Here is a 72,089-nt window from a genome sequence, read left to right on the forward strand (position 1 = left end):
CGCCAATTGTACGGGGAGCAAATATTCCAGCGAGCCCGTACTCCTTTCTTCTAAGCTCCTTGTATGTCCGATCGACCTGCGAACACAACGGCGGTGAGCTATCCGGCAGTGTGTGGCCAGAAAACCCCTCTGACGGCCAAGTTAGCACACACTCAGGGATAGAGAGAGAGGAGAGAGTTGAATGTCTAAGTGTATCTCACCAAATGATCATCTATCTCTGCATGGGGGACGTAGACACGCTTATATACTTCTGCGCCCCAAATCTACTCTCATTAGTCTCTCGACACGTGGTGCTGCTATCCTATCTATCAGCACAAATCCAGCAATCACCACTTAACCAAACTGTCAGGATATCTTGGCGGAGCCCGGCAGACCGGCGGAATCACCTCAGCCTAACACGGCCATGCTGCGCCGTATGCCCAAATGGTAACTAGCCGAGCTCCATACCGACCGAGCTTAGTTGCGTTCCGGCAGAGCCGAGCTCGAAATAGGTCACGCGGGTAAAACAAAGGCCTTCCTGCCGAGCTAAAGGCGCGAGCCTTCCTGCCAAGCAACGCAAGTAGCACGGTTCCCACCTGTGCAAGTTTAAGTAGCTCGGTCTTGGGCTTTAGCCGAGCAGCCCCATCTCCGTGTAAGCCCAAAGCTATCCTGGCCCAAACGCGCTTGGCCTTCAACTTGTCCGGCCCTTACCATGGCCCATTTCCAGCTCATAAAATCTCCCTCTCAATGACCATGTCATCAATGTACACTTCTACTGTTTTGCCAATCAGATGTTTGAACATCTTAGTCGTCAACCTCTAGTAGGTTGCTCCAGCATTTTTCAACCTGAAAGGCATCACTCTGTAACAATACAACCCTTTTGGGGTGATAAATGTAGTTTTTTCCTCATCAGGGGGATACATTGCTATCTAGTGGTATCCCATTTCACCATCTAGGAAGCTTATCCTCCCATGCCCTGAAGTAGCATCCACCAGTTAATCAATTTTAGGTAGAGGGAAGTTGTCTTTAAAACAAGCTTTATTCAAGCTGGTGAAGTCCACACAGACCCTCCACTTCTCATTCTTTTTTTTCACAACTATTGTGTTAGACAGCCAGGTTGGGTAGTTTACCTCTCGAATAGCCTTGGCATCCAACAACCTGTCCACTTCCTCCTCTACTGCCTCCACATGAATCAACGTCGGCCTCCTTACCCGCTGAGTGACAGGTTTAGCCGACCTGTCTACATTAAGCCTATAGCAAGTGATCTCAGGATCAATGTCAGGTATCTCGTATGGCGTCCAGGTAAACACTTCTATGTTTGCTCGCAAGAAAGCCTCCAACTCTCTTTCTTCCTCCTCGGCTAAGGCTGAGCTAAAGAGGAAGAAACGCTCTATATCATCTTTTTTTACCATAATTTTCTTCAAGGCTTCCTCATTCTTGTCGGCCAGCTATTTGCCAACGTCATCCAGGACCTTAATGTCCTCATCTTCAATTTCTATTGTTTCTGCCTCTCACACGTTGCAGGTGGATTTTATTGCTGCCATGGAGCAATTTTTTACCTGCACCTGGTCTCTCCTAACCTCCTCAATTCCATGCTTTGTTGGGAATCGCAACGGCTGGTGCAGCATTGAGGGAACAACACTCATTACATGCAACCATGGTCTTTCCAAGATAACATTGTACGGGGAGGAGGTATCAATTACTGTAAACTCTGTGCTTACCTTCTTCATGTCTGCTTGCACTTCTAAATTCGTGGCTCCTATAGGCCATGTCGACGTTCCGTTGAATCCAACCATCGGCCTATTGGATTGTTCCAGGTCATCTGGGTGAAAGCCAAGTTCCTTGTAACATTTAACATACATGATGTCTCAATAACTACCTTGATCAACCAGCACACGCCTTACTTGGCAATCTTCAATCTTCAGCGTTATTACCAAGGCATCATTGTGTGGATGTTACACCATATCCAAGTCTGCCTTCGTAAAAAAGACCATTTGTCCGTAGTACTTATTGGTCCTGGGCTTCTTCTGCTGGACTTGATACATATGCTGTGGGTGCCTCGCTCTCTAAGTCTCTCTACGCATCTCATTCTCATTAACCTTTGAATGAATATCATTGATCACCTGAGGTCCATCTGCTTGTTGTGGTGGTGGTGGTGGCGGTGGCGGATGTGGAGTTGCCGCTGCCTGGGGCAGTTTTGCCTACTCTTCCTTTACTCTAGCCTCATCTACTAGGTCTCGCAGATGACCCTGTCTGACCAGATCCTCCAAGTACGTCTTCAAAACCCTGCACCCCCGAGTCAAGTATCCATCATCATTATGGTAGGCACAGTGTTTCCCAAGGCTCCTTCACATAAACTCGCCAGAGACCCTCTCAGGTGCTCTATAATACGGTTAGTTCCTGATTCTTTCTAAAACTTTGTAAACCGGGATTCGGAGCACAGTGGTAACTACCTGTACAGCCTTCAACCCCATCTTATATCTGTTAAAACCAGTGTTACCTCAGCCTCGCTTCGGCGAGCCGTTTCTCTTCTCTTGTTTTGGCACATTTGTTCCCAGCGTATCCTCTTCTGCTCTGGCGTTTTTTTCAATTTGAGCCATAAACTCCTCCATACTTTTTGGTGGAGTTTTCGCCAGTGACTTCCGGAGAGGGCATTCATCCTCCAAGCTGGTCTTAAAAGACACGACTGCTAGCTTCTGGTTGCATCCCGGTATTCGGTTGAACACCTCATAATACCTTTTGGCATATGCCCTAAGGCTTTTATCCTCACCAATTTTCAGAGCCATCAGGGAGTCTGCCCTTAATGGCTGCAACTTATTCGTAACAAACCTGGCCACAAACATCTCAACCAGGTATTCCTAACTCTTCACAGTTCCTTTCGACAACTTGTGGAACCAATTCGATGCGATTTCCCCAAAAGATGAGGGGAACACCTTGCACAGCAACTGCTCATTTCCAGTATACAAAGCCATTGAGTTCAGATATAAGTCGACATGAAAATTCGAATCAGACTTACCGTTATAAATCTAAAAGCTCGGCATATGGAACCTCTTTGGGGCCTCAAACCTATCCAACTCCACTGAGTACGGTGTTCTCGGCCTGAGGGGGGATGTGACCTCGGCGTTTTGTCGCTTCTTCTGGAGGTAGTCCCTCAAATCCTCATTCGTTCGTCTAGTAGCTCGGCTATCACAGATTTCAACCTTTTTGGCACACTGCTTCTGGTGTCGTGGTGCGTCATCTTGGATTTTTCTTCATTCACTATATCAGAGCAAAGTCCCTTCCCTTGGACGTGCCGATGTTCTTTGACATAAGTTCCCTTGGTATGAGGCGTTCTCTGAGACTCACCTCTCACTGACTCTACTCGCCCGACATCCTGTGAAGGCCGATGTGAACGTTCCTTCTCCTTGTCATGTTGAGGGACTATTGGGATCACTTTTTGCCCTCATTTTTGGGCGTCAGTCTTGGCCGCTGGTATCGGCGTGTCCTGCAACGGGTAGGGTGGTTGTATTGCATTGTTTTACATCATGAAGTTGACAACTGATTGTAGGTCTGCCAACTTATTTGTCATCCCCTTCATCTCGTCGTCCCTCTTCAGGCATATGTCCTTTCATACTTGGAGGTCACTTTCGTCGTAATACTCATCTCGGCCTGCTTTCTTTGGGGCGTCTCCTTCTTTGTCGACGTCCTTCTCCTCGGGATTCTGATCCCGTGCCCCTTCATTATGGTTTTCTTCCTCAATGTTAAGATCGGCATGTTTACCACTCCTGTCTGGAACATCGTCCTCGATCTTTTCTCCTTACCCGTTGTTGGCCATCCATTCTCCTTAAGTTTTCATAGACGATGTCAAATTGTGGGTGTTGATTTCCGACCATACAACCAAACGGGGAACTCAACTGGAGAGTACCGGTAGAATAGATTAAGCCCGAACAACCTGTCATAGAAATATAAGAATCCGACGGTGGTTCGTCCACCCGGAGGCACTCTGATGATCAAGTCAGCAATTAATATCTCTAAAAAATAGCAAATTGTGTTTAATCTCACAATGAAGAACTCATTTCATACCCGCAATGGTGCCTTCCTTTTATAACCAGCTGTGACATGACCCCATTAGAAGTCTCACTTCAGTGAACTCAAGCTCAATGTTCATCATGAACCTTTATTTAGATAAAAATAAACTCTTCTTCAGCCTTGTCTTTATCTAGAATGAGATCCTCTCATGTTCTAGGATTCTTGTCCCTTATCTGCTTATCTCAGATTCCGGTATCTCCACAGATAATCTCGGTCTAGCCGAGATAACCTCGGTATTCATGACCAGGCCATGTGACATCTCGGCTAACACTTCAGCGTCACATTGGCCACATGCTGTCATTCATAAAATATGTCCCCACACATATTGTATGGGCCCTATCCCCTTGTGAGCCATCTGTGTGTATTATGTATTTACTCTTTTATGCATTTGGACTTAATGAAAAATAATAATTTTTTAAGATTCTGTAATTAAATGCATTCACACTTTGGACTTTAATTTCATTAATTCAAATTTGTTATTTTATTTTGATTTGTTATGTCTCTAATTATTTTATTTTTGATAGGGTAGGTTTTGATTGGCTTTAATAATTTTTCTTTCGTAAGAAATAATATAAGGTTTTAGGAAGTACATTTAAATGCATTCACATTAGACTCTAATTTCATTTAATGTTTCAAATTTGTATTCTATTGTGATTTGTTGTATCTTTAACTATTTATATATTAATTAATTTCAATAACAATAAAAATAATGCAAAAATAATAGTTTTTTACATAAATATTATACTTAATCAATTTTTAAAAAATGAACAATCCAAATTACCGAAATCGGTCCTAAAATGAATCTATTGAATCCAAATTGCTCTCTTAAGTTGAATAACCAACTTAAGAAAATCTCAAACTCATTAAAAGAATATGAAACGTACATTGGATAGGAAGGGTTATAAAAAAATAAATAAATTTAGGATTCGTTTGGCATTACCTTTTTTAGCTAATTTTTTTGTTTTTGGTCTTTTTTAGCCTTGTTTAGTTTTTATTTTGGGACTTTTTTGACTTTTGTAAGAAAAAAAAGTGTAATGATTATGGGTAAAAAATATTATTTTGGCTTATTGGCTTATGTAGCCTATTTTGTCTTTTGGGGATTATTTAGCTCCAAAATATTAGCCAACCCATGGATTAAATAAATAAAAGGAGGGGGGATTTTGGATTGTTTTGGAAAGATGATTAAAAATTGATTTTTTTTTTTTTTTGAAAAAATAACGTGTAAAAAATGTGAGAGATAATGTAACAACAAATAAGTTAAAAACAACCATCTTCTCAAAATAGTCCTTTCTTGTGTATCCTCAGAGTTTGAGATTTTTTTAACCAAAGTCAAGTTATTTTAAATTATATTATTCTAAATATAAATTGTTTTTAACTTTATTTTTATATACATGTTTATTTTCTGAAATAGTGTTTTCAAACACCACTTCAGCCCTAATATTTACCAAATATTGAAGATAAACCCTCGAACTTTTTTTTACAGTAATAATAAATAATAAATAATAAATTTTACACGAAATAAATAAAATAAAAAGGTTTTAAACTTCGTTGGGCTGGGCCCACTTTAGAGGACCCATTCCCAAATCCAATTTAAAAATACATGGCCCAACAAGCTGTTTATATCTGTCGTTTCTCATCCAGAATTGATTGACACCTGGAAAAGGTCATTTTGTATTGGGCCCAATATTATTGGGCTTTCACGACGAAGTAAAATTATTTAAGATTTTGTTAACTGATTGCCTTAAGGACACATTTATCAGCAGGTTTAAAATTTGTAATGTTAATCAACAAGTCCAAATCATATTGTAATTTTATATGTTTTGGTGTTTGTACACACTGACACAAACTAATTTCTCATTATGTTTCATGATTATAATTTTAAAAATTTTTATTTTATTTCATAAAGTGCAACACTATAATTTAGGACAACATGTTGAATTTTTTTTGGATAATTACAAATACACCATTTGAGATTTTCTTAAAATACAGATTGCTCCCTATAATTTGAAAAATTATGAATACCCCCTGTCATAATTTTTTATTTAACAAAATTAACTGAAAAATTGAAATTCAGTATTACTCTCCTATACAATAATAAAATTACCAAAATTATTAATTGAAACATATTTTTAATATCATTAAAAACAGTTAATTGACTTGACAATTTATTAATAAAATGGGAGATTTGTTATAAAATTAGAAACTTCAAAGGGTGAAATGTAATTTTCAGAACTACAGGAAGCGATTTATATTATAATCAAACGTCAAAGAGTGTATTTGTAATTTATTCATTTTTTTTTGGGCAAATTACATATACACCCCTCGAGGTTTGGCTAAATTACAGATATCCCCCTGAGGTTTCAGAAATTACATCCCGCCCCCTGAGGTTTGTATTTTCATAACAATTTGCCCCCTGAGGTTTATATTTCATAACAAATTACCCCCTAATTTCTTATGCAAATATAGCATTCAGGGGGGAATTCGTAATTTCTCAAACCTCAGGGGGCATCTGTAATTTAGCCAAACCTCGAGGGGTGTATATGTAATTTGCCCTTAACTCCATGTTGAAATTGCAAAAAAATTAAAAAGTCAAGGCACTTCCCAAACAAATGCTTTCAGAACTTTGGGTTTTTTTTTTTCACTTTTTTGATTTTTTTGACACATCATCTCCATACTTTTTTTATATATATATAAAAAAGAAAAAAAAACTTTTAACATACTTCATAAAACAACCCTTATCCTAACATATTACACTCGTTTGCCATACAAAAATTCGGAGGGTTTTTTTTTTTTTTACCAAAATATTCTTAAAAAACAAAACATTTAAAAAATTGACTTATTTTTCAAACTATTTAGGAAATTATCCTACTTTTTGAAATAACATTTTAAAAATACAATTTTAAATTTAAATCGCATTTTCAACATGTAATTTCAACTTAAAATCGCATGTTAAAAATGTGATTTTATGATGACATAGATTTCACTATGATATTGGATTTTCAATATGCGATTTCAAATTGAAATTGTATGTTGAAAATGTGATTTTTAATTTAAACTTATATTTTTAAAATGTAATTTTAAAAAATAGGTTAGTTTCCTAAATAGTTTTAAAAGTTGATAAATTCTCTATTTTTAATTTTTTTAGAATATTAAAAAAAAACTCAAAAAATTGGGGGCTAAAAAATTATTTTAGCCACAAAAAGAAAAAATAAGTCAAAAAAATTCAGATCATAATCATTTCATTTTTTTACTTACAAAAGTAAAAAAAAATAAAAAAAATTATCTCAAACGAGACTTTTTAGTCCCAAATAAAAAAAAAACAAACTAAAAAGTCAAAAATTAATTCACATTCCAAACGACCTCATAATCGTGGATGTAATTGTAATTTTTTTTTTGGACATAAGTTAAAATGGGTCTTTTTGACTAAAATAGCTATAAAATAACAAAATAGACTTTTTAACTCAATAAGACAAAATGTCACATTCAAACTCTAATAATTTTATTTTTTCTCTCACAAAAATTAAAAAAAACCCAAAAAACTATCCAAATAGAGACTTTTTAGTCCCAAACTAAAAAACCAAAAAATAAAAAAGTAAAAAAATCAACTCACACTTCAAACGAACTCTTAGGTGCCGTTTGATAATACTTAGGTGCCGTTTGGTAACACTTACGTTTTCAGTTTTCTGTTTATATTTACAAAAATTTTAAAAATTCAAATAAAAACTTGTTTAGTAAAATTTTTGATTTATAAATAAGTAGTCTCAATTTATAAATTTGGCCAAAAAATGAAAACACAAAAAATGTGTTTTCATTTTGAGTTTTCAGTTTTTTTTTTTTTTGCCACCCAACACTAGCCACCACCCACCACCATTTTCCACCACCGTCTTCTGCTACCACCACCCACCCCCACCACTACCTGCCACCACCACTCACCACCCACCTGCCACCACCACCCACTACTCGCTACCACCAGCCACCTACCAGCCACCACCAGTCACCACCCACCTGCCATCCACTCACCACCACCACCCACCACCTACATGTCATCCACCCGCCACTACCCACCACCCGCCACCACCATCCACCGCCCGCCACCACCACCCGCCACCTACTTGCCACCACTACTCACCACCCACCTGCCACCACCATCTACCGCCCGCCACCACCAGCCACCTGCCACCCACGCGGCGGCGCTCGCCACCACCACCGCCGCCGCCGCCCACCACCATCACCCACCATCCACCCGCCACCCACCTGCCACCGCCGCCCACTACTCACCACCGCCACCACCACCCACTCGCTACCACTTACCACCCGCCACCGTCACCCACCTATCCACCACCACCACCACCACTACCACCGCCACCACTCACTCGCTACCACCTACCACCCGCCACCGTCACCCACTCACCCATCACCACCACCATCACCCGCCACCCATCCGCCACCCACCCACCTATCACCACCACCCAACACCCACCACCACCACCACCACCACTCACTCGCTACCACCTACCACCCGCCACTGTCACCCACCCACCTACCACCACCACTCATCACCACCCCCCATCACCCGCCATCCGCCATCCGCCACCCGCCTATCACCACCACCCGCTACCGTCACCCACCCACCTACCTACTAATACCACCCACCACCCACCCGCCACCACCCACCACCACCCACCATCCGCCACCCACTTGCCACTACCACCCACTCGCTGCCACCCACTACCTACCACCGTCACCCACCCACCCACCACCACTACCACCCGCCACCTACTAGCCACCACCGCCCACCCGCCACCACTCACTACCACCCGCCATCCGCCACCCACCTGCCATCACCACCCACTCACTACTACCCACCACCCGCCACCGTCACCCATCCACCCGCCACCACCCCCCACCACCAGCTACACACCACCCACCGTCACCACTTTCCACCACCGTCTTCCGCCGCCACTTGCCACCACTTGTCATTTCTCACTCTTTTTTATATTTTTAGATTTTTTTAAACATTTTGTCAATTACCAAACGCGTTTGTAGTTTATGTTTTTCTAAAAATAAACAAAAAAAAAACAAAAACCAGTTTATAAAATTTTTATAAATGTAAACTGAAAACATAAACGTTACCAAACACACCCTTACGTTTTCAGTTTTCTGTTTATATTTACAAAAATTTAAAAAACTCAAATAAAAACTTGTTTGGTACAATTTTTGATTTATAAATCAGTGGTCTTAGTTTATAAATTTGACCAAAAAATGAAAACACAAAAAATGTGTTTCCGTTTTTGGTTTTTTTTTTACCACCCAACACTAGCCACCACCCGCTATCATTTTCCACCACCATCTTCCGCCATCACCACCCACCATCCATCACCCATCTCCCACCACCACCTGCCACCACCACTTACCACCTACCAGCCACCACCCGCCGCCACTACCCACCAGCCACCCACTCGCCACCACCCACCCCTCGCCACCACCATCACCACCACCACCGCCACCCACCACCCACCTGCCATCCACCCGCCACCATCCACCACTCGCCACTACCATCCACCGCACGCCACCACCACCCGCCACCTACTTGCCACCACCACCACCACCACTTGCCACCACCAGCCACCCGCCGCCACCACCACCAGCCACCCGCCGCCACCACCACCATCACCCGCCACCCCGACCTACCACCCACAACCACCATCACCATCACCACCACCACCACCCACTCGCTACCACCTACCACCCGCCACCGTTACCTACCTGCCACTACTACCTGCCACCACCGCCACCACCCACTCGCTACCACCCACCACCCACCACCACCACCGTCACCCACCAATCCACCATCACCACCCACCCGCCACCCACCTGTCACCACCACCCACTCGCTACCACCCGCCACCGTCACCCACCCACCCACAACCACCACCCACTACCACCACCACCACCAACCACCCGTCACCACCCACCACCACCCACTCGCTACCATCCACCACCGTCACCCACCCACCTACCACCACTTGCTACCCGCTACCCACCACCCACCGTCACCACTTTTCACCACCGTCTTCCACTGCCACTTGCCACCACTTGCCATTTCTCACTCTTTTTTATATTTTTAAATTTTTGTAAACATTTTGTCAATTACCAAACGTGTTTGTAGTTTATGTTTTTCTAAAAATAAACAAAAACCAGTTTATAAAATTTTTGTAAATATAAACTGAAAACGTAAACGTTACCAAACACACAAACATTTGGATTATGCTAGAGATCCTAAATGATTTATCAAAATTTATACTAAATTTTTTACATGAATATAAGATCTACACACTTATGAGTTTGTATAAGTCGAACATTCATGTGAAAAATTTGATGAATAATTTGAGATTTGTAACATAATTTTACTGCGTAAAAATTTACTTTCCTCCTCTGTCTCTATCTTTCTCTCTCTTACGTCAACACGTGAACTTTAATAGCTTGATCCCGCCGATTAAGGCAGTGACACAGACAGAGTGTTTCCACACGTAATACGTGTGACATCCAACGGTTATTATTGCACCGATCCCCATCTCCTCGTATCATTCCATTTGCACGTCATTCGTTGGTCCAAGTTGTCCTCCAACAACGTGCCCCTAACTACATATTTTATTTTTCTCATCATTTTTTTTTTAACAGTCTCACAAAAAATGTTTAAGATTAATTTTTTTTTAAAAATTTACCTATAATAACGTGGCATCATATATGTCATTTTTTTTATTTATTATACACTTAGACTCAATTTATTTCGATGTAAAATATTTTTGTAAATTGATTTTACACATATTTATTTTATTTCAGCATTTGAATGATATTTGACAAAAATATTTTATTACTTAAAGAGAAACTTTGATTCAATAATGTGTTATTTATAACTTTTAGTGAATTAAGATATTTATTTGAAAATGCTAAATGTGTAAAAAAATTAGTGAGTAAAAGCCAACTTTATAAAAATTGACTTATGAATGTTTTAAAAATAAGGCATTTTTTGAATAATAATGCAAGAAAAAAATAATCATAAAAATTGTTAATTTGTTTTTTATTTAACCAAACAACAAAAAAAATAGTAAAATATTTTTGACCAAAACATTTTACATCAAAATAAACGGAGCCTTAATGGTGGTGGGCCAAACTCCCAGGCCACATTATTAATATGGGGATAAACTCTCCTCCATACATTTGAATCTACACTGATTATTTGAACTATCTATCTCATAAGCTTTGCAATGAAGGTCATAAAAGTAAAAAAAATAACTTCATTGGACAATTATAAACATGGGAACAAATTGCAAATTTTTTATTTTATAAAATAGACGGTTTAAATTTAATTATATTTATCATTCATTTTATAAAATAAAATATAATTTATTTTTATATTTATAATTTTCTTATGGCGTTATATTTACATTAGTGACCTTTATTGTAAGACCTATGAGATAAACAATTATCAATGCAACTTCAGATTGAAACATACAACAATAATATTGAGAAGTATGGAAAAATGAGATATGAAAGGAAATTTATCCCATAAATAGGTGGGTCTCTAGTAGTTCTCTTTTCTCATTCTTATTGTGTTATGTGGCTTGTTGTTATTGGGCAGTGTTCTGAATATACGATGTTAGTGACTGTATCTTTCGTTTTCCCTCAAATTTATCCACCTTAATGCCACGTTTATTTAGCTTAAAATGACAGATGAAATTAAATAGTACAACGGGTTGAGTGAAAATATTATTACTGTAGTGTTATTAAGTTGAAAATATATAATAAAGAGTGTTTGTTTGTACACTATCAGACTAATAATATATAGATAATATTAATATATACAATTAATATTTTTTAAGTTTTAGTATTTTTTAATATTATATTTATGTTTTTATTCTAAAAAATATAAATTTTTCTTATAAATTATTTAAAATTTTACTAATTTCATTACTCAATTTCTAATCTCAACCCTTTCATAACTAATATGGGGGATTACTAGTCAAAGGGGATAGTTAATTCCCTCACTCATATTCTAAACTAAATACCTTTTAGATAGATTTCACGGACTATTAATTAAATTTTATTTCCTAAAGAGCCAAACAAATATGATCTAAATATTCTCCATTCGCCGCTAGATGTCTCTTGCACGGGAAATTATTAAATATTTTCGGAGTACCATGCGTCTATACTTCTTAATTAATTATCATTTAATATGTCTTTTCATGTTTTTTAATCACTCAATACAATACCTTATTTACCCACATTATTTACCAATCATAATACTATAGAATACTACGTGCTTATATCCTGAAATTACTGAAGAATTATGATAGAGATTTCAAATAAATTATCAAATATTCTACTAAACCTCTTACATGGGTGTGAGACTCATACAAATCACATGTGCGTGGGTCATACACCCATGTGAAAGGTTTGGTAGAACATTTGATAATTTATTTGGGGTCTTTAGCATTTTCCATTACTGAATAATTACCTCTTGCACGGTTGATTTTCAATTAGAAAATGGGTTAATATTTAAATAATAATTTACTTTATTTTATTTCAGACGTGAATTTCCATATATAGCCTCGGTATGAAGACAGAATAACAATCAAACATCAAATAGTTGTTTTTCTAACAAAAGCCAATGAGATAGCATGGGAAAGTTCGCCGGGAAGACTCCAGCAGTATAGTGATGGACACGATATAATATGAGTAACACATAAATAAATAATATAATGACAAGTGAATATATTGATGATAAATAAACAAATAAATAGACATAATGTTAGACAAATAAAAATAATTTTGGAACGTTGGTTAAAAATTAATTTTTTTTTTATGAAAATATGTAAAAAAATAAAAAAGTGATGTGACTAAAAATCAAAAAAATTTACTTTTAACCTCATTCTGAAATTAGGTATAAGTGATGGAATCAGATAGATAGACAGACAGTGTATATATAGATAGATAAATAGAGATATAAGCCTATTTTGGGAAGATAATTAAAAGTTAATTATTTAATTTTTTTTGAAAGATGTGTAAAAAATGTGAGAGATGATATGATTAAAATTTGGTTAAAACTAGAAGATGACTTTAATCATCTTTCTAAAATAGCCCATAATGATCTTTTAACTTATAGTTAGAAAAATGCTTGGGACCCCAAGGTTGGGAACCCCCATGACCCTCAAAATGATATGGATCAATTATGTGTTTTTATTTATTTATTTCCTTTTTGGACCAATTATAAATGAGTGGAGATTGTGAGAATTGTGTTTTTTAGAAGTTTGTAACATTGTTGTTATAATTATTCATTTGATATAGTTTGGATCTATTTACTTTCAAATTTTATAAATGGATCGCTAGTATTAGGTCTTGTTTGAGAACTTCGGTTTGTAATTAAAATATCACTATAAATTATTGGGGAAGTTAGTGAAACATTTATCTCAAATTTCGTGTAATAGGAAAAGTCTAAAATATATTTTTTTAATAACTAAGATCCCTTAATATTTTTATAGAAAAAAATTGACGCAAAGAAATTTCAGTTCCGACTAGAAAAAATTTCAATTTTCACATTGAAATTTTGAAATTTTTTTGGTATGATCATATAGAATTTTGAAATTTCTCTAAATTTGAAATTATTTTGAGTCGGGTAAAAATTATCTGAGTCAAAATTTATCTGTGAAAATATTGAAGGGTCTTAATTGTTATAAAAATATTATATATTATTTATCTTATAAAATCTTAATATTATGGACTAAAAAAAAAGTCTCTTAAATTATTTTATCACTATTTTTATTTTTGTTTTTATTTTTGTTTTTTGAAAACATAAAAAATAAATAAAGTAAAATAAATCTGATTGGTAATCCGAGGTTGCGCGCACATCACGGTTTGAAATTGGGAATAAGTATACTGCTCAATAATAAAAGTGATGGGTGGGCCCAAATAATATAAAATAAATGATAAGGGACACTTTTGGGTTGGTAAAAGTAAACATGTCACCTCAAAGAGGTCCGGTGCCACTTTCTACATTCCTCTCTACATTTATTTTTTGGGTTGAAAAATGTATAAAAACAAAAGGGTAAATTGATATTTACTGAAAATATAAATTATTTTTGTGATTTAAAAAATTATAAATATTTTTTTATTATAAATTTTTATTTAACAAAATTAATTAAAAAAATAAAATTTATAATTATTCTCATAAATAATAATAAATTATCTAAATTATTAATTAAAAACTGTTAATTGATTTGATAATTTATTAATAAAATGAGCGATTTGTTACGAAATTAAAAATCTCATGAGGTGAAATGCAATTTTTAAAATCATAAAAGTCGATTCGTATTTTAATTAAATCTCAATGGTGCATTTGTAATTTACCCGAAACAAAATAGTAAATCATAATATATATTTTAAGTTAATTTTCATATAGTTTCTCAGCTTCGTTTGACATTGGCTAATATAATCAAATTTTTTTTATATTAAGACTTTTTTAGCCTAACTTTATTAGTCTCGTTTGATTTGGATTTTTTTGACTTTTGTGAGAGAAAAAGTATAATAATTATGAGTTTGATGTGATATTTTATCTTATTAACTTATTTATCATTTTGTACTTTTTTAACCCCAATATATCTAGGCACTTTGGGAAGAAGTTAAAAAAACCAGTTTTTTTAGCCAAAAAAAATAATTTTTTTAGCCAAAGAAGTCAAATTTTTTGTCAAAAAAGTCACCAAAAAGCCAAAAAATCAATTTTTTACCAATTTTCCAAAACAACATATCATCTATATATTAGACCGTCTCAAATATTCAATCAATTTTAATATTCTAATTTTTTACTACATATATATTTTTATTCATAATCACTGTAGAAAATGAATCTCTTACCAACTACCAAATTTTCTACAAAATATAATTTTATATATATTTTTTGATAAATGAGGCTTTATAAAATGTTTAAACTATGATTAAAACACAATTCAAATAAAAAACCTCAAACCAATCTAATTGAGATTGGATTGGTCTAATTTCATATAAAAAATGTTAGAGATTCTAAAAATTTTATCAAAATTTATATCAAATGTATCACATATAAAATATTTGATAGAATTTTTGAAATTTAAAATATTACCCATTTCATATTCTGTCTAAAACTTTGAAAATGATATTTGACATACTTTGCAAGAACCCTAATCAGTGTCCACTTCTAATAGTGCTTCACTAACGTTCACTTTTTCACTTTCTCAATTTTTATGCATATTTAATTGTACAAAAAATTCAAATTCAAACATTATGTATAAAAATAAAGTACTCATTCACTAGACTATCTCGTAATTTTATTTTAAAAACATGTTTTCATATATATTTTTTTTGAAAAATATAAATTAATTTGACAAATATAAAACTAAAAATATATATGTGAAAATTTGAAATTTATTTCCACTCTACAAAATCTAGTTGGTTTAATTTTTTCAAATTTGCTTTTAGATATATTTTTTGTAGTGAATTTATTATTATTTTGAAGTAATTTTTTTTTTTTTAAAAAAAAAACTTGTTAGAGGCGTGTCTAGACGCATATAAAAAGCAAAACAAATTCACTAAAATATGAAAACACATATCACTAAAAATAAATAAAAATCTGAATAAAAATTTGTGTGCATTTTTTGTTTGGCATCTAAAAAGAGAAAACATGTTGACTGAAAAAGAAAACAATAAAGACAAATGAAAACATGAAAACTGGTCTTAAAAAGGTTTATGAAAAATAAAACCAAACAACCATGTGATGAGGAGGTTTGATTATTTTTTGTTAGAATTTTAACTTAAAAAAAAAAAAGTTAATTATGAAAATCAAACTTCACAGAGCAGAGCTGACCCAGATTTTTGGGCCAAGTGTAAAAAAATCTTTAGCTTATCATCCTTTTTACGAAAGACCCGGGAGGACCCAATCCAAACCGATATGGTCCGAATAAAACCAACGCGTATTTAGGAGGGCTGTCCCGTAATTCTCCACTTCATTAAAAACAACAAAACGTTTTAGTTTTAGTTTTCTTAATTACCAAACAATCACTAAGAAAAAAATGATATGAATTTTAAATAATTTATTAAATTTTTTATTAAATTTGTTATATGAATGTAAAATTCATAAAATTTATATGTAAATTTTATATTTATATAAATAAAATTAATAAATTATTTGATATCCATTCATAACTCATCACCAAAATTACTATTAAAATAAACAAAATATTGACTGAACCACCAATTGTGAGTCCACAAGAGCAGGAGTAGTAGAAATAAAAAAAAATTGAAGAAAACAAAAACAATAACAAAAACACACTATTCGATCTACAGAGCAAAAGGGTTCGCATCTGTCTCTCTCTTCGCACCGACTTTTCCATTTTTCGGCTGAAATTCGGACCGGTGAAAGGGTCTCTATAAGCTTGCTTCGTCGCTTGTTCTTGCTTTCAATATTTTTGTTTCCTGAAGACAAAATCAATAACTTGTACCGAAAGACAACAAAGTGGGAGCAAAGCGAGCCAAGTTCATTATTGTTTGTTTGTATTGACCTTGAAGAAGAGAGGGAAAAGAAAATTGGTCTGAGAAAAGGAAGGAAAATTTTGTGGGTTTGGATTTGGATTTGTATTTGGATTTGGATTTCACCGTTTGGCATTATTGGAAGAATCAATCAGTTTGTTCTCTGATCTGGGTTTTGATTGAACTCTCATCGGTATTAAAGGAATCGGAAGCCAAGGCTTCCGATCCGGTTGAAGTCATTCGAAATGGTATTGTATATGTTGATCTTGACTTTGAAGTTGTGGTGGTTGTTTAATGCTGATATTTGATTGAATTATTGTTGTTTTATTTCATTGATAGTTCGATCTGTTCTTAGTTCTACTAGATAGACTATATGATTTATTATCTTGGGTTGTTCTTGGATTTGTTGGTTGTTGTGTGTTAGTCACACAGTTAAGATCTGTTTCTGTTTGCTTTCTTAGTCGTTGACTAGATGGTCAATTGAAACATCAGCTTGTTGCTTATCTAGGTTTGACATTGCAAACACAAATGAGTTATATTGATTTAGATGTGTGTATTGTTATTCTTCACAAGTGTAGCTTCTTATGGTCAGAAAAATTGATGATATGATCTTCAATTTTATTATTCTTCACAAGTGTAGCTTCTTATGGGAGCCCCCTCTTCTTTTTCCCTGGTATTGGCGTCCATAGTTCCTTCTATAAGTTTTATCAGTAATAGAAGAACCTAATTAGTTATCTGTATATGGGTTGTGTTCCTTAAACTATGAGAAATTAGTCCTACATTTTACTGTTTTTTATTTTCTGAAAATATGGAACATATTTATATTTATTATTGCTATAAAGAAAAAGAAAAATAATGTTTGATACAAGCATATGATTTCAAAAACTTGTTTTGAAAATTAGTGAGGGGGTGGGTGGTTGGAGGGAGTTGCCAAGGGGAGGAGACAGGGACTTGCCGGTGGTGGGGGTGGCTGGAGGAGTGAGGAGTGAATGAAAAAATGTTCACAAAATAGGGAAATCACCCTTTTTTTTTGGTTGTGTAGAGTTTACTAAATTTTGAAAAATTTGTTCATTTTTGTGGAAGTTTACAACCTTCAAAATTTTTATAAATTAAACAAACAACTGTAAACATAGACATTATCAAATGGGCCCACAGGTGATCTTTGCAGTGCTTTATGTTTTTTCCTTATAATTCTTTACAAGCTTCTTCTAATTTGCTCCATGTTATGGTTTTCTCTTTATTTTTGTTTCCTTTGTCAAAACCTTCCATGCGCTTAATGCATTTTAGTTTGATGTTTTTGTTTCCTCATCAATCCATGCAATTGGAATTTTTACAAAAAAATACAACTCCTAAAAATTCCAAGCTGCTCCCAAGCATTGTTGCTCTTATTTATATAATATTGAGAATTTTCATGGTCAATTATTTCGTTGTTTGGGCAAGGTTTTCAACAACATATTCACAGTTCTCTCTGTGTGGGTTTGTAGGAACTTGCAGTCCACGTTCATGCTAACTGCTGTAAAAACACTGCAATTGTTGAGTTTCCACTTATTTTTTTCAATTATTATTATTTTTATGTACAAAAAATTATATTTATGTATATGTATAGTTTAAGTTTCTTTTTCTGCCCCTTTGGTCACAGTGGATTATCTAAAGGTCCTTAACTACTTTTAATGAAATAATGTCATTTATTTACTTTAATTGGATGTAGTGCTTTTTCTTCTGTTGTGTGGGTTGATTATATTTCTAACTAATGATGTGATATCTTATAGCAATCATATCTAGATTCAATTTTCTTATTGGTATATATACTCTTGTGGTTGGGATTGTATTGACAAAGTCAGCTCTATGCTTACTAATTCAATTTTCTAAAGTCACTCTCTGAAATAAGCAAAGAAACAAAGTTCACTTTTCTGCTCTAGTTGGGTTATGGATGGTTTAAAAAGGGTGAGAAATTTGGTTTTGTAGGCTGGTTCAGTCAGTTTTGCCGTTGGATCTCTTGTTTGGGTGGAGGATCCTGATGATGCTTGGTTAGATGGGGAAGTTGTGGAGGTCAATGGTGAAGAGATTAAAGTTCTTTGTACTTCAGGGAAGACGGTGAGTGTTCTGCATCACATCTATATATGGGTATCTAATGTTTTGAACTGCACAACTTTTATATGTGTTATTCTTCTTATAGTTCATTTAGAAAAGTGGCAATGCAATGATGCGTTATTTTCTCTGCAATAGTACATTCATAGTACTAACATATATTCTCTGTTAGTTGGCAAACATACGTAGAAATAAAGATTCATCGAACTCAGGCCCATTCTTTTGCATTGTTAAATTTTTATTGCAGGTTATTGTTAAGGCTTCTAATGCCTATCCCAAAGATGCCGAAGCACCACCATGTGGAGTTGATGATATGACAAGGCTGGCTTATTTGCATGAACCAGGAGTTCTATATAATTTAAAATCTAGATATGACATTAATGAAATCTATGTAAGTTTGCATTATTTTTTAATATGATATTAACAATTACTCCTAGATTGAGGCTAATCAGCTTAATGGTGCCTCTAGACTTACACAGGGAATATATTGATTGCTGTGAACCCTTTTAGAAGACTACCACATCTATATGATAACCATATGATGGCACAATATAAAGGGGCAGCTTTTGGGGAACTGAGTCCGCATCCTTTTGCTGTTGCGGATGCAGCGTACAGGTACTTCGTCACAATCTCTGGGTCCCATTGTAAGTTGATTGCTTTAACCTCTTCAATTCACCTCCTGATAGAAAAATGCTTTTTGTGGATGCAGGCAAATGATCAATGAGGGAATAAGTCAGTCAATATTGGTTAGTGGTGAAAGTGGTGCAGGTAAAACAGAAAGCACAAAAATGCTTATGCGTTATCTCGCTTACATGGGAGGGAGAGTTGCAGCTGAGGGAAGGACTGTTGAGCAGAAAGTATTAGAGGTAACAATTCGCTATTTTTTTGTGTCTGACAAGCTGATTTAAGAAGTCGAAAATTCTGATGTTGAATTTTGAGTTATCACAACATGACTATTTTGCCATGAATATACAAATATTATTTTGATATGTTTTATCTCTTTTGTAGTCTAATCCTGTTCTAGAAGCATTTGGTAATGCAAAGACTGTCAGAAACAATAATTCAAGGTGGGATTTTTTTAAATTAGAAATTGTCTTTCTGATTCAGTTCAAACTTTGTCTGATACTGTCTGCTTCATGTTTCTGTCTTTTCCTGTGTGTTTTGAATACTGTAGTCGTTTTGGTAAGTTTGTGGAGCTTCAATTTGACCAGAGGGGAAGGATTTCGGGAGCTGCTATAAGAACTTATTTGCTTGAAAGATCTCGTGTTTGTCAAGTGTCTGATCCTGAGAGAAATTATCATTGTTTCTACATGCTTTGTGCTGCTCCACCGGAGGTAAGGGATCTCTGCTCTAATACAAGGATGTGTGTGTAAAGCATTTAATTTTCCAAACATATTTGCATATATATGCCTTGGGTTTTAGTTTTTATTCTAGAGCATGCATTTTTTTTTTTTTTTTTTTTTTGTGCATCCAATTGGCTAAAGCAAATCTTTTAGACATCCTTAATATTGAGGAATCTGTGTGCTTCCTCCTGTTGCATAACTTGATGGATACATTGTTGGGTTCATTGCCTAACAACTTAAGCTTTTGGAATAATTGGTGATTTAACATTGTGTCACAACTCAGGTTGCAGGGAGATGTTGGGTTCAAGTCTCATCTCTCTTTCTGAGTGATGTTTTTTACCCTTTTTACTGTACTCTTTGTTTTCTCTATAACTTGCTTTATGACAATGAACTTTTTCAATATGTTACTTGTATACACAAAAAAAAAAAAAAACCCCAGAAGAAAAAACTTGTTCCACCTCAATTTAACCCAAATTCAAAATCTGATGCCTTATCTGTGGTACTTACTATACAGCGTGTCACAACGTGTTTGCATATCCAGCATTTCCAGTACTTTTGTTGTTTGACGAGTTCATTTCAAAAATAAGTTCACTATGCTCATGTAAAGCTCCATATGTATATTCTCTTATTTTTCAGGAAGAATCATTTTCAATGTTTTTTTTATCCTGTCAGGATGTTGAAAGGTACAAATTGGGGAATCCAAGAACATTTCATTATCTAAATCAATCAAATTGCTATGACTTGGATGGAATTGATGATTCAAAAGAATACATAGCAACAAAGAGGGCCATGGATGTTGTTGGAATGAGTTCTGAGGAGCAGGTATAATCATTGGAGTTATTTTTAAATTGGAAATGTGAAATTATTAGGGCTGTGTTTGGTTCATGGATTTGGGAAGGGATTTGGAAAGGGAATCCATGAACCAAACATAGCATAAGTATAGCTAACTAAAATTTATTGCTATTTATTGTTTCGATTATAGGATGGAATTTTTCGAGTTGTGGCTGCAATTCTGCATTTAGGAAATATTGATTTTGCAAAGGGAAAGGAAATGGATTCGTCTATGCCCAAGGACGAAAAATCTTGGTTCCATTTAAGAACTGCTGCAGAGTTGTTCATGTAAGTGATTTACTTCACTGACATATGCACAAATAAAAAGAGATACCATCCTTAGAACCCTCTGCTTAATGTGCTTCCAAGATGGAAGAAAATTCAAGTTTCTAAATTGTATGTCTCGTCAGGTGTGATCCAAAGGCTTTAGAGGATTCTCTTTGCAAACGTGTAATTGTAACTCGTGACGAAACAATCACAAAATGGCTGGATCCAGAAGCTGCAGCTGTCAGTAGAGATGCGTTGGCAAAAGTTGTTTACTCACGGTTGTTTGACTGGTAAGCTTCGTTATCAAGTTTGGAGAACTCCACATTCGAGAGAATTTGATATTGACACTGCTTGCTTTATGTATGCTCCTTCTCAGTTTCTTCCTTAGTTTGTTTAAATTTGTAAATCTGTATAATTTTCTTCTTGTTTCTGCAGGCTGGTGGATAAGATCAATAATTCAATTGGTCAAGACCCAACGTCAAAGTTTTTAATTGGAGTGCTGGATATTTATGGATTTGAGAGTTTCAAGACAAACAGGTGCTTAACTGGTATGCCTTAGTATTAATTGATGACAGAAACTGGTGTCTTGTGGTGAACTGCATAAAAATAGTATTCTAAGTTGAAAGGGTATTTTACTCCTAAACAAGGTGGTCAGGAAAATTATGTGCTAGTTTAATTATTGCTCTAGTCTATTTCATTTTTCTCTGTCTAATCAATGGCAGGTGTGATGATTCTTTGTGGCAGTTGGAAGTCACTTTGGTTTTATTTTATTTTATTTTATTTTTTGTCTTTGGCCTTTCTTTGGATATAGTTAGATTTGGAGGTCTGAAATAGTTGATATATAAGAAGTTAATGGCCATCTGGTTGGTGTTAGTTTAATACTGTACTGATGCCAGCCATTGAGGGGTTTCCTTTTGATATTTTTCATACAGGAGTGGGATTCTTGGGATGAACAGAGGAGAGAAATATTGAGAATAGTTTGAACACATTGTCCTGTTTAATCATATGTTTCATAGACATCATAGGATTTGCTATCAAGTGGAAGTGGGATGCTTTCAATGAACAGAAGAATCTATTCAGACTGCTTTAAGTATATTGTTCTATTAAATTATATAAAAATTGCACTTCTGATCCAAAACATCTGGATCAACACTGCTTCTCCATTTTCAGTTATTGCTTTCACAATGACACCACTAGGCTACTAGGCTTCATGGTTTATGGTAGAATTTCAGTTTGTAGTATTTTCCCCAAATTAGTTGCTATTGTTTTGAAGGATTGGAGAAAGTATGGGTGGCATTTTAGGCACCACCAAGTCTACTAGTCTTGGTGATGGTTTAGCTATGAGTAGTTATGGACCTCCCTGTAAGATAGCCATCAGAGATGGCACAATTTTTTGAATCGTAAAGTTTGAATTTTTGTTGTCGAGTGGATTTTGTTTACAATAGAGCTTTTGCTGTAGCTATGTGTTGGACTATTTCTCTGAGGTTTAGTGCTCCTGGATTGGTGCAGCTTTGAGCAATTTTGCATCAATTTGACAAATGAAAAGCTTCAGCAACACTTTAACCAGGTTTGTGTTGGAAGACGTGTGCTTATCTTCTTTATTCTGGAAAATTTTCAAGCATATTAGTATGGATCATCTTCATGACAAATATTTTGTTGACAGCACGTTTTCAAAATGGAGCAAGAAGAATATACGAAAGAAGAAATTGATTGGAGCTACATTGAATTCGTTGATAATCAAGATATTTTAGATCTCATTGAAAAGGTTTGTGGTCTCTCATTTGCACTGGAAGTTTTTCCTGTCATTTCTTAGATTTTTTAGTCATGACTTGCTCCATCTAATTGGATATAGTTAGATAAAAGTGAACCATTGCCTGTTCTTATGAGGGCAAATATTCAGCAACTTCATTGTTCATAGCTCCATAATATATGTAGTACTACTATACCATTGATCATGAAAAATATGTTCTTTTGACCTCATTAAATGATTTGGTAGTGCTTTTCATTCCAAAGACAAGCGTCAAAGAATTCATGTGCAGAAGCTAGGTTTCTCTGCTCCACTATTTTTCCTTTTGCTCCATCTACTATTTATAACTTCCTTTTTACATCTCTGTATTGATCTTCAATTCTGTATCCTGTGCTATATTCATTGGATGGAAGGACTGAATATTATTGAATGACATTATATAACACTGCTTAATGTTCAAATTGTAAAAATTTCATGCCACTTCAATTTTCCTGTTCATATAAAAAGTTGCCTCAACATTGAACTCCCAGATGAATGCAACATGAGGTAGTGAAGAAATCCATGCTGAATTATAATTTATAAGAAAATGAAGCAACATATATATTCTTATTAGTGAGATTGAGAAAACAAAAGAAGCCCCAGGAGTTATGTGTATTAAGGGTGAGAATGCGTGTAGGAATTAGTAAAAGTTGAGACAAGGGTTTGTTGTGTGGTGTGGTGAAGACACCTTGGATGTTATGTCGAAGATCACAAGTGGAATGAAAAATTAGAGAGGTTGAGACATAGTGCTTTTTTAATTTTGTTTATTTATTATTTGTAGATGAGGTGGACTTGAGATGGAGAAAGAGACACATTTACGTGGACCTTGTTTTAATAGTTTTTCTTGCATATATATTGTTTTAGAACTGCTCTTCTTCTTTTTGGTTTGGTTGCTGGTAACTTCCTCCATATTCCTGTGTCCTTAATTCAGTATTTAATTGGACAAATGTAGGGCTCGGTAAATGTGGCCGTGTGTTCTTCTCTTATTCATGTTTTGGCTTTCCTAATTCAAAATATGCTTATTTAATTTTCAGAAACCTGGTGGCATAATAGCTCTTCTGGATGAAGCTTGGTAAGTGTCATACTGCTGTAAGCATTATCTATTTTATGTAGGGTAATGGCTTGAAAATAAATTCATCGCATTAACTATTAATTTATGATTTCATTTGATAGTTCTTGTGAGATAGATGAGGCTTATTTTTTTTGTAGTATGTTCCCAAGATCAACACATGAAACCTTTGCCCAAAAGCTGTACCAGACATTCAAAAACCATAAACGCTTCACTAAGCCAAAATTATCACGTTCTGATTTCACTATTTGCCATTATGCTGGTGATGTAAGTTTCTATTCTTTGTGTTATTGTATGTATTTATTTAATAGTTCATTCAGCTCCAGAATATACACTTTTGAAACAAAAAACATTGACCAGCACTTCAATTTATTTTTCAGGTCACCTATCAAACTGAATTTTTTCTGGACAAAAACAAAGATTATGTTATTGCTGAACATCAAGCACTCTTGAGTGCTTCCAAATGTTCCTTTGTGTCGGGTTTGTTTCCACTTTCATCTGAGGAGTCCTCTAAACAATCAAAGTTCTCTTCAATAGGTTCACGGTTCAAGGTCTGATGTTCTCTCTCTCTCTCTCAAATTATCTACTTCTTTTGTACAATAGCTTGACTTACGAAATTCTTGTTGTACTTTTTGCAGCAACAATTGCAACAATTGCTTGAAACTCTGAGTTCGACCGAGCCTCGTTATATTCGCTGTGTGAAGCCCAATAATCTTCTTAAGCCAGCTATTTTTGAGAATAGCAATGTTCTACAACAACTGCGTTGTGGGGTAAGGAAGGGTAACTTTTTCATGGTGTTGGAAACGAAGCTGGCTGCCTTTTTTTTTCTTCCAAATTTTATTTGTTTTATGTGTCTCCTTCCAGGGAGTCATGGAAGCAATTAGGATCAGTTGTGCTGGATATCCTACAAGAAAACCGTTTTTGGAATTTGTAGATCGATTTGGCATGCTGGCACCTGAAGTTTTGGATGGGAGGTAAGTTGATTTTTTTTTTTTTTTTTTTTTTTGGGTTAGTTTGATTTCTTGGTTACGTTTTATAATTACTCTTTTGATAAGTTTATTTCTCTTAATTAAATTACGCATGTTCAAACAAACTATTTAAACTTCCTACTTTTGTCATGTTTTTATTTTATATATACTAGTACGGACGAGTTTGATGCTTGCAAGAGGCTCCTAGAGAAGGTGGGATTGCAAGGCTATCAGGTAATAATATAACTCATTATTGTATGAAGAAAGCTGTTTCTAAAACGGGTGCCAACTAAAACTATATTATTGCTACATGGCAATTTCTCTCAAGTCATTATGGCCATAATAAACTTTTTATTTTTATTTTTATTTTTATGGTCATTATGTTGTCAACTTAGAGTGCATCAATATATTTTGGCATTTTTACTGTGTATAGTGGCATCATTTCTAGTTCCTTCCTTGTCAATACGTCTTTTTCATGTTTGGTTGTTCATCATACCCTTAAATCTGCCTCAAACTGTGATGGATGCTTATGATGCCAATGCTTCAGTATAAAAAGGAATACTAGCTAGATTGATGATTGCTGATTCCCCTGATATCATTGATATGTTTGAAACATATCTTTGATATATTTGTGATGTTCTTGTATTTAGGTGCCGATAAAAACAAGAAGTAATTAGGCACTATAATTCTCATTTGCATGATAACTAAAGATATGAGGCTTAAAACATTAGGATATATTTGTTCATCCATACTAGATGGTTTTTGGTCTGTTTGGGAAAAAGTAGAGCATCCGTTTTTGGATTCTTATGTTTCCTTTTGACATCTTGTAATTAATATAAATTCAGATATTGGATTATAATTACTCATTTTGTTTTTATTTTTATTTTTTTCTGGTACTCATAGAGGTGTAAAGGGATAGAAATACAGATTATTGTTAGTTTCTGATGAACTTTATTGTGTTTGCTTACATGACCTTGAGTGGTAATCACAGATATATGTAATTGCTTACATTAATTCTTACTTTTGCTGGCGTAAACTGTTAAATCCTTGCATGTGGCCTGTTTTTACTTCCTCGATGACTTTTGCTAAACAGATCATACTTATTACGCTTATTTTTGCAGATTGGTAAGACAAAGGTGTTTCTAAGGGCTGGTCAAATGGCAGAACTGGATGCCCGCAGAATTGAGGTCTTAGGAAGATCAGCAAGCATTATTCAGAGGAAAATCCGTTCTTACATGGCTCGCAAAACTTTTGTCCTAGTTCGTCGTTCTGCCATACAGATTCAATCTGTGTGTAGAGGTAGTTAATTGTGTTAGATATGTCTTTTCAGCTGAACTTTTTTAATTAGCTCATCAATCCTATCTGCTGAGGTCTTGAAAGTATATAACTCATTGATTTTTTCCTTATGCTGATTACAGGACAACTTGCTCGGGAAGTTTACGAGAACATTAGAAGAGAAGCTTCTTGTCTGAGAATTCAGAGAGATTTTCGTATGCATCTTGCTAGGAAAGCTTATAAAGAATTGTGCTCCTCTGCTGTTTCTATTCAGGCTGGCATGCGTGGAATGGTTGCACGTGATGAGCTTCGCTTTAGAAGGCAGACAAAAGCAGCAATTATTGTTCAGGTAAAATTAAATTCAGACATAGCACAATTATTTGGAAACTTCTGAAGAAGGTTATGTTGTCATTTTTCACGATAATGTGGAATCAATTTCCCATAATGTTATTATGGTATCTGTACTTTTCCAATTTATCACAAGTTGGTTGTTGGCCTGGCATGCCTTTTTCATTTTGGCTATTTATGTTAAACTTCTTGTTGGATTTTGTATTTGGAATGACATTTTTTTTACTGCAGAGCCATTGTCGCAAATACTTAGCATGCTTGCACTATACGAAGTTAAAGAAAGCTGCAATCACCACACAATGTGCATGGAGGGGAAAAGTTGCTCGTAGAGAATTGAAGAAGCTTAAGATGGTGACTTCTTTGTTCCCCTCTCCCACCTTTCTTGAATTTGGTTTTTGTCAATTATTGTTGTCTTTTTTTACTTCCTTTTTTTTTTTTTTGACTCTGTTTAGTGAAGAAATATAGAGTATTGTGTCTCTGCTGCTTAAATTTTCCACGTTTGGAAGAATCTTTACTTTTCAATATTTCATGATTAGGGGGGAAAATTGTTATTATAATTCATGCGATTTCAAGTTAGAATATAAACTAAACACTTGTTTCCATGCATCTTATAAAAATCTTTAGTTTACGCTTCATATATACAAAAAAGGACAAGAAATTGATTGACAACTTGACTTGTTACATGGTTGTATCAATTCCATATTTTCTTCGTAGTATTTTTTGCTAAATTAGCGGATCTTTTTCTTGTAATTAATGATCCTTTGTTTCTTGCTTTTTTTACCTCATAATTAGATATCTATTTCATTTATTGTCTTTAAATACAGGCTGCAAGGGAAACTGGCGCTCTTCAAGCTGCCAAAAATAAACTGGAGAAGCAAGTTGAAGAACTAACATGGCGATTACAGCTGGAGAAGCGCATGAGGGTCAGTAAATTAGTGTTCATTATAATTTAATTCTGCTCCCTGTCAAGTTCTTTATTAACCATTGTTTTCCCTGTTTTATTTGCATGTAAAATTTTGATATAAAAAGATTACCAAGTTTTCAATATGGTTTTGATTTTGACAACCTTTACTAGAGGTCATGACGGCAAGTGCTATCCGCCCCCAACCTAGTGGTGCAGGTTTGGATCACGAGAATCACTCTCTCGAACCTTTCCCATGAGTCTTGTGCACTGTGGGTATGACCTTTACTATGGGGACTTAATTCCTTCAATGAGCACATGCGCTTGCGCTCTAATAGATATGAATAAGAAAACATATTTTTCTTAATTTTAAATCATTGTTAAATGGTGATGAAAACTTTGAAAAGAATACAAAGGGGAGAGATAAAAAAAGGCCATTACTGAGTGGTGGTGCTTGGAGGAGTAGAATAGGAATAGACACTTTTAGCTTTATTTGCACTAGTTGACTGCCCCTCAATCAACCTACTTTCTTAGGCTTACCCATCACGAGTCATGACAATTGATGGACCTACAAAGGAACTTGATACTTACAACTAGGTCTATTGCCTGGAGGAAACACAGAATGAAAAACATTGGGTTCGTTTGGTTTGTATTTGTGAAAAATTTTTGAGAAATTTTCTCTACAAATAAGTTTTTAAAAGTAATCAAATCAAACAAATTTTCCCAAAAAAATTTCTCAAAACTTGTAAACCAAACAAGTTTTCCAAACAAATCTCTCTCTCACACACATCAAATCAATCACTTTTTCCAAAACTCTCTCTCAAAATAATTTTCCAAAACATCTTTTGAAAAAAACCAAACCAAACAACTTTTCGTACTTTTTATCTCTAAAACACATCTCTCAAACACAAACCAAACATACCCATTATATCTGATGTTGGTGACAGTACCCAACTTATTGCCAAGTTAAATTTGGTGGTAATTTCTGATTCACCTGGGGAGCAATTTTAACTTTAAAGTTAATTAGCTCCTGTCAGATTTGGTTCCCTTCTAATCTAATGGACCAATCTATTGTTGTAAGAGAAGGAACCACTTTGCAAAGACGCGACTCATTTTTATCTGGAGAAAGCAAATTGATGGAGAGAGAGAGAAGCTGAGGTGCTTATATGCTGTCTGCTTCTTAGATAGTCATTCCTGATTCACGTTCAATGTTTGCAGGCTGATGTGGAAGAAGCCAAAACCCAAGAAAATGCGAAATTACAGTCTGCGATGCAAGAGATGCAACTTCAATTCAAAGAAACTAAAGAAATGCTCATGAAGGAACGTGAGGCTGCCAAAAAGGCAGTGGAGCAAATCCCCATCATACAGGAGGTCGCAGTCATTGACCATGCAGTGGTGGATAAACTTGCTGCTGAAAATGAGAAACTCAAGGTAAAGAGGCTGAGATTTTAAGTATAAATTTTGCTTTTAGATGTGTTTTTGTGTATTGATTTGAGGCACTTCAATTCTATTTGCCAATGCATTGCTTTTTCATAATTACTTGCAGGCCTTGGTTAGTTCGTTAGAAAAGAAAATTGATGAAACAGAGAAAAAATTTGAAGAGACAAACAAAGTTAGTGAGGAGAGGTTGAAGCAGGCTTTGGAGGCAGAATCAAAGATAATTCAGCTGAAGACTTCTATGCAAAGGTTGTACGGAGATACTAGTGTGGTTAAGAATACTTATTTAAGCTGATGATGACATATGATTGTTTTGCTTGCTTGCTGGTTATTGGTTAACTTTGTTATATGAACTCTTCCAAATTTATGAATTACCCTTGTCAAACATGTGACCTTTGAGTCAGGGTATGAGATATGTGTTTGATGTCTTGTTGATCAAGCACCTAGTAAGCAGTCTGGTAATTGAGTTTACTCTATAATAGTTCATAAACCCCCCAAGTTATGCATAAAATGCTCTATGTTACGTTGTAAACACAGTTTAACCTAGAAAATAAAAGTAGAATACAATGATATATGAATATCTAGTTGTATGTTGGTGTCCTTGGGCACAAGGGATTTGAAGAATCCGATAGACACACAGTCAGACCCAACAGCCCCTGAGTCCATGTAACCTTGCTGGTCAATTAGTGTATGGTTTTCTTATTCTCACCTTCAGTAATATACTGCATTATAATAATTGTTCCATACATTCACAGGCTTGAAGAAAAAATTTCTGACATGGAATCTGAGAACCAAATTCTTCGACAGCAGTCCTTATTTAATGCTCCTGTTAAATTTGTGTCGGAACATCCATCAACTCCAGTAACTAAGGTAAGTATATTTGCAGAAATTATTGAGATCGCCCCTTGGTGGCATCGCTTCCCACTCTGTTACACTAAATGTTTTTTTGTTTACATTATGCAGAACTTGGAGAATGGTAACCATGTGAACGAAGAGAATAAGTCAAATGTATATTACTCTTCCCAATCATTTACCTATATTATTTTTTAGGTTCACATTATCTTATTTTTATTTTTTAGTGAGTAGTTCCCATTATTGCGGTACTTTTTTGCTTTGGTGTCATGGAAAAGATTCATTTGTGCAGGAACTGCAAACTGTCACACCTACTAAGAAGTTTGGGACAGAATCTGATAGCAAGTTTAGAAGATCTCTGATTGAACGTCAACATGTATTTTCCCAGATAGATTGATACTTACTGCAGCTTTCATTTAAATTTTTTTTTCTCCATGTAGATCCTTTGTTGATTAATTTTAACATCTTTGGGATTTAAACTTGCTGCAGGAGAATGTCGATGCTCTTATCAACTGTATTATGAAGGAGGTTGGTTTTAGCCAAGGCAGTCCTGTTGCAGCATTTACTATTTACAAATGCCTTCTCCAGTGGAAATCTTTTGAGGCTGAAAGGACAAGCGTGTTTGATCGTCTCATTCAGACGATTGGTTCAGCTATTGAGGTAATTGGATCACACAGTCATTATTTGTCTGGATGTGATAACTGCAGTAGAGGTTACTGTGTAGAACATGCAAGATGATATATATGCATTTCTTATGATTCTGTTATCGCTGTTATGGTGATTGACAATTGCTTCATCCTACCTTTGGTCATGATTTCAGTTTTGGTTTTCGTCAAATTCATCCACATTGGTTATGTTACACTAGTGACAAAATAAAAATAAAAATGGGACACCTTGTGTCCCCAACGTTTCCAGTGTTTCACTTCCTCTAGTATGTCAGATATGTGTCGAACACCCTTACGTGACCTCTAGAGAGGTGTCCTTGCTTCATAGCTATTTTACAAGTGCATACATATGTATGACTTCTCATATTAATTGGAATTACTTCATTTGGTTTCTTATTCAGATCAAGTTGTATAATTTTTCTTACTCTTCTTGTTGTAAGATGGCATAAGGAGTTTTTAAAGATAAGCAATACTAATTGTTTTTGCTCTTCAAAGGGGGTAGGAAGGGGTGACCATAGTAACCCATTGGGGAGTTGGACAGGAGGGACCTAGATGGGCTTGCAAACTTAAGTGATTCTTAGGCACTCCCTCAAGCTCTCAAGCTGAGCTTGAGCCATAGCTCAACACTAGCCCATCAAGGGCATAGTGGGTCACATGATTAATGGGTGTGAGTAATTGTGACTACAGGTAAGACTCAAACCTAAATCCTCCTACCCATCGAACCACACAGAGTAAGCCTTTGCTCCCTTGGGTGGTAAGCAGTAGTCTATCTTATTATGTCATCCTTGCAATCATGTTGTTTTGTCCGTTGTACACTACCATTGGAGCTTGGTTACTGGGTAAACATGTGGCAGTGTTTAATTCCTTGGGATAGCAAAGGCCTTATTGTTATTAAATACGTACTCTTCTTATGTACTTTCTTTATTTACAGTTGCAAGTTTATAACGTAACACATTTTTAGAAATTGAATAATAACAAAACTTAGATCTTTACAGAATCAAGATAACAACGATCATATGGCTTATTGGCTATCAAATACCTCTACATTGTTGTTCTTGCTCCAAAGAAGTTTAAAAACTGCTGGTGCATCTGGTGCAACCCCACACCGAAAGCCACCCGCTCCTACATCACTGTTTGGGAGAATGACTATGGTATTGGAATATTTCAACTTTTTTTTTGTTTCTTTGTATGAGGTCCAATCTTGATGCGAATTAGGATGTTACAGTTCTTATATTTCTACTCATGCTATGTAATTTGATTTGCTTTATATTCCTAGGGTTTCCGCTCGTCTCCTTCTTCTGCAAATCTTGCACCTGCACATGACACAGTACGCCAAGTTGAAGCAAAATACCCAGCTCTGCTTTTCAAGCAGCAGCTCACAGCGTATGTGGAGAAAATCTACGGAATCATTCGAGACAACTTGAAAAAGGAGTTGGCATCATTGCTTTCCTTGTGTATTCAGGTATGGGAAGTTCAATTTTCATCCACTGTGTAACAACAGCCCCCATCCCCTTACTCCTGCCTCCCTCCATACTTTAATTTGGCCTGTTATCATGAAATCTGGAAATTTTAAGAGGACAGCTTTGACAAAATATTTGACTTATTAGGACTCTAACTCTCTGTATTTATATATATATATATATTTATAAATGACTTTGTAGTGGAAAAATAATTCTTAAGCTTTGTCACGTGAACCAATACTCTTTTGGAGATATGCGTTAGTCTGCCATTTAAACATGTAGTAGCAGAATTCTGCAGAACTTTTGGAATGCTAGCATATGGTCATGATTTTACCAGTTAAGCTTGTATTTATGTTCTTATAATTTATAATTCTGAAATTTTAGGCACCAAGAACATCCAAGGGGGGTGTGCTAAGATCTGGGCGGTCCTTTGGCAAGGATTCTCCATCGAATCACTGGCTGAGCATTATTGAATGTCTCAACACTCTTCTCAGTACATTGAAAGAAAATTTTGTATGGACCTTGGTGTTACCTGTTTTTTTAAAAAATTATTTATTTATATATATAGACACATACAAGAAATGCTTATTGTTTTTGGGGTTTCAGGTTCCTCCAATTCTTGTTCAGAAAATCTTTTCTCAAACTTTCTCATACATCAATGTCCAACTCTTCAATAGGTATTATTATTTTTTTCCCTGGTACTGAATGTTGTTGATTTGCAATGCAATTAGTTTTACTGATTCTGTGCAAATTAATTTTGATGTTGTAGTCTTCTTCTACGTCGTGAGTGTTGTACATTTAGCAATGGGGAATATGTGAAATCTGGGTTAGCAGAATTAGAGCTTTGGTGTTGCCAAGCAAAGGAAGAGGTAATTTCTTCCATGAGTAGTCAATTCTATCTGGTGTGCAAAATTACTGCTATATCAATAAACCCATCATTGCTTGCTGCTTCTGTATGCAATACTTATTGTCTGTGGTACATCTACACCACTTCCCTGCTTTTGATACCTTTCTTTGGGTTGCAGTATGCAGGCTCATCATGGGATGAACTTAAGCACATAAGACAATCTGTTGGGTTTTTGGTATGCTCATCTCTTTTGAAGTTGAAGTGTTATTTTACAGTAAATTCAATGTGGCCATTGTTCCTGGTACCCATGTTGTTAACTTGTTAATATATGCATATTTCTTTTGATTTTTTGCGATACCAAATTGCTTGATAATTACTTAAATACAATTTGGATCAGTGCATTTAATGCATATGCAAGTTTTAAGGATTTTGTGTATAAATTGTTTTGTTCTGTGAAATTGGTCATGATGCAAGTCATGTAACTTATTACTTCATTATTGTTGTCTGCCAATAGATTTTCTCTTAACAAATTAAATACTTAGCATCATCTTTTTATGTTAATAACCATGTAAAATGTATTTGAGTCACAAACAATAACTTTAGAAATAATAACAAAATGAAAGCTTTGCTTATGGATCTTGACCATTTGCACCCCTAAGTTCTGCCTTAATAACCCATTTGTAGAGAAAAGAGTTTGTTCTACATTTTTTACATTTTCATCAATTCTCAAATAGCTTGAAATGTTACTTCTATGTTAACTTAGGGTATTTCAATTATTGGCAAATTTTGAGCTGCTTGCTCTGGAGTTGAGCTCCCTGTAGTACTTGGATTATTGTGGTTATAAAAAGTTTATTTAAATAACTTTACATTTTGGTTGTTTTGTTTGATAAGTAAAATTTTATTAACAAAATATGTCAAAAAGGCGCTGAACTGTTTAGTTGAGCTCCCTAATTATTTATTTATTTTTTTCTTTTATACTATTAAGCTATCAATTCCATAAATATTTTGTTTTTCTGTTGTAATGTCATGATCACTATAGTGGCAATTTTTTATTTTTATTTTTTATCGGTGTCTGGGTAGTCACAATTGTTCTTCTACTGCTGCTTTTCCGCTTTTGAATGAATCTGGTACTGTATTGGGTTTTCTTCTCCTCTCCTTAATGTAGCACTTCATTGTGAGCTCTCTCGTGCCACAGGTTATACATCAGAAATATAGAATTTCCTACGATGAAATTACCAACGATCTGTGCCCTGTAAGTCTCTCTCTGTCTCTCTCTCCACATGTAAAAACACAAGTATAAAAAGAAACAAAAATGAGCATAAGATGTAATAGAAAACCCCCTCTATAGACTTATATTATGGAATATGATTTTTTTTGAAGGATCCTAACTCAACTGGGATGAGACTTTGATTTTACATTTGTGCATTTTCTTTCAGTACCTGCTATTTAAACTTGAACTCCCTCTCCCTCTCTCTCTCTCTCTCTCTCTCTCTCCAGATTCTAAGTGTCCAGCAGCTGTATAGAATATGCACTTTGTACTGGGATGACAACTATAATACTCGAAGTGTATCTCCCAATGTAAGTTTTTCTTTGCGAAAAAATCTTTTCTTCTGAGGCCAATGTGGAAAGCTCAAATTCATTTTTTATTTTTGCACAGGTCATTTCCAGCATGAGGGTACTAATGACAGAAGACTCTAATGATGCTGGCAGCAGTTCCTTCTTGTTGGATGACAATTCCGGGTAAAACTTGTCCCTCTTCATAATTGATATGCTTCATAGTTCATGCTCAACCTCTAGGGTAAAACAGTTGGCATGGAGCCACCCTTCCAACGTGGGTTTGAAACTTCTCCCTTCAGACCAGAACTCTACCCGTAGAATTTAGGGCTCTGTTTGATAGAATTCTGTAAACTTAATTCTACCATTAGATTTGAGTGTAGTGTTTGTTTACGGTTTTCAAAAATTAATTCTACACTCACTTTTGAAAACTTTGTCCAAGGTGGGAAAATTTGGGCTAACCGGAACATCCGGCCGGTTGACCGAAATAGTGCGTTTTAAATTTTTTTTTTTTTTTTTACAAATGCCACCTTTTATTTTTTATATTTTAAATAAAAAAAATTCGGAAATTTTAAATTTTTTTTATGAGTTTTGAATAGAATTTTGAGTTGTGGGTTTGGTTATAAGTTGTAAGTTTTTGTATCAAATATCATATGTCACATAAAAAATTCTCCACTCAATTCAAAACATTTTTCAAAACTCATTTGCCAAACAAATTTTTCACACTCAAATCATAATTCCAAAACTCACAAACTCAAAATACAACTCTATTCTCAAACCATATTTAGAAAACTCTACCAAACGCAACCTAGGTGTTTCCAGTGGCGGAGCCAGGATTTTGGCTGGGGGGCAAATTCTAAAACAAATTATTGGTTGCTTAGTTTGGTAAAAAAATAAAATCAATTATCAATATTTCAAAACTATTCCAATATCATACACAAGCTAACACTACAATACAGCCATCTTAATATTCAAATGTATACAACTCTCAAGCAATATGAAACGAAAATGCCTATAAAATTCATATAATAGAAGGAAATGCTTTCTTAGGTTTATTTGTGAAGAAAATAAGAAGTCAATCGATGTCCCTATTCTGGTTAATGGTGTGTCTTCTTCGTTGGAAGGGGTTGAAGTAGTGTTTGTCAGTCATTTTATTATATATTGAAAAAAGCAGATGGTGTAGAACATCAAATTTTTAACTAATTTATGCCTCTGCATACAGCATTCCTTTTTCGGTTGATGACCTCACCAAGTCACTGCAAGAGAAGGATTTTTCAAATATCAAACCTGCAGCAGAACTTGTTGAGAATCCAGCCTTCCAATTTTTAGATGAATGAGGGTAAAGGATTTTCGAGCATGCTTTCGCCTATTCTGCCAAATTAGGCAGATTTCTCAAACAGTACATTAATATGCTGTAAATCTTATTTTATTTTATTTATTTATTCTTCCCTTTTTTGTGTTTCACTATAGATTTTTTGTCAACATCCCCCGCCAAGTTGTAAAATTATTTTTGCATTTAGATTTGTAAAATATCTATAGAAAACTGGCGGGGAATTCACCTTTCTCCATCGAGAGTGTTTTTGCTTTAATATTGTTTTATTCTTCTGCCAACTGTGGGCAGCATTCTTTATAGGGAGCTTAGAAGAGAGCTCAGAAGAAATGCCTATTGTTTTAGTAATTGGTGAGCTGCTATATAGTTTTTGTTTGCTTTTCACCCAATTTCGTCGTGTAATGAACAGATCATATGAACTCAAAAACAAATTTGTATGAGAAGTATTTGGTTGATTTGTTCTTGTGGCTCCATTGTGAACATCTAAAAATGGTATGGAACATTTTGATTGTTTTCAATTATTCTGGATTTGGTTTTAAATAACAAATTATTTCACTAATTTTGTGTGAATATAATTAGTATTTTCCTAATTTCATTTGGGAGCAATTTCTTCATATGCTTGTTCAATTCTATGTCATGTGGATATGGAAAATAGTTTACTTGCTGGATATATACTTGTTGAGGTTTAAGAATAAATTTTCTAGAGAAATGGTATGGAATGCCTTGTGGTCTGATTGTCCATTTTGATCCGGTTATGTTGAAGAGCCAATTAGTTTACAACAATGCTATGAACACTGAGGATTAAACACAGAATCAAAAATAGAAAGAAATTGTTCAATTGGACGATCGGAAGATACCATGACAATCGCGGTTGACAAGCTCTAGTTAAGATGATAGCCACGGTTGACATTATGATAGCTGCGGTTGACAAGCTTTGGCCAAGATGATAGGCGCGGTTGACACCATGATAGTTGCGGTCGACAATCTTTGGCCGGTCGTTTGGATGGACGATCGGATGCACAGTTTTTGTATTCGGATTTAGGTTCGATCGTCTGTGCGCTTAGACTTTTTGATTAGTTTATTATGGACTGGACTGATATAAATTCAATTAATCAAAATTGTTGGCAGGCAGAGGTGGCTTGAGCTTATTTGAGATCTTGAGGAAAACAATTTAATAGGGATCTTTTATGTTGTAATTTTATTTTTTGATACTATATTTTATATTTAATATTAATACCAATATCATTAACCTTCGCAATCAAAATAATTTTGATTTTCCTCTAAAAAAAATTTTTGATTATTTTTTTTACATTTATTTTTGTTTTGACTGAGAAAATGAAAAATGTTGCAATGTAAGTGTAATGTTTAAAGTCCATTTTGTATTTAATGCGACAGGTTGTTCTCTTATTTTATTTATTTATAATTATAGTCACCCATCCTTATTTATTTATAATCAAAATACTGATTTATTTTTGCCGGGAGAATGAATTTTTAACAAACTGAACATAAGTAAAAATCTAATAATTTGATTTATTTTATGTTAGTTTTAAGAGATTTGAATATCTAAGAGTATTTAACATTGAATATGACATGTCATCACTAACTTTTGGCTATATCGTGACACAAAAATGTCAAAATTTAACAATCTTATTTCAGTGTTTGTATTATTTTTTGGTACAATCATTGTCTTATCTTGCCAACCATTATTGGATTTTTATAAAATATATCTAGCTATTAATAGTAACACTAAAGTTTGATAATTTATCAAAATTTGTGTCAAATTAAACGCTAAGAATAGTGATGTAAAAATTTAGAAATTTAGAGGCAACCCCATCGGGACAATGAACCGTAATAAATAGTTATAATAGCACAAATAGCAGTTCCATTAAAATTGTTCTAACCTTGTAATAAGATGAAATGGTTTTAGCCAAGATGCTTAGCCATTGTTTCGGAAGTGGGTTCGGTGGGTTTGGAACTAAAATAGTCACAAAAAGTAAAGTAGGCTTTTTAGCCCAATAAGATAAAATATCACATCTAACCCATAATCATTACATTTTTTCTCTCACAAAAAAATCAAAAACTCGTCTCAAACCAGACTTTTTAGCCCAAAACTTAAATAGTCAAAAAAGTTAAAAAACAAACCAACTTTCCAAACCAAAGTCAAGAAAATAAGTCATGCAAGAGAGCTTGGATTTTTGGAGTAGCTAGATACAATTGATTTGTATTTTATACTATATAATTAATGAACAAGGACAAATGTATTAAAATCAATCAAATTTTTAGCTTAGAAAATAGGGCACTGTAAGTCATTGGGTCAGCCCAATATGGGAATTCACATCATCACATGGACTACTTACACTCCTTCAACCACCACACCACACCACACCACACACTTCAAACCCAACTAGAAAGGTCTTCACACATAGGTTAGGGACCATGAGCCCATGTTTCAAGGACCCCTACTGGACCATTTTCTTTTGCTCAAAACATTTGATGAGTTCTCAACCGTTTGATTGACTTATCGGATTTAACCCTGTTTGACATTGGTTGCACAGCTGGCTAAGTCTGTCAATTGACGATTCATCCGATTCCACGGATAGATTTTCATCCGCAAACAAACACAGGATAATTGGGGATCAGTCTTGGCTGTCAAATGGGTCCATGTGGTTAGGCGCATGATTTCACCTGACTAAGTCATCATTACACCCTGTTATTGGTCCATGTCTATATGGTTTTGGGTCCCCTCCTTAGCTTCTTTTGGCATCAATTTTGTAGCTGTAAGGGTCTTTTGGGAAGTGAGATATAATTCACTTTTCAGACCATAATCCACTTCTCTCTTTTATAAAAAGCTGATTATAATTAGTTTATAATCAGCTTAACCATCTTTTCAAAATAACCTTATTTCTCTTAATTTTTGATAAAATCTCGATCAAGCACATAAATCATATACTTACATAGCGATATTGGGCCCACTATTTGTACTAAACTCAGCCCTTAGTCATTAGTTAAAAATTGAATTAAGTGTGATTAAATCGAGAAACAATCAACTTGTTTGGTTTGAATTTTTTGAATTTACTTTTTAGAAAATTGATTTTTTTTGTTTTTTGTATTTTTTTTATTTTCACTGAATATTTTTAATATTTTAAGAATTTTTTTTAATTTTTTAATACACATAACATAAATACATTTAAAAAATATAATATTTGTGAAAAAAATCTTAAAAAAATTCACTAAATAACAAAAATATTTAAAAAAATAAAAATTCAATACATTTTTTGTATTCTTGTGTATTTATTGATTTTTTAAAAATATTTTGCTTTTTAGATATATTTAAGTAAGGTGCATTTAAAAAAATAAAAAAATTGCTTAAAATCTTAAAAATATTCACTAAATATATATATGAAAAATAAAAAAAACTCAATTTCTAGAAATTTAAATCCAGAAAATTGAAACTAAATACAATGAATAGTAATTCCTACATCTTGCATGGCTTCTCCCAATCCACCATGGCTTGCACGCATCTTTTCTTGATCAAACTCACTCAAATCGTTAACAATCTAATGCTCTCTCTCTCTCTCTATTGATGTTACTTGAAGATTTTGATGACACCCATGTCAGTCACATGAATCATGCACCTACTTGGCGATATTGAACCCACTGTTTATGTTAGCTCAACTTTCAGTTATTGGTTAAAAATTGGATTAAGTATGAATAATATGAGGAAGAATAGTAGTTCTTGCACTTTACATGGCGTCTCTTATTTCACATGGCTTGCACGCACCTTCTCTTGATTAAACACACTCATGCTGTCGCCAATTCAATGCCCTCTCTCTATTACCGTTATTTCAAGATTTTGACAAAACCCATGTCAATCACATGAATCATACGCTTACTCGGCGATGTTATTGGACCCACAATTTGTGTTACCTTAGCCCTCAATTATTAATTATTATTATTTTTTTGGAATCAAATTTCAACTTGCACTCTATGAGAGTAGGAAATAGGCCATTTAGATACTATTTAATGCCTGATATGAAGGCTACTGTGTCAATGTAAATGTATTTAGTTCATGGCAAATGTTAATAAGTATTCCTTAAACATTGTTTAAAGTTAGAAAATATGTGAAAAATATTGTGAAAATATGTGAAAATGTTAAAAAGTGTATTGATTTGAGTAAAAGTATACTGAATTTAATAAAAAAATGTCTTGTGTTCTTGATAAAATCTCTCTGTCTCTGTCTCTCTTAGTTTTTGATAAAATCTCTATCAATCATATAAATCATACACTTATGTGGCCATGTTAGCCCACTATTTGTATTAACTCAACCCTTAGTCATTGGTTAAAAGTTGAATTAAGTATGATTAAATCGAGAAACAATAGTAGTTTGTGCATCTTGTATGGTTTCTCTCAATCTACCATGGCTTGCATACATCTTTTCTTGATCAAACTCACTCAAGTCGTTAATAATCCAATGCTCTCTCTCTCTCTCTCTATTGATGCTACTTGAAGATTTTGATAACACCCATGTCAATCACATGAATCACGCACCTACCTCGTGATATTGAGCCCACTATGTATGTTAGCTTAACTTTCAGTTATTGGTTAAAAATTGGGTCAAGTATGACTAATACAAGGAAGAATAGCAGTTCTAGCACTTCACGTGGTGTCTCTTATTTCACATGGCTTGCACGCACCTTCTCTTGATCAAGCACGCTCATGTTGTTGCCAATTCAATGCCCTCTCTCTATTGACGTTATTTCAAGATTTTGACAATACACATGTCAATCACATGAATCTTACACACACTTGGCGATGTTGTTGGACCCACAATTTGTGTTAGCTTAGCCCTCAATTATTATTATTATTATTTTTTTTTGGGAACCAAATTTCAACTTGCACTCTATGAGAGCAGGAAATATGCCATTTAGATACTATTTAATGCCTGATATTAAGGCTACTGTGTCAATGTAGATGTATTTAGTTCATGGCAAATGTTAATAAGTGTTCCTTAGACATTGTTTAAAGTTAGAAAATATGTAAAAAGTGTCTTAAAAATATATGAAAATGTTAAAAAGTGTATTGATTTCAGTAAAAATGTACTGAATTTAATAAAAAATGTCTTGTATTCTTCAATCTTTTGCCTTTTACTTGTGCCATAAGGACACTTCTTAGTAAGACTCTTTTTAGTTTATTTAGATCTAGTTTAGTTAGACGCTAATAGCACTTTGAGTAATTGCATTTTTTCTACAAAAATTAAAAGTGAAGGATATTTTGTCCAAAACTCCTTGGTTCTCACTTTCTAAGGCCACTCTCCACGCTAGTAGCACTTTGAGTAATTACGTTTTATATATATCTGATTCTAATTATAATGTCTATTTATTTCTACTGGTTGACATGTTAGACTAGTTGTTAGTATTATATTGAAAATAGACACTAGTAGTGAGATTTATTACAGTAGTATTGTGATGACAAATAAAATGATAATTATAATATGATATAAGAGTATAGAAATATAACATTATTGACAAAAAAGAAAGAAAGTGTTTTATATACAAAAATAAAAATAAAAATAAAAATAAAAATAAATCGAGGTCTCTATGTTTGGCCTAAGGTGCATATTGACACTTTAAAAGGACATTATTGGTACTGGGATTTCGGCTTAGAATGATGCATTTGGTGGCATTGAGCATTTTGGGCTTTACAAGGATATCCTCAGCATGAATTGACCCATCACAAAACCAACCTTACAACAAAAGTCCAACGACCATCCAATGAGTTTAGTCTACATTCCATCCCATCCCCAAATCGACAAAGCTCTCCTAATATATTTGGTAACACATTTCATTTTATTTTTAAAAATTTTCTTTTTGTGTTTTCCTTTTCATGTTTTTGTTAAAAGCACGCATCGTTATTCATTTTTGTGTGATTACTATTTTCAAAAATAGTTTGTTAAATAAAATTTTCATAGTAATTTTTATTGTTTCCTCTACTAACAATAACTAAAAAACAATAGAAATGAAAACGATACCAAAAGGCGAAGTTGCCGACGCAAAAAATTGTCTTTTTCTGATGCTCAAGGTGATTTGGAACAAATCGCCAAATAAGAATTCAAGTAAGTCACTTTCAATTTTCCGTGGCACTGGACACTTGTGCAACCTACCACTTTAGGTCATCACATAATACCAAACTATCACACACTCGTGTGGAAATGTGTGGTTATGATTCAAAGTGGCACTTACTCTTTGTGGGCCTAATATATATTGCATTAATTTCAATAGACTTCATTCTTATCTATTTGATAGGCCAAATTTCTTCATCTAGTGTAACATGTTCGGATTATTTATTTTAATTTTTTTTTGTTATTCTATCTTAATATACTCAATTATAAAATCATATATTGAAATTCTTATATTTTGTGATTTGAAAATCTTATGAAGCATGTGAGAAAATCTCAGAATTCATAATCAATCCCCACCTTTGGATCAAGGGCCCATATTGTTATCACTGATACGGGCCCATAGTGACAATGATTCTTGGGCCTTCAAGATTTTCTACATTGATGATGGGCCCATTTTTCGCTTTGTGCATTATATCTATACTATTATTAAAAGCCAACAATCACTTTAGAGTCTTGAAGCCATACTCTCATAAATTTTTTCTAATTTTCCTAAAATAGCCTTAAACTTTTTCAATAATTATACTATTTTAAAACTAATATCAATTTATAATTAAGGATAAAATCATAAATTATTAACTCACAAAATATAACTACCCACATTAAATAACTTCCCACATTGAAAACTCTCACCTTTCACAAACATTTCACCATCATGAATTTCTTTCTATAAGGTAACTTCTATTTTCTTTGTTTTCATAGGCATGTACGTATGTATCTATCAATCATATATATTATTATATATTCCAAATTGCTGATTTGTGGTGAGAGTTCGTACCCACCCAAGGGAATGAGATTATGCAAGGTTTAGGCTGATTGCGGATAAATGTGGGGCGGTTTTGACGTATGGTATGGCTCACATCATTTGTGTTTTGATGCGTGTTTTGATGCGATTGTTTGCGAGGTGCATGCTTTAATCTCTTTGTATCATGTATGTATAAATTATATATATACATCACATTGTAGATTAAAAATTTAAAGTTTTGTTTTTTTGAATTTAAGTTGATGTATACAGCAATTTTATATGCTATGTTATGTACATCATTTGTGTTTTGATGCGATTGTTTGGGTTTGATTTATTTATTTGTTGTCTTAATAGTGTTAAGTGTGTTTAAACAATTTAATACTCTTCAATTTTCTTAAATTTTACATACTGTAAGTGTTTTGAAAGTCTTGAATTTGTATTTTTTCTGTATTACTATTAATTATACTTTCATAGAAAATAAAAAAATCCATTATGTTATTAGGTTCCATTACTGTAAGTGTTTTAAGCTTTTGTTAAGTTTGGGGGTTTTTTTCCATTTGACTTTTTTAAGCTTTTGTTGGTTTTTTGTGTATAAATTCAGTTTTTAAAATTTTGATTTGTTTGTTCATATAAAATGAGTGTCTTGGGTTTTTTTTTTTTGTGTGTGAGTGATACTGTTAGTTATACTTTCTATATATATAAAAAAAAAAAAAATTAGCAAAATGAAATGTTTCATTGTGTTATTAGGAAAATTAGCAAAGTGAAATGTTTCATTGTGTTATTAGGTTGAAAAAAAAATTGATTATTATTTTTCTTTCTTTATATCAACCTTTGTCTTTGTATGTTTATAATTTATGTTTTCAGAAAAAATTGGTTTGTTTGTTTGCGCAATTTTGTGAGCGTTTTTTTAAAAACAATTCAATATTCATAAAATTTCTTTTATTTAAAAAAAATAGTAGTCTTAATTTTTTTTAAATAAAGTTTTTAGATTTTTATTATTTATATTAATAGTTAATTATTTTTTGTGTATATCAAATCTTTTTTACTGTAAGTGTTCCAAGAGTATAGATTTGTGTTTTGGTATTTCATGTGTACCATTATTAATTACAATTTATTTATTTTCATCATTAAAAAGCATAAGAAAAAAAAACTATTTTATTAGATTTCTTTGAGAAAAAATGACTATTATTGTCCTTCACTTATATTTTTTGCCGATTGCTTTATGACATTGTGTTGTTAAGAATAAACAACTTTCGGTTGATTCTCTATCGACACCTATTTGTTTTGACTGTAAGTATTCTATATGAGTTTTAGGTTTGTAATGCTTGAAACTTGAATAATTGTAAAATAATTCTATTTGGGCTTAAACAAATATGTAATTTCTTTTTCTAAGCTTAAAAAAATCAAATTTGTAATTTCTTCTTTTTTTTTATTATTTATGCTTACTTAATGAGTTTGTGATGATCAGAACAAATAACTTCTACAACTGTGTTTTAAATTTTTTGGGTGTATTTAAAAAATTTAGTGTACTTCAGTGTTCTTAAATTTTACATAATTGTAAGTGTACTTTTTGTATTTTTGTATTTTTTTTGTGTATTGCTGTTAATTATACTTTTCATAGAAAATAAAAAAATCCATTATGTCATATCAGGTTTGTTCAAAAAAAAAATAAAATAAAATTATAGTGTAAGTTTATATTCAATATATATATATATAAAATTGTGAAGCATAAAATATGTGCAATTATTTAGACTTACACCTAAAAAGTTTGGGATTTTTTTCCCATTTGATTTGGACTGTACCAATCTATGTCAAAATGTAAGTTTTTAATTTGTTAGTTTCATTTATAAAAAACTTCAATAATATTTACACTTTGTTTCTTTATATATAATAAGCCAATTACAAAGCCAAAATTATTATTATACTTTATTAGTCAAAGTAATTTACTTATAGGTTTGCATATATAACAAAAGTTACATACTTCATTTTCTGTCAGTTTCATCTTATTTTTTGTAGTTTAATGTTGTCATATATGTATATTCAAAATTGCATCAAAACAATTTGAAGAGATTGTTGAACGTGACGTTTGCTTTGGACTATGTGACGATCTACGTCAAAATATAAGTTTTGAATTTTGAATTTCGTTTATAAAATTTTTTCACAATATTTACATTTTGTATCTTTATACATAATAAGCCAATTAGAAAACCAAAGTTATTATTGTACACTATTAGTTAAAGTACGCATGTGAACAATTTTAACTCACTTTAAGGACGTAAAATTGTAATTTAATCAATGTACATTATTAGCAAATTAATTTATACATATATCTTATATTTTTTTTTGCAGCAATTGCAAGATCTTCAGTCTCATGTTACCAAATTAAGATTTTATATGAATTTTTGTTGTAATTTTTTTTTAGTTACGATGAGTAAATATTGTATTTTTTTAAAGATTTGTACATCTTTTAATGTACATGTATTTTATTTATCAAATACGTTAATATCAAATGTTATATTGTACATAATTATTCATATGATTTATATGTATATTATTAGATAAAATAATATCAAAATCATATTATAATTTTAAACAAGTTTGCACACGCATCGCGTGTGCCCAGCCGCTAGTATATATATATATATATATGCAGTTGGGGGATTCTATTTGAACCCAAAATATATCTCAGTATACTCAAGTTAAATTTATAAATTTTAATTCATATTATATCATAATATGAATTTACTAATAAGGATAACACATATTAAATCCTAAAATAATTTTTATTTTATTTTATGGTGCACCCTAATAAGTTATTCCTATTCAAATCTCTATATTTTCTTTTCCAAGAGATCAAAGTTATTTCTTCTTCTTCTTCTTCTTTTTCTTCCTCCCTCCAAAACTCCAATCTACCCTACCAAAACTCACCATTATCATCAACATCATTGCTTTTTATTATTTTGAAACCCTAAATCCTAGAAAAAAGTTTGAACAAAATCAAATAACGGATGAAAGTAATAATCAAAATAGTTTTTTGTAAGCAACTCATCAAAAAAGAGGTAAGTATTCATATAAAGGGATTTCACAATTTTTGTACAGCACCATCAATTATTGTCTATATCTATTTTTGACAAAAATTAAAGGCCCAGTAGTTAGATTAACAATAACATATTATTGGAATTGTTCTTATTTTGTCATTTAAATAGTACATTATTTGAGAACTACTCTTTCTTGTTGGTGTCTGATATTTATGTGCTTATAAGTTTGGTTTTTATTTTTCTACGAGTATTCATATGGATAATTTATAATGTATTTTTTTTTTCTTTCCTATATTAAAAAGTTGTATAATACTTATGTAAAAGTTTTACTTTTTCTGTATTTATAATGCTTATATGCTTACAAGTTTGCGTTTTTTTTTTTTGAGAATTATTTTATGTATTGAATTTTTTTTGAAATAATTTAGTTTTTTTAGTTTGTTTATTATTTATTATTTGGGTTTACCTTGAGGGTAATTTGGAAAAAATAATAGGGTGTAATGAAACTAAAATAAAATTTTAAATAATTAAACAGGATATGCTTAGAAATTGAAAATACTTAATGATCTACATGCACCAATTACTGTACAAACAATAGGTATGACTTTATTATTGACTCCACTCATTATACAAATTACAAATCGGTAATGCTACATGCACCAACTGGTATACTAACTAGGGTACCAACATTAGTTATGACATTATTATTGACTCCACTCATTAATCACATTACAAATACCAAAAACCTCTTAAATTATGCCATATCATCAATTAGTACACTAATTGGAAGTGTTGAACTTGGTGTGAATTGAAGTTGCATGAAATGAAATTGGAAAAATCGTTAGTAAAACTCTCTCTCTCTCTCTCTCTGATTTGGGATGGATGGTCATCAACAAAGACAGGAAGGAGGCTGGACCCCAGTAGTAAAAAAGAGAGGCAGATCAACAACTCAAGGTGGGTCGAAGGAAGGTAGACGTGAAGTGATGTATACTCTGTTTGTGGACAACTTACCAGATTCAATGGATCCAAGGAGTATGTTTGCTTTGTTCCTAAAATTTGGAGTGGTAAAGGATGTTTTCATTCCACAAAAGAGGAGGAAAACAACAAATACAAGGTTTGGATTTGTACGCTTTGATTGTCCTGTTGCAGCCAGTGTAGCAGAACAAAAGGCAAACGAAATATGGGTAGATGACAAAGCTTTGATAGTTCAGAGTGCAGTTTATGGGAAAGAAAAAGGTGACAGGAGGAGGGTGCAACAAGTACAGTGGAGGCAAAAGGAGGTAAGAAGGCCACCATATGTAACTGCACAAAAAATGTGGAATCAAGGCTTGGATGGCAGATCGTATGTAGAGGTTATCAAAGGAGCCCAACCAAGAGGTCAATCGACGGCCACAATCAGAGTTGAAGAAATAAGAAATGGCTGGTTGTATGAGAGCCTGATTATGAGGCTCAAACCCAACTACTCTGCTGTGGAGGTAAAAAAAGAACTAAAAGCAAAATGAGTGAAGGATGTAATGGTGAGAGAATGAGGTGGTCGAGATATAGTCATTTCATTCAGCTTTAGGGAGGCCTTGAGAAGTACAATAGGTATGATCAATGACTGGTTCCATGCTTGGTGTGAATACATCACAAAGTGGAAATCTGGTATTCAACTTCAACAGGAAAGATTTGTTTGGATTAGCTGCTTTGGTGTTCCTTTGAATCTTTGGAACTCTGATACCTTCAGAAAGATAGGCCGACGGTGGGGGGCAGTGATTCATTTAGAGAGTGATATTTGTGATCCAACATTTTTTAGTTGTGGAAAGGTAAAAATAGTCACAAATGTTATGGAACTGATCAATACCAGTCTGAATCTAGAGTGCAGAGGTAGAGTATACCCAATAAGAGTTTGTAAGGATCAGAGTATTAAAGAGGCACGGACTAGCTGTAAAGGAACTAACACTGATGTTGGTGAAGAGGAGGTTAATTCCAACATCAATGGGGTATTACAGTCAGTTGCAGAGAGCAAGAGAGATGTAGAAGATGCTGACAAGGATGTTGAGATGGAGGATGATGTGGCAGGGAAGAATGAGAAGGAAAAATGTGTTTCAACCTCTAGAAGAGTGGTGAGATAGAGGTAGGTGACAGCTGCTTTCATCTATCAGTGGTGAAAGAGTCAGAAGAGTGTATGGGGAATTCAAATGAAACAGGCTCCGGTATGGGTGATACAATGATGGTATTGGAAAGTATGCAGCAACAGTAAATGCAGAGATGTAATCATGAGTTGGGAAAAGCTGATGAGATTAAAAAAGAAGATGGGCAGGTCTTTAGTTTAGGTTTTGTTAGAAGTTTGAGTGAAACCCAAAGAGCAAGACCTGGTATTAGTTTGGAGGTAGATTTGGGCCAAGACCAATCTCAACCCCAGCCTATTCAGTTAGTCCAATACAAAACTCATGAGATTGGTCCTAGTCATCCATTGGTAAGTACTAAAGGAGGCCGATTAGGGGTGGGCTATAATTCCAAAACTAACGATTCAATTTTTGCCTCTAGTGGTGGTTATATCAATAACCTGCTTAAGCAAGGCCCAAGGAAAGTGATCAGGAAAGGTGGGCATAAATATCCATGGGTTGTAGGTGGATTTACAGGGTTGGCTAGAAGAATTGGTAAGAGAGGAGTAGGGGCTGGAAGAAGCAGGGCACAACAGACAACTATGGTGCTTAAATTAGCAGCAGTGCAAAGGCCAAGTGTAGGGAACAATCAAGATAACGGTGAAGCAGATAAACTACATGAGGCTCAAGCAATATTATCTCTGGGGAAAAGTCTGGGAATTGACTTTAAAGGGCAGGATGCAGAAGTTATTAAGAAATTTGTACAATTGGAGGAGAAGGACAAGGAGAGGCTAGGAGGGGGGCCTGAGGGGAGGAGGAGACTGATGATACCCTACAATCAGTAATATTTAGGAGATGGCAGAGCTGAAAATGTTTCATTATGAAGTTATTAAGCTGGAATATTAGAGGGTTGGGAAGACCTGAAAAGAGGAGAAAGATCAAGAACCTGCTATTTGATAAGAAAATTGATATGGCTTTGATTCAAGAAACAAAAAGGTCAAGCATGTCCAACGAGGTGACTAGAAGTTTGTGGCCAAGAGAAAAGATGGAATCCATGGTCGTGGATGCAATGGGTGTATCAGTTGGTTTGGTATGCATATGGGATCCTGATGTTTTTCAACTTTCAGAGTGCTATAGTAACAAAAATTTCATTCTGCTCTCAGGTACCATTTCGCACTCCTTTAATTGTGTTATTTTAAATGTCTATGCTCCAAATGATCTTATAAGGAGAAGGAAATTATAGGAGTCCCTTTTAAATTTGAAGACCCTGTTTCCAAAACCATGGTGTCTTGGAGGTGACTTCAATGAGATCACAAATCTGAGAAAAAGAATAGGAAATTCAAGGAGGGATAGGGGTATGATAGAGTTTAAAGAATTCATACACAGATGTGAGGTGGCTGATATGCAAATGATAGGGAGAAAATTTACCTGGTGCAATGCCTATGATGGAAACAAATGGAGTAGAATTGACAGATTTCTTCTTAGCCCAGAGTGGATTGAGAGATACAAATTCAAACTGTGGGGACTGCCTAAATTGGTCTCAAATCATTGCCCTATAGCACTTATGGAAGATGAGAGGGATTGGGGTCCCAAACCCTTCAAATTCTTGAATGTTTGGATCTTGCACCCAAATTATGCACCTTTTGTGGAGAATACCTGGAAAGATTTACAGTTCTAAGGGAATGATGGATACATCTTGCAAAGAAAAATGCAATCCCTAAAGATGGCATTAAAACAGTGAAAAATGGAGGTATATGGTAATATTGCCACTCAACTAAAAGCAACAGAAGATCAGCTAAATAGTCTAGATCTGAGGGCAGAACTAAGACCTCTGGAGGATGCTGAAATCAAACAAAAATGAGAGGTAAGGAATGAAATGTGGAGATTGAGTAGAATGATGGAATGGGCATGGTTGCGAAAGTCAAGGTTAGATTGGAATATGAAAGGGGACATGAACACAAGGTTTTTTCATGTCATGGCTACTAGTAGACAAAATAGAAATGCCCTCAACTCCATTGCTGTTGGAGATAGGGTGATTGAGGAACCAATCTTGGTCAAGGATGAGGTGTGGTCACATTTTAGAAAGCAGTTTTCAGAATAATGGAGGCACAGACCTGTGATAGGAGGTGATTTCAAGAATGTGAGGCATAGTGATTCATTTCAAATGTTAGAGTCAGAATTTTCAGCAGAGGGGGTTTGGGAAGCTGTCAAACTTTGTAATGGCAACAAAGCTCTAGGTCCAGATGGCTTCAACTTAATGTTTTTTCAAAAACACTGGGAGGTGCTCAAAGATGATGTGCTGCTTTTTATGTCAGATTTCCATGTGATGGGCAGCTTGGCCAATGGGTTGAATAGCTCTTTCATCACACTTATTCCAAAGAAAGTGAATGCAACTAATCTAAATGAATATAGGCCAATCAGCCACATTGGGTCAGCTTACAAAATACTCACCAAGGTCCTTGCAAGTAGACTAAAAAAGGTAATGCCAGCTATAATTGGTGAAGCTCAATCTGCATTCCTAGGAGGAAGAAACATACTTGATGGAGTATTGATTGCAAATGAAATTATGGATGGGTTGAAAAAAACCAAGAAAAGAGGGTTGTTGTTCAAAATTGATTTTGAGAAGGCTTATGACTCCCTCAACTGGGAATTCTTGTTCTCAATGCTATCTAGCTTTGGCTTTGGATCAAAATGGATTTCTTGGATGAAAGAATGTCTCTCCTCAGCTCGAATTTCAATACTTGTGAATGGTTCACCAACTAAGGAGTTTAGTCCCCAAAAAGGCCTTAGACAAGGGGATCCATTATCTCCTTTCCTATTTAACCTGGCTGCAGAAGGGTTGAACATATTACTTATAAGAGCTAGGGAGTTGGGGTTACTGAAAGGAGTGTGTAGACACCCCATTTTTGACCAACCTTAAGACTCAGACGTCACCAGTTGAGCACTCGGTGATATTGCATGTTGTGCTCGTTCAGAAGTCTCAGAGTCGCGGCTGCGAGCCCTGCCTCCGGACTTCCGAACTCTCTACTGTGCCTTGCCTCGGTTTGCGAACCAGACTCGGTTTTCTCTGTTTCTTTTCCTGAGGGGAGGGAGAGGTTCGGTAGATCATCTCTCAGTGGCCGTAGGTTACGTTCTGTGGCCGTAGGCCATTTTGCCCATTTCGGAGTCCAGTTTTCGATTTTTCGGAATTGTTGGCTGTGCACCTCGGTTCGGGACCGCCCAACTATCTCCGTTTGCTCTGTTTTTTGGCATACTTCCTATTTACTCCCTTTTGAGGGACACTGGGGTCTCAGAAACCCACTTCGTGGCCGAATGCCACTTTCGGTGCTTGACGACTCATTTTCGGGATCCCGAACTGCGTGTTTTGGTCCCCGAACATTCATTTTGCATCGGTTTTTGTTCATTTTTGGCAGGTACCTCTGTTTTATCACCGGGAAGGTCACTGAAGGGTGGGAGGCCAGTAATTGTTGCAGCAACCAGTTATATATCCCCCGACGCCCTCCGACGCCCGTTTTTTCACACTTCCGGGCTAATGTTGAACACCTTGGGGCCACTTTCTTGAACTTTGAACCACATATCTGTGATGTACACACTTGGGAGGATCCTAAAAGTTGGTGGCCGGCCAGTAATGTTGTCTGACCCTTTTGAACCCCTCCTTCCGGGCTAATGTTGAACAACCTGGGCCATTTTTCTTGAACTTTGAACCACATATCTGTGATGTACACACATGGGAGGACCTTAAAAAGTGGTGGCCGGCCACTATTTCAACTTGACCGTTTTGACCCCTAGCCGGCCGGCTAGGTGGGGTGGCCGGCCGGCCACCTGGAGCTCCAAAAAGGGGCCGGCCATGTTCCTCTCAATATCCACTTTACAGCTGTATAGCTGTTTCCCCCAGAAAATATCTCAATCCGGGGGATATTTTGTGGGGGAAAACTTGCCTAATTTTCCCCCACCTTTGCCCCTCCTTTACTCCCTCTTTTTTGTCCTTATAACCAGCAGGTGATATCACATTTAGGGGTTAGAAAAAATTACCTTCAAGCCTTGATACACAAATCCCTCTTCATCTTTCTCATTTCCTTGAAAACCTCCAAGTCCCACACCACCATTTCTTCTACACCACCAAGCTCTACCACCATCACTCCAATCTAGCAGCAAGGGGAGGAATTCCAGCAGCTTAGAGTCATCAAAGTTGGTCCAAGAAGCAACAAAAGCATTGGTCTTCAAGGGTGAGTTGCATTTTCCCCTTTTTGGCCCATTTCTTGTATCTTTTGTAAGCCATACATGCTTATTGTTTTGAGCTCCGGCCCTAACTGAAAGTGGCCTTATTTTGAGCTCCTTTTCACTTTTTCTTAAGGGCTCAACCCTGTTTGAGCCCTCCATCTTGCACTTGCTTCATTATCCCTCTAAAATGTCATTTTCTTGTATGATATTTTTAGCTTGTGTGTGATCTATTTTGGAGCATGATGTAAACTGTAAGTAGGCTTATTTTGTGCCCCTCTTCAACATTGAAGAAGGGCTAATCACTGTTTGGGACCTCCATATGCCACTTGTCATTATATCCATCTTTGGTCCCCATTTCTTGCATGACTTGGCAGCCTATTATGCTCCCATTTTTGGTCATTTTACAGAGCTGGAAAAGGTCTTATTTTGGCTCATTCTTCATGTTTCATTAAGGGCCTTTCATGGTTTGAGGCATCTTTTATACACTTCATGTTATATCTCTCTTTTAATCCCCATTTTTGCATGATTTGTTAGCCTATCTTGCTTCCATTTTTGGACGATTTACAGAACTGAAAATAGTCTTATTTTTGCCCCATATTCATGTTTCATTAAGGGTCTTTGGCTTTTTGATGAATGTTTTGTATACTTTGTGTTTTAACCTCTTTTGGCCCCTATCTTGCATGACATTTTGAGCATACTTGTATACTGTTTTGGGTCCGGCCATCAACTGTAAAATGCCTTATTTTTGGTCCCTCATCAGTATTGTAGAAGAGTCTTTTTCTGTTTGGGCTTTACATCTATCACTTCCTTCTTTGGCCACCTTTTGGCCCTTTTCTTGCATAGGAGTGCAGCCATACCTGTGTTTGTTTTTGGGGTTTTTACAGTTCTGGAAAACATCATATTTTGGGCCCCTCTTCAACTTTGTTGAAGGGCCCTAATCTGTTTGAGGGCAGTAGCTGTGAGTTGCTTCTTGATCTCATGTTTAGGGTCATTTCTTGCATGCTAGTTTTGCCTTGTTTTTGTTTACTGTTTGGCCATGCTTTGAACTGCAAAAGTGCTTATTTTGGGGCTGCCTTGCTTCTGTCTATTCATTGCATGTCCATATTGTGCATGTTTGGTATAGCTATAGGCCATTTCGGGTGCCAAAATTCATGTTTCGGGACTATTCCATGCATCGGGTGTACTTTCGCCTCATTTCGGGGCTGTTTTCCCCACATTTCAGTGCTGAAATTCCATTAGCATGTTCGCATATCATTTTTCATGCTATTGCATTGCATATTCCATTGCCTCGGTTTGCGTGCCCGTGTGCACGCGTTTCGAGGCACTTCATTTTCATCCATCGGCCTCTTATATGAGTGTGGCTGAGGCTCTCTCATGTTAGTATAAGTCCATGTTGCATTTTATATGCCATTTTAGCCATATTGCATTGCGTATGCCATTGCCTCGGTTTGCGTGCCCGTATGTATGCATTTCGAGGCACTTCATTTTCATCCACTGGCCTCTTATATGAGTGTGGCTGAGGCTCTCTCATGTTAGTATAAGTCCATGTTGCATTTTATATGCCATTTTAGCCATATTGCATTGCGTATGCCATTGCTTCGGATTGCGTGCCCGTGTGCACGCATTTCGAGGCACTTCATTTTCATCCACCGGCCTCTTATGTGAGTGTGGCTGAGGCTCTCTTATGTTAGTATAAGTCCATGTTGCATTTTATATGCCATTTTAGCCATATTGCATTGCGTATACCATCGCCTCGGTTTGCATGCTCGTGTGCACGCATTTCGAGGTATCTCATTTTCATAGCATTGTGTATGTTAGGATTGTATCTTAGTTGCATTTCATGCATATCATGCATATTGCATTGTGTTCGGAATAGGAGTTAGCCCGGGCACGGGAAACGAGGTGCATTTCGTACTCCGAGTGACGGAATGTGTCTCAATTCCCCAGTCACTGACACTCCGGATTATCCATGATGGAGTTAGGTTTTAGCTGTGTCTTCATGTGCATTCATCCTATATTGAATTGTGCATTTCGACTCCTCGGCCATCATGCCTCGGTATGCGTGATTGGTGGCACGAGGATCGAGGCATGCATATATCTGTGAAAATACATTGCTATGCCCCTTTCTTGCTCTCTGTTGCAGCAAAATGAAGAATCAGCAACTTTTCAGAGATTGGCACGCTTTCCAAGAATAACTGCTAAACAGAGGCTAATTGGGGCATCCCGGTGGATTTCCGCGTAAGGCAGCCCAAACATACATCATTCATCAGAGTCAAGGCAGTCCCTGGCTTGCATGCCAGTTTATAGCTTTCCTAGATTAATTTGTAAATTAAATAGGATTTTTGTATTTATTCGGGACTGTAATTATTTATTTGGGACTGTATATTTATTCGGACCTTCTGCGCGAGGGCATAATTGTAATAAGTGTGTGTGTGTGATGTATGTCTTCCAACCCCACGTCTTTCTCCCTTTTATTTACCCGCTTATGATGGTTAGATTAGGGCATATTTCAGTTAGCATACAGTATGACAGCATGTTTGCATCATTCATCTGTTTTGCATGCACCGGGCTCGGCGCATCATACTAACTGCATCGTATTTCAATTTCAAAGTTGAATACGTGTTAACTGTAGCATTACATATGCCATGTTTAGAATAGCCGAGTCTGCTATAGTTGCATTTTTGCATGTGTTGCATTAGGCATTTCTGTATACTTAGGATTCATGCATGATTTCTAATGAGTTTCTATTTTGGCTTGGAGTACTCGGTGGGTTTTATGCTTTAGCATCCTTGCATGCGTGTGAGTGAATGCCATGAATAGCATGCTTACCATGAGGCTATGTGCTTATGTGATATAACTGCCTGAATGCCTGTGGGTGAAGGTTGGGTTGTTTGGATTGGAACAAATCATTGACTGTGAGTTTTAAGCCCACTAGATAGTGGCAAAACCGTCTTTTCTAAGCCCACCCGAGGGTGGCAAAATCTGCATTTTAAGCCTACTTACGAGTAGCAAACCATCTTTCAAAAGCAAACATAAAATGTTTTGTTCCAATCCAGGCGACCTGGTCTATACTTATATGCTGTGCGCATCACATAGTAACCTAGGCTAATAACCGGAATAAGAACTCACAATGTTTTCAAAAATAGATATCATGGTTAGTAGAGGCCGGTCTCTGACCGGGCGAACGGGGGTGCTCACGAAGTGACCTTCCCCAATCGTACCCAAGTTCCCGAGCCGAGGCAACTTTGGTGATGACGGACACGTGACCTTTGGCAACGAGTCAGGCTTTCCTAAATTTCCCAAAACAAAATATTTAGGTGGCGACTCTGTATCTGGCAAAGCAGTCCATGTTTGGCACTTCTTTCAAAATCTGTTTTCTCAAAACGATTTGCCGGATTTGGACTCTTTGGTTCAGACTTAGAACCGTGACTACAAATCGAGTCCGAGCTGTAGCGAGGCCCCCCGCGGGCTTGTTACAGAGTGGTATTTGGAGCTAATGAAATAGTAGTTTCTCATCTTCAATTTGCAGACGACTCCTTATTATTCTGTGATGCTAAATGCTCAGAAGTGCTGAATTTAAAAAGGATCTTGAGGTGTTTTGAAATCGTATCAGGGCTTAAGATAAACTACCATAAAAGTATGGTCTGTGGTTTTGGTATCTCTGAATCTGTGCTCAATGAGTTTGCTTCTATGCTAAATTGCAAATCTAAGTTACTGCCACTGAAGTACCTTGGCTTGCCATTGGGTGTTAGCCCTCATAGGAAGCTGAGTTGGAAACCTGTCATTGAGAAGATAAAGCTTAGACATGTTGGATGGAAGAGGCGATTTCTCTCTTATGCAGGTAGACTAACTCTGATTAAGACAGTGTTATCAAGCCTACCAGTGTATTACCTCTCTCTATTTAAGATACCTGAAGCGATAGTAAAAGAAATTGAACAATTACAAGCATCATTCCTATGGGGTGGCTCTGAATTAAAGAGAAAAGTTCATTTAGTGAAATGGGAAGAGGTAACAAAAAGCATTAAGCAAGGGGGGCTGGGTATTAGAAGAATCAGAGACATGAATGTATGTTTATTAATCAAGTGGTTGTGGAGGTTTGCCAATGAGGAAATAGCCCTGTGAAAGAAGGTGATTTGTAGCAAATATAAAGTTGAAGGTGGGAAATGGATCCCAGATGCTCAAACAGCCAGCAGATGTTCCAAGATTTGGGGAGATATTTTGGTAGTAGCAACCCAAAGGGCCAGCCTCCTACAATTTTATGTAAATAACCTTCAGATTAAAGTGGGAAATGAGTGTAGAGTATGCTTCTGGCATGACTGCTGGATTGGAACAGTTAAGCTTAAAGAGTTATATCCTAGACTGTTCAGATTATCTAATGATAAGGACGGGTCTCTTAGGGCCTATGTTGTCAAAAGAGGAAACTCTAATAATTGGGTGTTTAGTTTTAAGAGGGCTTTATTTCAATGGGAACAAGATGAGCTTAACACTCTTAATCAATCTATCAAAGCAGGTTTTATGTTGAATTTAAACTTGCATGCTTCGGACAAGGTAGTTTGGTTAGCAACTAAACCAGGGCAATCCTTTGTCTTAACCCTATATATACAAACTGACTTACAACATGGTGAATTAAAGAGTACTACCAGATTGGTGTGGGTTAAGTACCTCCCCCCTAAAGTCCAATTTTTTGGATGGCTTGCTTGGAAACATAAGGTAAAAACCTCTGTTTTTTTTGCACATAATAGGAGTGCTAAATGCCAGTGCTGAAACTGCTTGTATTTTCTGTAAAGAAGCTCAAGAAACAGTAGAATATCTATTCATCTTCTGTCCTATGGTTTGGAGAGTGTGGGTAGGTCTTCTGCAATGGTGGGGAACTCATTGGGTGACATCTAGATTTGTTGAAGGGCTACTGCAGTGGTGGGCTGAGAGCAAATTCACCAAAGCTGAAAACAGAATCTGAAATGCAATCCCTTTGGTAGCTGTTTGGTCCATATGGCACATTTAAATACTAAAAACATCTTAAATTATGAATGTACTAATTGGTTCACATTATGAATGTACTGATTGGTAACTGCAGTGGTGGACATTAGTTAGCACATTAACCAATACTAAAAACATCTTAAATTATACAACATTATCAATTAGTACATTAGTTAGTGCACTAATTGGTACATATAGCATTAGTCATATTTTTTGGCTGTAAATAGAATCTCATGTGATGGTGTTACATGCACCAATTAGTGTACATAATAGTGTACCAATTAGTGTTATAATATTATTATTTATCACATTTATTATATAAGTTACAAATATTCACGACCATACAAATAATGTCACATCATTTATTAGTATACTGGCCCTGTTTGGTAGGGTTTATTTCCAGCTTATTTCAGCTTGTAGCTTAATTTAAGCTATTTTGATGTGTTTGGTTCAGCTTAACAATACGGCTTATAGCTTTTTGTAAGTCAAAAATCAACTTATTCTTTGAGTGGGGGAGGAGAAACTTAATTTATAAGTTAAAAATCAACTTATGCTCACAGCTATAAAGTATAAACTGTTAGACTATAAGTTATAATCACTTTCCCACAACTCTACCAAACGGGCCACTATCAACTTTTACAAATAGCATTATTCAATCCCATGCGGTTGTGATTAAGATCTTTCAGAAAGTCATGGTTACGTGGGCCAGGTTTAGGGTTTTGATGAGATCAGCCCATGGAAGGTGCGCTGGTAATGAACTATCATTCTCCACACCATTGCAAAATATCCACTTTATATGAAAAACGAAAAATATTATTTTATTAATTTTTTATAAGCGAAGAAAAATAATTTACAAGTCAAAACCCATTAAAATATTCGGCTTATTTTTTTAAATAGAAATTTTAGGAATCAAAATCTCAAACACAGAATTTCAAAAAAAAAAAAAAAAAAAAAAAAAAAAAAACCGAAGAAGAAGAGAAGTTGTAGTAAATTCTACAAAAGTTTAAATTTAGATCGTATAATACTTTTCTTGTGTGTATGAATTATTGGTCCTTGCATTACTTTTCAAAAAATGCTTTTTCATTTTTCTAATCCATTTTTCAATATTTCCAACTTTTAAACCACAAGGATAAAAAATACTTAAAATTAATATATTTTCAACTTTGGTGTCAAGTTGCAAAGTGCATTCTTATTATTATTATCATTATTATTATTATTATTTTTGGTGACTCAGAATCAAAGAAAATGCAGAGATGATGGGATAACTATATGACATGGGTAAGTCCATAAAGATTATATCTCATCATTTAGGACCCAATACACAACTCAAATACTAAGGCTCAGCACTGTCGAAACCCCACGTAGCAATAAGAACCAATGACATCAAGACACATGTCAACAGAAGGGCAAGCCATATAAGCAGACAAAGATCTACAAAGTTATTGCCACTGCACATCGCCATTAATGAAGCCCCTTACAGTATTTATTGTGGCAACCCCTCTACGTCGGGACAAAACGACTTCACCATGAACAAGGTAAGGTAGAGCATAAACTTTCGGTCAAGGTGACAGGCCGGAAGGGACAACGAAATAATTACCAGAGGATATAAGCAGACGTCGAAGACAGGAAGAAAGTTAAGTTTTTTATCTCTAATCTATCTACACGTTCCACTTCTCTCTCTAATTTGCTCGTCGGAGGGTTCGCTTGGGGACTCCCCGTTCCCCGTTGAACTCTTGTGCAGGTCTTTTAGTGGGGCTTGATCATTCGGACATAGGCTTGAGGAGCGTGGATCAGTCCAATCCGTTCCACCTGAAATAAACTGTTTCATCACTATAAAACATTGCTAACAAGAAGAGAAATAATGACCTAAATATTCCATGAAAAGATATATATATATATATATATATATTAAAGAATCAAATGTAGGTTAGTTGGTCAAGAAAGCATTTTTATTCAGGTAGTGTAAGATTATCTAATGCACATGTTAGTTTGGAATATATATATAAAGATATGTCTTGTAATAATGTTAATTCATAAATCCTTGTTTGACTAATTTCTCACTAACGGTCTCAATAAATGAAGCCTTATTATTCCCAAATCATAGTTTTAAACGGACATTACATGTGGTCTCATGTGTTTCTTCTTCTTCTTCTTCTACTCTCTCTCTCTCTCTCTCTCTCTCTCTCTCTCTATCTATATATATATATATATATATACTTTGGTCAAACAGGTTCCACGACATAAACTGAAAGCATCTAATCCTTAGTCATGTTCTTCTGATATTGTAATTAGTTGAGATATATGCATATGCTTACAGTTATTATAGTTAGTATTAAGTTATTTAGACAATTGTTAGAGAGTATATACATATATGGATATACAGAATATATGAAACCCTGTAAAACTATCAGCATATGGGGATTTTAATTTAATTTAATTTTATTTAATGAGTTGCTTCTTAGTTGTGAAATTTGGCTGAATCCACTGGTTTCGAGTCAGCTTGGCCAAGTAACATAACAAAATAAAATATTTATCACTTGATAAATTTTATTAATTTTTTTTATGTTGTACATACAAAAAATCAACTATTATGTAAGTAATATATATGTTTGATTTATTTACTTAAGTGAAGGATTTACATTTCGGCCAGTTAATTTGTTTAGTGTGAGAAAATTAGTCTAAATAAAAAAAAAAAATTGTGGTGAAAAGAAAAATAAAAAGAAAAACAAATTAAATTTATTTTTAATTTTTTTACCCAATAAACCATTTTACAAATCTAAAATTCAAACATATTTATAATTTAAAGTCAAATCGTTGACTTTTGCACTGATTTCACGATTGACATCACATAATTTTTTTTTTTTTTTTTTTTTTTTGGAGTTTCAAAATAATGTAAATTGACTTTCCACAATAAGGATATAACTGGGTTACGAAGAATCACGATTGACTATACAAGCAAAAATTAACTCTTCTAACATAAAGTGATTTGACTTTCTATTTTAAGAAAGTCATCGGGTTGTTTATGAGACCAAACTGAGAATTAAGTTCTGATAAAAAAAAAAAAAATAAAAAAACTGAGAATTAAGTTTATGTAAGAGAAATTGCACTAAGATTAAGGAACTTGACTTTCATTTTTCACAAAGAAAATTATGGCCGGGTTTTGGTTGAGTTCTGAATTTATTATTATTTTTTGGTAAATTTTTTTCAAAAATGAAGCTGATAAAAAAATTATAAAAAAAAACTTGCTATTTTCACACACATATATATTTTAATTTTTAGATAACAAGTTTGAAAAAGCAATATTAATAAGTGGGTGTTTGGGATTTATTTTTTTAATGATTTTTTAGCTTTTTAAGAAGTTAAAAAAATTAAAGTGTCTAGAAAGTTGTTAAAAAATTATTATTTTTTTAACCGATGACAATTATTTTAGTAACTTTTAAATGTTTTGACATTTACAATCAAAACTTGAATTTTTTTTATATTGTTTGCAAACACCCCCTAAATACCCATAAAAAATAATCATAAAAATGTTCAATATTTAAAATATGTGAATGATATTTATTAACTTACATTACTTCAAATATAACCTACGCTACAAATTTAAAATAGAAGCATTTTTTTGGAATATTTGTTTTGGAGGACATAACATTTCTTTGTTGTACGGGGAAGAAATAATTCTCCTCGTATAATCCTGTTGACTAAGTCCACGCTTTTTCGTACGACGTCGCTTTGTCACCTGAAAACACAAACGTGAGCTAGCCGGCGAGTGTGTGCCGGAAACCTCTCCGATGCCTAATTCAGCAAACTTGACAAATAGACAAAGCTCAATGTATTCAGGAAGCAAAATTGTATGTTGTGTTATGTTACCTCCTCCAAGGTGATGCTTGTAAGCTTTTATAGGTTTCGAGTGGCCCAATCCTAGTAGGACTTTTATTTCTCCATGCAGAGTCCTCCTAGGATTCATACTCCTAAAGGATAATGCTTATCCTTTTACACCCCCCACTGCTTAAACCAAGTGGGATGGTTTTTACTACGGCCGAACTACCATTTAACCGAAGTAAACTGGCTAAGCTGAGCCACGAGGTAGGCCGAACTATCCCTAGTTCGGCTCTTCCATTTACTCCTCATCTTGGTTCTCCCTTGCCTGAACCATGATATGTTAGGACCGAGCTACCGAGTAGCAAGGTCTTAACCGATCTATCCAGAATACGCCATGACCAGACTAACTCGGAGACCGGACTAACTCCAAGTTGTCCAAACCGAAGTAGCTTTACAATTCTTGAGCCGAAGTAACTTCATCTCTTTTGACCGAAGTAATTTATCTCTCTCGGGCCGGAGTAACTTCTCGGCCCTTTTTACCCAGTCCGTCATACTTTGGGCCATAAAGTCCATCTCATAGCTCGGCTCAATTTTCACCAAAAATTACCCTCTCAATTGCCCCTTAATTCCATCAGCACAGCATGATTGGGATTACCTAGTGACCAGCCGAGCTAACGTCTATAAGCTTTTCCAGCCGAACTAAAAAATCACTCAGCCTCTCCAGCCGAGCTCATTTTACTCCGGCTCTACACGTTCGGTCAAAACGTCTCTTCAATCACTGACTGTAACGCTTCACTTTCCAATGACACGTGGCAGGCTCTGATAGGCTGTGAGCAGCTGTCACGCCGCCCTCGTACCACGAAAATTTTGAACAGTTTCCCGCCTTTTCTCTCTCCCTTTTCACAAAATAACTCCTCCAATCTTGAATCATTCACCCACGCATTTTACCCTTTCCTTTCTTCGTGCTTCTGCTCTTCTAATCCTGAGTTCATGTTCTTCTTTTGCTGCAACAGTTTTCATCTCCAGTCCCCTTTTCTTTAATCTGGTAAGCAAATCTACTTTCCCTTCATGTTTTTGCTTTCATATTTGCTTTATGCATCTTGTTTACTATATTTCCGCAAAACATTTTCCTCCATTTCTGCTTCGCTTCTGTTCTTTTCATGAAAAGAACTTTAACAGTAGAACGCATGTGTATGGATTATTCTGTAGAAAACTAGTCTTGGATCCAAAATCATGTAGCAACCAAACTAGGATACTGTTTGTCCTATATAGGCAGATCACTTTAGATAATAACCGAACTAGAACTCCAGAAATCAGTACTTTCAGTAGGTTATCAGCTTCTGAATAACTCTAGCCGAGATAAGCCCACCGAACGAAGTTTGACTTTAATAAATAAGGAACCTCAGTCTTCAACCGAGCTAAGCTTTTGGGGCTAAGCCAGCTTTCCTAGTTTCTAAACCAAACTCAGAAAGCTGCCCCTAGAGGCTCAACCGAAATAACAAAACTCCAAATTCAACCGATTTAGGCCTTTGGGGCTGAACCAGCTTTCTTAGTTTTTTAGACCGAACTCAGAAAGCTGCCCCTAGACTATGAACCGGTCTAACAAAATTGTTTCCAAAGCCAGTATGCCGAGATGCCGCCAAGATTTGGCTAATAAGAACCTTGCTCAAACCGAGCTACCAAGCATTTCGCTGGACCGAGATAGAACCCGTCCATAAAGCCGAAGTAGGACTTTTTAACCTCGCTTTTAATTTGTAGCATGGTCCAATGATCTGTGCTTAACTCGTGTTTTCTACTTTGCAGACTTAGGTTGCCCAAGCACTCTTGCGTGCGCTCAACCGAGCTACTGAGCACAATAATTGCACCGAAATAACTTATTCTTAAATTATACGATAGATGGGGAAGTATAAATACTTAGTAAATACTCCGGGCGGCCTAGCCGAATTCAGGAAAGACTATCAAATACCTGACGACGTCCATCTGGTCCTGGCCGAAAAAGACGTCATTCCCTGGGACAATGAAGGCTTCGTCCCCTTCACCCTTTTATCCATCATAGAAACCGGACTACGGTTTCCAGTCCAGCCATTGATTTGCGAATTCCTTAGGCAAACCAGGCTATGCCCAACCCAACTATCTACTAACTCCTACCGCATCATTATGGGGATTGCCGAACTGAACCGCCAAGCCGGACTAAACCTTGGCCTGGCCGAAATCTTCCATCAATATTCCATTGGCTCAAAAGAGGATGGGTGGGTTTATTACCTTAGAATACGTCACCGCCGAGAGAAGATAATTAAATATACACCGGACGAAGATGTAAATGACGATGATTTTTTCTGGGTCTCTGGGAACTTTGAGGATTTTCAAGCCCCAATTCCTGGCCGACCTATAAATTGGAAAAAAGGAGAGCCTGGTAATTTGACTTCGGTCTTCTTCCTTGTATTTTTTTATTTCGGTTTGTTAGTCTATCAACTGAACTAACAGTTTCTTCTTTCGCAGATTCTGCCCACCTTCATTCCTTATACAACTATCCAAACCTTGCAATTTTGCGAGCCGCACTACGATATCCTGAACGTAGTTGGGCCAAATTGCTGAAATTCGAGCCGACCTACCGATACAGTGGTCGCCGTAAAGCCAGAGTAACTGACTTTCTTCTCGAAGACGCCCCAGAGCCGGACCCAACCTTGCCACAAATAAGATTAATTCCATTAACCGCTGAAGAGGAAATGGCCAAGAAGAACAGACTAAGGGCGCTTCTGACCGAGACAAGCAGGCCCGAAGTACCGTTACCAAGCCAAACGCAGCCTGCCGTTGTGGCCCTCCCCTCACAACAGCCATCTTCATCGCCCCGAACCAAACGCGCCCGAACCACCGAGTCTGAACCAAGTTTGGTAGAAGATGAGACTGCTGTTCCACCGATTCTGCCACCGAGCCCCCAATCGCAGCCTGCCGACCGAACTATCACCAGCTGGGCACCAAAGCTTAGCTTTAACGACCGAGATATCCTAGATGCTGATTCGGTTGTCGCCGAAAAAGATCACCAGTTGGCCTTTAGCCTGGCCAAGAGTGTGTGTCTCCCCAAGGATATGGAGCACCACCAGAAGCAGTTAAACACTGAACTAAAGTCCATCCGGTCTGCCACAAAGTCCATGATCCTGGTATGTAGCTCTGTCCATTTTTCTGTCTAGTTTTTTAAACTTTTACTTCGGCTCATGGGAAGTCTTTGTTTTGCCAGGCAATTCAAAAAAACTACAACACTCACAAGAAAGTGCTGAAACTCAGAAAAACTACAAGGCAAGCTGTGGCAGAAGCCGAAGTGAAGTCGGCCGAGGTAGAAGACATCAAGAAGCAAATGGCCGAGCTACAAGCTGAGAACAGCAGGCTGACCGGACTGGTCAGTTCGGCCGAAGCAGAAAGGCAGAAGGCTGCCATAGCTCTGAAGGACAAGTACCTGCGCAAGTACCTGCGCGAGCTGGTGAAGCTCGAAAGAAAGAAAGATGCCGAAATATCCTAAGTGAAGGAGAGCGCAAAAGAAGCCGACAAACAAGGCTTCAAGAAGGTAGAGGATACTTATGCCAAGCAATGCAATGCTGCCAAGGAGCTGTTCTTCAAGTGCGGCTGGAGGGCGGCTGTTGAGAAGCTCGGTCACGATCCACAGACCGAGGTTTTCAACCCTCCAGCCTATTTCATACCGAGCTCCCTTGTGGAGTATGCTAATGCCATGCAAGAGCAGTTTCTTGAAGACTCAGATTCTGATGAAGATTCTATTTCTGAAGATACTCCGGTTGTTAGTGCGGACCCGTCAGTTCGGTTGGAGCCTACGGTGGAAGACCTGACTATTGAACTACCAGGTGAAACCGTGGTTCCAACCGAAACCACCCTGGCAACCGAGAGCTAGCTCCCTCCTGAAACCGGTCTTCGTTCTGATGCTGATGCAGCTTTTGATGCTGAAATTGAAGAACTTTTCTCTTGATTATGTACTTTTTCTCTTTTGTTATTTTTTGTCCTTGCAACCGGGCTATGCCTCTTCTTTGTAGTGGCTTTTCAATGAATGAAAATTTTGCTTGAACTCTTATTCCGGTTTTAGCTGGTTAAACTATGCTTACCAGCCAACCACTCCTTAGCCGATATATTTACTTCGGCTGAGGAGTATACAGAGTTTGTTTAATCCAGCCAACTACTTTTCAGCCTTCCCCTTACTTCGGCTGAAGAGTAACAAGAGTTGGTTTATTCCTGCTAACCACTCTTCAGCCATGTCCTTACTTCGGCTGAAGAGTACAGAGAGTGGTTTAATCCAGCCAACCACTCTTCAGCCATGCCCTTACTTCGGCTGAAGAGTACAGAGAGTTGGTTTATTCCAGCCAACCACTCTTCAGCCATGCCCTTACTTCGGCTGAAGAGTACAGAGAGTTGGTTTATTCCAGCCAACCACTCTTCAGCCATGCCCTTACTTCGGCTGAAGAGTTCAGAGAGTTGGTTTATTCCAGCCAACCACTCTTCAGCCATGCCCTTACTTCGGCTGAAGAGTACAGAGAGTTGGTTTATTCCAGCCAACCACTCTTCAGCCATACCCTTACTTCGGCTGAAGAGTACAAGGAGTTGGTTTATTCCAGCCAACTTCTAAGTTAGTTTTTCCAGCTAACTTAGAATACTGTTTGGTTATTCCGACCAAACGTCCTGCAGCCTGGATCCTTATCCTGGGCTTAGGAGGGTGTTGGTTTTAATCCAGCCAACCTCTAAGTTAGTTTTTCCAGCTAACTTAGAATAATGTTTGGTTTGTACCTAATCTTCACTAAAGCTAGCTTGTACAGAGAACAACTCATGTTGAAAAGAATCGCTTGTTTTATTGAAGAAAGAAAAAATTACATATGTTTGAAAAAGCAAAGCTAAAAGTAAAATAACTTGAGATTGGCCGTGTTCCATGGCCTTGGGATTGCTTTGCCGTCCTTGTCTTCCAGGTGGTATGCCCCTTTGCCTGCTAACCCAACCACTTTGTAAGGACCTTCCCAATTTGGCCCTAACTTGCCATCTCCTGGAACCAAGGTGTTTCCCATTACTTTGCGTAGTACCCAATCGCCAATCTTGAATTGTCTTGGATGCACTGTCTTGTTATATTTTCTGATTAACTCTCGTTGGTATGAGGCGATGTGAACCAGCGCTCTTTTTCTTCTTTCTTCCGCAAGGTCGAGTTCCAATGCTATGGCATCTCCATTCAAGTCTGGATCAAAATTTTTGCTTCGAATTGTGGGGAGGCCAATTTCCAGTGGGATTACTGCTTCCATTCCGTAGGCTAAGGAGAATGGTGTTTCTCCTGTTGATCGCCGAGGTGTGGTGCGGTAAGCCCACAAAACATGAGGAAGTTCATCCGCCCACTTGCCTTTTGCCTTTTCTAGCCTTTTCTTTAGTCCATCCAAGACGACTTTATTTGAAGCTTCTGCTTGCCCATTTGCTTGAGGATATGCCGGTGTAGAATTGTAGAACTCTATCTTGTACTCTTCACAAAAGCTTCTGAAGATTCTGCCGTCGAACTGAGTATCATTATCTGAGATTAGGGCTTTTGGTATGCCAAACCGAGTGATGATATTCTGCCAAACGAACTTCTTCACATCTTTTTCTTTAATTGATGCCAATGCTTCTGCTTCCACCCACTTTGTGAAGTAGTCTTTTGCTGCGAGAAAGAACTTCCTGTTGCCGGGTGCTGTTGGAAGTGGTCCTACTATGTCCAAGCCCCACATTGCGAAAGGCCATGGGCTAGTTAATGGTAGGAGTTCTCTTGCTGGTTGATGTATTTGGTGCGTGAATTTTTGGTATTTCTCACATTTCTTCACATATTTCTCTGAGTCTGCCTGCATATATGGCCACCAATATCCTTGCGAAATGGCCTTGGAAGCTAGCGATCTTCCCCCTTGATGGCTTCCGCACACCCCTTCGTGTATTTCGAACAAGAATGCTTCCACTTTGCTGGGATGAACGCATTTTAGGTAAGGCCCTGAGAATGACTTCTTGTATAATGCCAAAGATGGAGATAGCCAAAATCGCTGTGACTTCGCTCTTATTCTGTTGGCTTCTTTTTTCTCTTCCGGTAGGATGCCGTCTTTTAGGAATAGGATGATGGGATCCATCCAAGAGGGGCCTAATTCTGCGCAACATACCTCTTCTGCTTCGGGGTCTTCTATGCTTGGTCTAGGTAGGTAGTCGATCAGTAGTGGATGGGGTATGGAGGTATCTGCCATGGAGGCGAAACCTGCTAGTTCGTCTGCTCTGCTGTTTTCCTCCCTGCCGATTTGCTCTATCCTTACTACTTCAAATTTCTTGATCTCTGTTCTGACCAACTCTTGGTACTTGGCCATCCTATCATCCTTCGCTTCATAGTCGCCAGAAATTTGATTTACCACCAGCTGTGAGTCGCTGTAAACCATTAGTTCGGTGGCCTTCATGTAGCATGCTGATTTGAGTCCTGCGAGAAGCGCTTCATACTCCGCTTCGTTGTTTGATGCTGGGAAGCCAAGGTTGATTGCTTGCTCTACAACCAGGCCGTCTGGGGAGATGAGGACTATGCCAAGCCCTGCACCATGCCGGTTGGATGCTCCATCCACAAAGAGCTTCCACATCTCTCCAACGAACAACTTCCAGCACGTGGAGGGGTCAGATGATGTCGTGGGGTCAAGAATGGTGTTTTCTTCAAGGTCCATGCTTGCTGTCTGCCCTTCGTCATCTGATTGTACTGTTGGTGAGCCTTTGTTTGTTTCTTCCTTATTGTCTTTAGTCTGGTCTGCCTTGGAGTTTGATTGAGTACCTTCTACTAGGGGTTGCGCTATTCCGGCGTCAACTTCCGTCCCTAGTTCGGTTGTGTCAGTTAGGTCGACTGGGCAGATATGATGACTTCCAGGAGTAAACTCTGCGATGAAGTCTGCCAAAGATTGGGCTTTTATTGCGGTCCTGGGTTGGAACTTGATGTCGAATTGTCCCAACTCTACTGCCCACTTCAAAATTCGCCCAGAAAAGTTCGCCCTTTCAAACAAAGCTTTTAGTGGGAAAGCTGTGAGGACGACTATGGTGTGGGCGTGAAAGTAGTGTGCCAATTTCCTGGAGGCCATCATCAAGGCTAATGCCAGTTTTTTCAGTGGCAAATACCTTGTTTCGGCTCCCAGCAATGTCTTGCTGACATAATAGATGGGCAAGTGTTGAATTCCTTGTGCACGAACCAACTCTGCGCTAACTGCGTGCTGAGAGACTACCAGATACAAGAAGAGTTCTTCAGCAGGTTTTGGGGTAACGAGCAGTGGTGGGGAAGACATATACTCCTTCAAGCTTTCCAGAGCTTGGTCGCATTCTTCATCCCACTCAAACTTGGTTTTTAATGTATGGAAAAATGGTCGTAGTCTGTCTGACGACCTGCTTATGAACCGGTTGAGTGCAGCTGCCATGCCGTTGAGATGCTGCACTTCTTTTACTGAGTTTGGTCTCTCCAGATCTTGGATTGCCTTGATTTGAGAGGGGTCTGCCTCTATACCTCGGTTGGTCACGAGGAAGCCCAGGAACTTGCCAGATCCTACTCCGAATGCACACTTGGATGCATTGAGGCGTAACTTGTGCTTCTTCAGGATCTGGAATACCTTGCCTAGGTCCTTAAGATGGTCATTCTCATCCTTGCTTTTGACCACCATGTCGTCGATGTAAGCTTCCATTGCTCTGCCTAACAATGGTTCAAACATCTTGGTGACCATCCGTTGGAATGTTGCCCCTGCGTTCTTCAGGCCAAAGGGCATGACCTTGTAACAGTATAATCCTCTTGGAGTTGTAAAAGATGTGACCTCCTGGTCTGGTTCATGCATGGCGATTTGGTGATAGCCTCTATATGCATCCAGAAAGCTAAGTCGGTTGTGCCCCGCCGTTAGGTCCACTAGTTGATCTATCCGCGGTAGAGGAAAGCTGTCTTTTGGGCATGCCTTGTTGACTGTTTTGTAGTCGACGCAGACTCGCCATTTGCCATTTTTCTTTGGCACTACGACTGTGTTGGAGATCCATCTTGGATAGTGCACTTCTCTAATTGCTCCTGCCTCCAGCAGGTTACCTACTTCTTCCGCCACTATTTCGGCATGGTGGAGTGCCGATCTGCGTGTGCGCTGAATGACTGGTCTGGCGGATGGGTGGACATTGAGTTGGTGACTGATGAAGTTTGGATCAATGCCTGGCATGTCGTAGGGTGTCCAGGCAAACACTTCGATGTTAGAGGTCAAGAATTCCAAGACCTCTAATCTCTTAGTGCTGGACAACGATGAGCCAAGCAAGAAGAACTTATCCGGGTTCTTCTTATCTAATTTTACCTCCACCAAGTCCTCCACCGCTTTTTGATCAGCCTCTTTGCCGACGTCCGTGAATAGTTCATTGCTTTCAGGTTCCTCCACCGAATGAACGTATCCTTTGGCAGCGCGGCTGCCATTTACCGTGGCGAAACATTGTTTTGACATGATCTGATCTCCATAGACTTCTTCAATTATACCGGTGTCGTTGGGGAACCGCATTACCTGGTGGTAGGATGACGCCACCGAACGCATGGCGTGCAGCCACGTTCTGCCCAAGATGATGTTGTAAGTGGAGGGGACCTTCAATACCCAGAACTCCACTTGTTTTGTTACACTTCCTGCTCTGACTGGAAGAATTATCTTGCCGACGGGCCACTCTGGCATGGAGTTGAATCCAATTAGGGGAGAAACTGCAGGCGCCAAGTCTTTGTCTTTTAGCTTCAGTTGTTTAAATGTGTCGTAGTACATGATCTCACATGAACTACCCTGGTCAATCAGAATCCGCTTGACGTCAAAGTCCTTAACTCGGAGAGTGACGACCAGAGCATCATTGTGAGGACAGTATATTCGATCCAGGTCCTTATCCGAAAAAGACATGACGTTTGCTGCCTCTGTCTTTCCCTTCTTGATGGCAGGTTGGGCACTTAACACCTCTCTAAAGTGCTCTGCCTTCTTGATTGATCCCCTGAGCTCGCATACACGCTCAAGTTCAAAGACTCCATGTATTACATTGATAACGCCTTGAGGCGGGGCGTCAATTGGCATTCTGTTGGGGTTATTGTGATCTTGGGGTGCTGGTTACGTTCCTCCTTCGATGTACTTATCCAAGTGGCCTGCTGCCACCAATTCCTCCAAGTGTTGTCTCAATGGTGTGCAATTCTCAGTCTTTGTGGAAGGTGCACCGTGATCTCTCGTCATAGTCCTTCTGAGTTTCTCCTAGCTTGGCTGGCCACTTGACGAAAGGCTCATCCCTTATCTCACTTAGAATCCGATATATCGGTTTCTTGAACACCGTGGTTATGGCAGTGCGGCTTCTCAACCATCTCTTATCGGGGTCTTCTCCGTTATCTCGTCTGCCACGTCCGTTTCTGTTACTTCGGTCTACCGTGTTGACCTTGGCTGAGGTTTTCTTTTCTGGTATTGCGGTCGCACTAGATTTTGCTTTGGCACGTGCACCATCTTCTTCTACCCTGATGTGTTGATGCACTCTTTCCATCAGGGCTTCCATAGTGAGGGGTGGCGTTATGGTAATCGAGTCCCTCAGTCTGTTCCCAACTGGAAGGCCTCTTTTATATTGTGCAATGACGAGATTGGTGGGGCAATCCCCTATCTGATTGAATGTCTCCCAGTAGCGACTGTTGTAAGATCTGAGGGTCTCTTTCTCACCCATGTCGATGGAGAGAAGCTGGTCGATCTCCACCGGGGTTTTAGTGTTCGTTCGGAACCTTGTTACGAATGCTTCTGCCAATTGCGCCTAAGAGGCTATGCTGCCCTCAGGAAGTTTCTCGAACCAAGTCAAGCCGAGGTCGCCAAGACTTGATGGGAAGAGTATGCACATTAAGGCCTCGTTTCGCCTGTATACAGCCATGACTTGGCGAAAATGGCTTAAGTGTGAGTAGGGATCCGTCTTCCCTTCATATGTAGTGAATTTCGGCTGAAGGAAGCCTGATGGTAGGGGCGCGTTTTCGATCGCTGGAACAAACGGTGAAGTCTGCAGCCTTGCTAATGCCTTGTCCGTCGGTTCATAGGCAGGGCACGGTATTGGCATTCCAACCTCGACGTTTCCATGTGTCCGAGGAGCCAACCGCTGCAAGGTTGAAACTCTATGTGGATCCCTTGCCCTGGCATCCTCCTTGCATCGTGCTTTCTCTTCGAGCACGGTTCGTAAGTCGGATGATCTGGGTAATTCCGTCTGTTTAGATCTGGTTTGGTGCGAATGCGAGGGCCAATATGTGCTTCCTTCAGTGTATGACCTTTCAGATCTCGTCCTCTCAGACCTGGAGTGACGAGTTCTGGAAGACCAGGATTGAGTGTCGCCTGTCCTGAGGCTTCTGCTCTCTCCTTGCGAGGGTGTAGTATTCCTACTACGATTTTCTGAGTGGCAAGGGGGCGTCTTGTTTTTGCGCCCTTCTCCTGTCGCCACTTCTTTTTTCTTCATCTGGCGTTTCAAGGCCTCCATGTCCGCCGCTATCTTCTTTATCAATTCATCTTGCTCTTTCACGCAATCTTCCAGAGCTTGAGGGTCAATCCTCCGTCTTTGCCTATCGGGACTTTGAGAATGGGATTGACGGGGGCTGTGAGTCCGTCTCCCCCTAGCATCCCTCCTGGAGGTATGTCTTTGGGGCTCCAAGTCCGCCATGGGAGGGACAGAAGGTAATCCTTCACGCCTTGCGCCCTCTTCTGGAGTTAGTCCGTCGACGGCGGACTGCGGCAATTCTTCAATGTGTGCCATTGAATGTAAAGGGGAGAAGCTTTAATCAAGAGGTTTTGTTCTGTCTGTTCTTTCCCACAGACGGTGCCAATTGTACGGGGAAGAAATAATTCTCCTCGTATAATCCTGTTGACTAAGTCCACGCTTCTCCGTACGACGTCGCTTTGTCACCTGAAAACACAAACGTGAGCTAGCCGGCGGGTGTGTGCCGGAAACCTCTCCGATGCCTAATTCAGCAAACTTGACAAATAGACAAAGCTCAATGTATTCAGGAAGCAAAATTGTATGTTGTGTTATGTTACCTCCTCCAAGGTGATGCTTGTAAGCTTTTATAGGTTTCGAGTGGCCCAATCCTAGTAGGACTTTTATTTCTCCATGCAGAGTCCTCCTAGGATTCATACTCCTAAAAGATAATGCTTATCCTTTTACACCTCCCACTGCTTAAACCAAGTGGGATGGTTTTTACTACGGCCGAACTACCATTTAACCGAAGTAAACTGGCTAAGCTGAGCCACGAGGTAGGCCGAACTATCCCTAGTTCGGCCCTTCCATTTACTCCTCTTCTTGGTTCTCCCTTGCCTGAACCATGATATGTTGGGACCGAGCTACCGAGTAGCAAGGTCTTAACCGATCTATCCAGAATACGCCATGATCGGACTAACTCGGA

General features: G+C 36.7%; 2 protein-coding genes across 2 annotated transcripts; one reads left to right on the forward strand and one right to left on the reverse strand.

Annotated features, from left to right (window-relative positions):
* Positions 1 to 940: 940 nt before the first annotated feature.
* On the reverse strand, positions 941 to 1,841 carry LOC145806943 (uncharacterized). Its single transcript, XM_082904811.1, has 3 exons — positions 1,539 to 1,841; positions 1,110 to 1,427; positions 941 to 955 (listed from the first exon to the last, which is right to left on the reverse strand). Exons 1-3 carry the CDS (start codon positions 1,839 to 1,841, stop codon positions 941 to 943), a joined length of 636 nt encoding a protein of 211 aa, XP_082760937.1.
* A 14,284-nt stretch (positions 1,842 to 16,125) lies between these two features.
* Positions 16,126 to 36,099, forward strand: LOC114317632 (myosin-6). Its single transcript, XM_028264390.2, has 39 exons — positions 16,126 to 16,853; positions 18,571 to 18,699; positions 18,941 to 19,084; positions 19,163 to 19,308; positions 19,403 to 19,559; positions 19,702 to 19,760; positions 19,868 to 20,027; positions 20,709 to 20,858; positions 21,019 to 21,155; positions 21,278 to 21,424; positions 21,570 to 21,671; positions 22,644 to 22,701; positions 22,798 to 22,899; positions 23,955 to 23,992; positions 24,130 to 24,256; positions 24,370 to 24,540; positions 24,628 to 24,759; positions 24,854 to 24,963; positions 25,131 to 25,191; positions 26,079 to 26,256; positions 26,376 to 26,581; positions 26,812 to 26,931; positions 27,405 to 27,503; positions 28,700 to 28,912; positions 29,028 to 29,167; positions 29,674 to 29,788; positions 29,882 to 29,926; positions 30,063 to 30,146; positions 30,260 to 30,430; positions 31,431 to 31,586; positions 31,712 to 31,897; positions 32,280 to 32,408; positions 32,502 to 32,572; positions 32,665 to 32,764; positions 32,921 to 32,977; positions 33,938 to 33,994; positions 34,240 to 34,320; positions 34,400 to 34,482; positions 35,519 to 36,099. The coding sequence occupies exons 1-39, from the start codon at positions 16,851 to 16,853 to the stop codon at positions 35,631 to 35,633; spliced, it is 4,539 nt and encodes a 1,512-aa protein (XP_028120191.2). The 5' UTR covers positions 16,126 to 16,850; the 3' UTR covers positions 35,634 to 36,099.
* Positions 36,100 to 72,089: the final 35,990 nt, after the last annotated feature.

The sequence above is a fragment of the Camellia sinensis genome, chromosome 14, assembly GCF_055761805.1.
Source record: "Camellia sinensis isolate YWXY chromosome 14, ASM5576180v1, whole genome shotgun sequence".
Taxonomy (NCBI): Eukaryota; Viridiplantae; Streptophyta; class Magnoliopsida; order Ericales; family Theaceae; genus Camellia; species Camellia sinensis.

Bases quoted from the DNA above. Each gene is read 5' to 3' on its own strand.
- LOC114317632 (XM_028264390.2), top strand. The intron at 21,425-21,569 runs GTAAGCTTCGTT...TTGTTTCTGCAG, and splicing joins TACTCACGGTTGTTTGACTG to GCTGGTGGATAAGATCAATA. The intron at 33,995-34,239 runs GTAAGTCTCTCT...CTCTCTCTCCAG, and splicing joins TTACCAACGATCTGTGCCCT to ATTCTAAGTGTCCAGCAGCT.
- LOC145806943 (XM_082904811.1), bottom strand. From the start codon at position 1,841: ATGTATGTTAAATGTTACAAGGAACTTGGCTTTCACCCAGATGACCTG. The intron at 1,428-1,538 runs GTAAAAAATTGC...GTTGGCAAATAG, and splicing joins TTAGGAGAGACCAGGTGCAG to CTGGCCGACAAGAATGAGGA.